The following is a 72,089-nucleotide window of genomic DNA, read 5'->3' as shown; positions in this document are numbered from 1 at the left end:
CACAACAAGAGTGTTGCAGAACTGCTCTACGAAAAGGAAGGTTCAACTCTGTGAGTTCAATCCCCAAATGACAAAGAAGCTTCTGAGAATGCTTCTGTCTAGTTTACAGGTGAAGATATTTCATTTCCCAGCAAAGGCCTCAAAGCCCTCCAAATGTCCACTTGCCGACTCCACAAAAAGTGTGTTTCAAAACTGTTCTATCAAAAGGAAGGTTCAACTCTTTGAGTAGAATGCACACATCACAAAGAAGTTTCTGAGAACGGTTCTATCTAGTTTTCATCTGAATGTATTTCATTTTCAACTAGATTCTGCAATCGCACCAAATATCCACTTGCAGTTTCCACAACAAGAGTGTTGGGGAACTGCTCTATGAAAAGGAAGGTTCAACTCTGTCTGTTCAATCCCCAAATGACAAAGAAGTTTCTGAGAATGCTTCTGTCTAGGGTTTATGTGGAGATATTTCTTTTTGCAGCATAGGTCTCAAATCGCTCCAAATATCCACTGGCAGATTTTACAAAAAGGCTGTTTCCAAACTACTGTATCGAAACGCAGGTTCAACTCTGTGAGTTGAATGCATACAGCACAAAGAAGTTTCTGAGAATGCTTCTGTCTCGTATTTAATGTAAAGATATTTCCTTTTCTATCATAGGCCTCAAAGCGCTCCATATAAACACTTGCAGATTCTACGAAAGGAGTGATTCAAAACTGTTCTATCAAAAGGAAGGTTCAAGTCCATGAGTTGAATGCACTCATCACACAGAATTTCCTGAGAATGCTTCTGTCTAGGGTTTCTGTGAAGATATTTCCTTTTGCAGCAAAGGCCTCAAATCGCCCCAATATCCACTTGCAGATATTACAAAAAGGCTGTTTCCAAACTGCTCTATCAAACGGCAGGTTCAAATCTGTGAGTTGAATGCAAACATCACAAAGAAGTTTCTGGGAATGCTTCTGTGTATTTCTCAGGTGAAGATATTTCATTTCCCAGCAAAGGCCTCAAAACGCTCCAAATATCCACTTGCAGATTCTACAAAAAGAGTGTTTCAAAACTGCTATTTCAACATGAAGTTTCAACTCTGTGAGTTGAATGCACTCGTCACAAAGGAGTTTCTGAAAATACTTCTGTCTACTTTTTATGGGAAGATATTTCGTTTTCCAGCATAGACCTCAAATTACTCCAAACATCCACTAGCAAATTCTACAAAAAGAGTGTTTCAAAACTGTGCTTTCAAAAGGAAGGTTCCTCTCTGTGACTTGAATGCATAAAGCACAGGGAAGTTTCTGAGAATGCTTCCATCTAGTTTTTATGTGAAGATATTTCCTTTTCCAGTGTTGGCCTCTGAACACTCCAAATATCCACTTGCAGATTCTACTGAAAGAGTGTTTCAAAACAGCTATATCAAAAGGAAGCTTCAAATCTCTGTGTTGAATACGCACATCACACAGTGGTTTCTCAGAATGCTTCTATCTAGTTTTTATGTGAAGATATTTCCTTTTCCAGCATAGGCCTCAAAGCATTCCTAATGTCGACTTGCAGATTCTACGAAAAGTGATTTTCAAAACTGTTCTATCAAAAGGAAGGTTCAGCTATGTGGGTTGAATGCAGAAAGCACAGGGAAGTTTCTGAGAATGCTTCTGTCTAGTTTTTATGTGAAGATATTTCGTTTTCCAACATAGTCCTCAAAGCCCTCCAAATAAACAGTTGCAGATCCTACAAAAGGAGTGTTTCAAAACTGTTCTATCAAAAGTAACGTTCAACTCTGTGAGTTGAATGCACTCTTCACTAAGAAGTTTCTAAGAATGCTTCTGTCTAGTTTTTATGTGATGATATTTCGTTTTCCAGCATTGGCATAAAAACCCTCAAAATCTCAACGTACAGATGCCACTAAAAGAGGGATTCAAAACTGCTCTATCAAAACAAAGGTTCAACTCTGTGAGTTGAATGCACTCATCACACAGAAGTTTCTGAGAATGCTTCTGTCTCGTTTTTATGTGAAGATATTTCCTTTTCCATCGTAGGCCTCAAAGAGCTCCAAATAAACAGTTGCAGATCCTACAAAAGGAGTGTTTCAGAAGTGTTCTATCAAAAGCAACGTTCAACTCTGTGAGTTGAATGCACTCATCATGAAGAAGTTTCTGAGAATGCTTCTGCCTAGTTTTTATGTGATGATATTTCGTTTTCCAGCATTGGCATAAAAGCCCTCCAAATATCCGCTTACAGATGTTACTAAAAGAGTGTATCAAAACTGCTCTATCAAAAGGAAAGTTCAAGTGTGTGAATTGAATGCACTCATCACACAGAAAGTTCTGAGAATGCTTCTGTCTCGTTTTTAATGTGAAGATATTTGCTTTTCCATCATAGGCCTCAAAGCACTCCAAATAAACACTTGCAGATTCTACAAAAGAGTGTTTAAAAACCGTTCAATCAAAAGGAAGGTTCAAGTCCGTGAGTTGAATGCACTCATCAAAAAGAAGTTCCTGAACATGCTTCTGTCTAGGGTTTCTGTGAAGATATTTCCTTTTGCAGCATAGGCCTCAAATCGCTCCAAGTATCCACTCGCAGATTTTACAAAAAGGCTGTTTCCAAACTGCTCTATCAAAAGGCAGGTTCAACTCTGTGAGTTGAATGCACACATCACAAAGAAGTTTCTGAGAATGCTTCTGTGTAGTTCTCAGGTGAAGATATTTCATTTCCCAGCAAAGGCCTCAAAACGCCCTAAATATCCACTTGCAGATTCTACAAAAAGAGTGTTTCAAAACTGCTCTTTCAAAATGAAGGTTCAAGTCTGTGAGTTGAATGCACTCATCTCAAAGAAGTTTCTGAGAATGCTTCAGTCTAGTTTTTATGTGAAGATATTTCGTATTCCAGCATAGGCCTCAAATCGCTCCAAACATCCACTTGCAAATCCTATAAAAAGAGTGTTTCAAAACTGTGCTTTCAAAAGGAAGGTTCCTCTCTGTAACTTGAATGCATAAAGCACAGGGAAGTTTCTGAGAATGCTTCCGTCTAGTTTTTATGTGAAGATATTTCCTTTTCCAGTGTTGACCTGTTAACACTCCAAATATCCACTTGCAGATTCTACTGAAAGAGGGTTTCAAAACAGCTATATCAAAAGGAAGCTTCAACTATGTGAGTTGAATGCGCACACCACATAGTAGTTTCTGAGAATGCTTCTGTCTAGTTTTCAGATGAAGATATTTCATTTCCCAGCAAAGGCCTCAAAACGCTCAAAATATCCACTTGCAGATTCTACAAAAAGACTGTTTCAAAACTGCTCTTTCAAAAGGAAAGTTAAAGCCTGTGTGTTGAATGCACTCATCACAAAGAAGCTTCTGAGAATGCTTCTGTCTAGTTTTTATGGGAAGATATTTCGTTTTCCAGCATAGGCCTCAAATCCCTCGAAACATCCACTAACATATTCTACAAAAAGAGCGTTTCAAAACTGCGCTTTCGAAAGGAAGGTTTCTCTCTGTGACTTGAATGCATAAAGCACAGGGAAGTTTCTGAGAATGCTTCCGTCCAGTTTTTATGTGAAGATATTTCCTTTTCCAGTTTTGGCCTCTTAACACCCCAAATATCCACTTGAAGATTCTGCTAAACGAGTGTTTCTAAACAGCTATTTCAAAAGGAAGCTTCAACTCTATGAGTTGAATGCGCACATCACAAAGAAGTTTCTGAGAATGCTTCTATGTCGTTTTTATGTGAAGATATTTCCTTTTCCAGCATAGGCCTCAAAGCGTTCCAAATGTCAACTTGCAGATTCTATGAAAAGAGATTTTCAAAACTGTTTTATCAAAAGGAAGGTTCAGCTATGTGGGTTGAATGCAGATAGCACAGGGAAGTCTCTGAGAATACTTCTGTCTAGTTTTCATGTGAAGATAATTCCTTTTCCAACATAGGCCTCAAAGCGCTCCAAATAAACAGTTGCAGATCCTACAAAAGGAGTGTTTCAAAACTGTTCTATCAAAAGGAACGTTCAACTCTGTGAGTTGAATGCACTCATCACGAAGAAGTTTCTGAGAATGCTTCTGCCTAGTTTTTATGTGTTGATATTTCGTTTTCCAGCATTGGCATAAAAGCCCTCCAAATATCCACTTACAGATGCTACTAAAAGTGTGTTTCAAAACTGCTCTATCAAAAGAAAAGTTCACAGGTGTAAACTGAATGCACTCATCACACAGAAGCTTCTGAGAATGCTTCTGTCTCGTTTTTATGTGAAGATATTTCCTTTTCCATCATAGGTCTGAAAGCACTCCAAATAAACAGTTGCAGATTCTACAAAAGGAGTGTTTCAAAACTGTTCTATCAAAAGGAAAGTTCACTTCCTTGAGTTGAATGCACTCATCACACAGATGTTCCTGGGACTGCTTCTGTCTAGGGTTTCTGTGAAGATATTTCCTTTTGCAGCATAGGCCTCAAATGGCTCCAAATATCTACTTTCAGATTTTACAAAAAGGCTGTTTCCAAACTCCTCTTTCAAAAGGCAGGTTCAACTCTGTGAGTTGAATGCACACATCACAAAGAAGTTTCTGAGAATGCTTCTATCTAGTTTTTATATGAAGATGTTTCCTTTTCCACCATAGGCTTCAAAGCACTCCAAATATCCACTTGCAGACTCCACAAAAAGAGTGTTTCAAAACTGTTCTATCAAAAGGAAGGTTCAATTCTGTGAGTAGAATGCACACATCACAAAGAAGTTTCTAGAGAACGGTTCTATCTAGTTTTCATCTGAATGTATTTGCTTTTCCACTAGATGCAGCAATCGCACTAAATATCCAATTGCAATTTTCACAACAAGAGTGTTGCAGAAGTGCTCTATGAAAAGGAAGTTTCATCTCTGTGAGTACAATCCCCAAATGACAAAGAAGTTTCTGAGAATGCTTCTGTCTAGAAAATATCTTCACAGAAAAACGTCTTTGGGATGAGTGCATTCCACATTCCATTCCATTCCATTCCATTCCACATTCCATTACATTCCAATCCATTCCACTTGACATTCCATTCCATTCCATTCTACATTCCATTCCATTTCATTCCATTCCACATTGTATTCCATTCCACATTCCATTCCATTCCATTCCACATTCCATCGCATACCATTCCACATTCCATTCCATTCCATTCCACATTGCATTCCACATTCCATTCCACATTCCATTCCAGATTCCATTTCACATTCCATTCCACATTCCATTCCATTCCATTCCACATTGCAGTCCAAATTCCATTCGACATTCCGTCCACATTCCATTTCATTCCATTCCATATTCCATTACATTACATTCCACATTCCACTCCATTCCATGCCACATTCTATTCCATTTCATTCCATTCCACATTCTGTTCCATTCCACATTCCATTGCATTCCATTACACATTCCATTCCAATCCATTCCATTCCATTCCATTCCACATTTCATTCCATTCGTTTGCATTCCATATTCTATCCCATTCCACATTCCGTTCCATGCCATTCCATATTCCGTTCAATTCCATTCCACATTACATTCCGTTACATTTCTCATTCAATTCCACTTCATTCCAATCCACATTCTATTACATTCCACATTCCATTCCATTCCATTCCACATTCCATTCCATTCCATTGCATTTCACATTCTAATCAATTACACCTTACATTCCATTCCATTCCACATTCCATTCCATTTCATTCCATTCCACATTCCATTCCCTTCCATTCAACATTGTATTCCATTTCATTCCATTCCATATTCTATTCCATTCCACATTACATTACATTCCATTCCACATTGCATTCCATTCCACATTCCATTCCATTCCATTCGATTCCATTCCACATTCCATTCCATTCCTTTAAATTCCAAATTACATTCCATTCTATTCCACATTTCATTCCATTACATTCCACATTCCATCCCATTTATTCCACATTTCATAGCATTCCATTCCATTCCCTTCCACATTCCATTTCATATTCCATTGAATTGCACTCCAGATTGCATTCCACAATCCATTCCATTCCATTCCATTCCACTTTCCATTCCATTCCACTCCAATCCATTCCATTCCATACTCCATTCCATTCCATTCCATATTCCATTCCATTCCATTCCATTCCACATTCCATTCCATTCCACATTTCATTCCACATTGCATTCCATTCCACATACCATTCCACATTCCATTCCACATTCCATTCCACGTTCCATTCCACGTTCCGTTCCACATTCCTTTCCGCGTTCCATTCCACATTCCATTCCATTCCATTCCACATTCAATTCCACATTCTATTCCATTCCATATTCCATTCCACATTCTATTCCATTCCATTCCGTTCCATTCCACACTCCATTCCACATTCTATTCCATTCCACATTCCATTCCACATTCCACTCCATTCCATTCCATATTCCATTCCACATTCCATTCCATTCCATTCCTTTGCACATTCCATTCCACTTTCCCTTCCATTCCATTTCACATTCCATTCCATTCCATTCCATTCCTTTCCACATTCCATTCCACAATCCATTTCTTTCCATTTGACATTCCTTTCCATTCCATTCCACATTCCATTCCGCATTCCATTACATTCCACTCCTCATTACATTCCACATGCCATTCCATTCCATTCCATTGCATTCCACGTTCCATTCTAATCCATTCCACGTTCTATTCCATGTTTCATTCCAAGTTCCATTCCACGTTCTATTCCACATGCCATTCCATTCCATTCCAGGTTCCATTACACATTCCATTCCATTCCATTCCACATTCCATTCCTTTCCATTCCACTCTGCAGTGCACATTCCATTCCACATTCCAGTCCACATTCCCTTCCATTCCATTCCACATTTAATTCTATTCCATTCCATTCCATTCCACATTCCTTTCCATTCCATTCCATTCCACATTCAATTCCATTCCATTCCACTTTCCATTCCAATCCATTACATTACATTCCTTTCCAATTTCCATTCCATTCCATTGCATTCCTCAATCCATTTCATTCCTCATTCCATTCCATTCCACAGTCCATTTCATTCCATTCCACTCCACTCCACATTCCATTCATTTCCGTTCTACATTTCATTCCATTTCATTCCATTCCGCATCCTATTCCATTCCAGAATCCATTCCATTCAATTCCACCTTCCATTCCATTTCATTACTTTTCATTCCACATTCCATTCCATTAAATTCCATTCAACATTTCATTCGAATGTATTCTACATTCCATTCCATTCCATTCCATTCACTTCCACATTTCATTGCATTCCAATCCATTCCATTCCACTTTCCATTTCATATTCCATTGCTTTGCATTCCACACTGCATTTCACATTCTAATCCATTCCATTTCATTCCACATTCAATTCCATTCCATTCCATTCCACATTCCATTCCATTCCATTACACTGCATTCCATTTCATTCCATTCTATTGCACATAACACTCCACATTCCATTCCATTCCATTCCACTCCACATTCCATTCCATTCCATTCCATTCCATTCCACATTCCATTCCCTTCCATTCTACAATGCATTCCATTTCATTCCATTCCATATTCTATTCCATTCCACATTACATTCCATTCCATTCCACATTCCATTCCTTTCCACATTCCATTCCATTCCATTCGATTCCATTCCACATTCCATTCCATTCCGTTAAATTCCATATTACATTCCATTCTATTCCACATTTCATTCCATTACATTCCACATTCCATCCCATTTATTCCACATTTCATAGCATTCCATTCCATTCCCTTCCACATTCCATTTCATATTCCATTGAATTGCACTCCAGATTGCATTCCACATTCCATTCCATTCCATTTCATTCCACATTCCATTCCATTCCATTCCACCCCATTCCATTCCATATTCCATTCCACTCCGTTCCATTCAACATTCCATTCCATTCCACATTTCATTCCACAATCCATTCCACATTTCATTCCTTTCCACATACCATCCCACATTCCATTCCACATTCCATTCCACGTTCCCATCCACGTTCCGTTCCACATTCCTTTCCGCGTTCCATTCCACATTCCATTCCATTCCATTCCACATTCCATTCCACATTCTTTTCCATTTCACATTCCATTCCGCATTCCATTCCATTCCTTTCCACATTCCATTCCACATTGCACTCCATTACATTCCACATTCCATTCCACATTCCATTCCATTTCATTCCTTTGCACATTCCATTCCACATTCCCTTCCATTCCATTTCACATTCCATTCCATTCCATTCCATTCCTTTCCACATTCCATTCCACCATCCATTTCTTTCCATTTGACATTCCTTCCCATTATATTCCACATTCCATTCCGCATTCCATTAAATTCCACTCCACATTCCATTCCACCTACCATTCCATTCTATTCCATTGCATTCCACATTCCATTCTAATCCATTCACGTTCCATTCCATGTTTCATTCCATGTTCCAGCCCACGTTCTATTCCACATGCCATTCCATTCCATTCCAAGTTCCATTACACATTCCATTCCATTCCATTCCACATTCCATTCCTTTCCATTCCACTCTGCAGTGCACATTCCATTCCACATTCCAGTCCACATTCCCTTCCATTGCATTCCACATTTAATTCTATTCCATTCCATTCCATTCCACATTCCATTCAACATTCCTTTCCATTCCATTCCATTCCACATTCAATTCCATTCCATTCCACATTCTATTCCAATCCATTACATTACATTCCATTCCAATTTCCATTCCATTCCATTGCATTCCTCAATCTATTCCATTCTTCATTCCATTCCATTCCACATTCCATTTCATTCCATTCCACTCCACTCCACATTCCATTCAATTCCGTTCTACATTTCATTCCATTTCATTCCTTTCCGCATCCTATTCCATTCCACAATCCATTCCATTCAATTCCACCTTCCATTCCATTCCGTTACTTTCCATTCCACATTCCATTCCATTAAATTCCATTCCACATTTCATTCCAATCTATTCTACATTCCATTCCATTCCATTCCATTCACTTCCACATTTCATTGCCTTCCTATCCATTCCATTCCACTTTCCATTTCATATTCCATTCCTTGCATTCCACATTGCTTTCCACATTCTAATCCATTCCATTCCATTCCACATTCCATTACATTCCATTCCGTTCCATTCCACATTCCATTCCATTCCATTCCACTCCATTCCATTTCATTCCATTACATTGCACATACCATTCCACATTCCATTCCATTCCATTCCACTCTACATTCCATTCCATTCCATTCCATTCCACTTTCCATTCCATTCCATTCCACATTCAATTCCATTTCGTTCCATTCGACATTCTATTCCATTCCACAGTCCATTCCATCACACATTCCATTCAATTCCATTCCATTCCATTCCACATTCCATTCAATTCCATTCCATTCCATTCCCCATTCCATTCCTTTCCATTCCATTCCATTTCACATTCCATTCAATTCCAGTCCATTCCATTCCCCACTCCATTCCTTTCCTTTCCATTCCACATTCTATTCCATTCCAGATTCCATTTCATTCCATTCCACATTTCATTCCATTCCATTCCTTTCCATTCCACATTACATTCTTTTCCATTCCACATTCCATTCCATTTCATTCCATTCCACATTCTATTCCATTCCAAATTCCAATACATTCCATTCCCCTTACCATTCCATTGCATTCTATTCCATTGCATTCCACATTCCATTCCTTTGCATTCCATTCCACATTCCTTTCCGTTCCATTCCACATTCCACTCCATTCATTTCCACATTTCATTGAATTCCATTCCATTCCATTCCACATAGCATAGCATTCCACATTTCCTTCCACATTCCATTCCACATTCCAGTCCGTGTTCCATTCCATTCCATTCCACATTCCATTCCATTCCACTCCACATTCCATTCCACCTTCCTTTCCATTCCATTCCACATTCTATTGCATTCCATTCCACGTTCCATTCCATGTTCAATACCATTTTATTCCAAACTCCATTCCACATTCCATTCGGTTCCATTCCACTTTCCATACCATTCCATTCCGTTAAATTATACAATCCATTCCATTCCATTCCACAAAGCATTCCACATTCCATTCCATTCCATTCCACATTCCATTCCATTCCATTCCACATTCCTTTCCATTGCATTCCACATTCCATTTCACTTTCCATTCCACGTTCCTTTCCACATTCCATTCCTCGTTCCATTCCACGTTCCATTCCACGTTCCATTCCACATCCTTTTCCGTTCAATTCCACGTTCCATTCCACATTCCATTCGACTCCATTCCTTTCCACTGTCTTTTCCACACTCCATTCCACTTTCCATTCCACATTACAATCTGTTCCATTCCACATTCCATTCCAAAATCCATTCCACATTCCATTCCATTCCATTCCATTTTCCATTCCACATGCCACTCAACATTCCATTCCACATTCCATTCCATTCCATTCCACATTCTATTCCACATTAAATTCCATTACATTCCACATTGCATTCCACATTCCATTCCATTCCATTCCACATTGCATTCCACAATTCATTGAATTCTATTTCACATTCCATTGCACATTCAATTCCACTCCATTCCACATTCCATTCCACATTCCATTGCACGTTCCATTCCAGGTTCCATTAGGCATTCCATTCCATGTTCCATTCCATGTTCCATTCCATGTTCCTTTCCGTTAAATTCCACTTGCCATTTCATTCCACCTTCCATTCCTTTCCATTCCACATTTCATTCCACAATCCATTGCATTCCGTTCCGCGTTCTATACCATTCCATTCCACATTTCTTTCCATATTCCATTCCATTGCTTTCCACATTCCATTCCAACTTCCATTCCATGTTCCATTCCAGCTTCCATTGCACGTTCCATTGCATTCCATTGCACCTTGTATTCCATTCCATTCCACGTTCCATTTCATTCTGTTCCACATTCCATGCCACATTCCATTTCACATTCCATTCCACATTCCATTTCAGCTTCCATTCCATTCCATTACATTCCACATTCCATTCCATTCCATACCACATTCCACTGCATTCCATTACACATTCCATTCCTCATTTTATTCCTCATTCCATTCCATTCCATTATATTCCACATTCCATTCCATTCCATTACCTTCCATATTGAATCCCACAATCCATTTCTTTCCATTTGACATTCTTTCCATTCTATTCCACATTCAAACCGCATTCCATTCCATTCCATTCCATTCCACATTCCATTCCACATTCAATTCAACATTCCATTCCATTTCATTCCACATTCCATTCCACATTCCCTTCCACATTCCATTACACTACATTTCGCATTCCATTACACATTCCTTTCCATTACATTCCACTTTCCATACCACATTCGATTTCATTCTGTCCCACATTCCATGCCATTACATTCCACATTGCATTCCACATACCATTCCATGTTCCATTCCATTCAATTCCAACTTGCATTCCACCTTCCTTTAGACGTACCTTTCCACGTTCCATTCCATGTTCCACTCCATTCCATTCCGTGTTCTATTCCACATTCCATTCTATTCCATTCCATATTGCATTCCATTCCATTCCACATTCCATTCCATTCCACATTCCATTCCATTCCATTCCATTCCACATTCCATACCTTTCCATTCCTTTCAATTGCACATTCCATTCCACATTCCATTCCATTCCATTCCACATTCCATTCCATTCCATTCCACATTCCATTCCATTCCATTCCATTCACTTCCACATTTCATTGCATTCCTATCCATTCCATTCCACATTCCATTTCATATTCCATTGCTTTGCATTCCAAATTGCATTCCACTTTCTAATCCTTTCCATTCCATTCCACATTCCATTCCATTGCACATTCCATTCCAATCCATTCCACTCCATTCCATTTCATTCCATTCCATTGCACATACCATTCTACATTCCATTCCATTCCTTTCACCTCCACATTCCATTCCATTCCATTCCACATTCCATTCCATTCCATTCCACATTCCATTCCATTTCGTTCCATTCCACATTCTATTCCATTCCACATTCCATTCCATTCCATCCCACATTCCATTCAATTCCATTCCATTCCATTACACATTCCATTCAGTTCCAATCCATTCCATTCCCCATTCCATTCCATTACTTTCCATTCCATTCCACATTCCATTCAATTCCATTCCATTCCATTCCCCATTCCATTCCTTTCCTTTCCATTCCACATTCTATTCCATTCCACATTTCATTTCATTCCATTCCACATTTCATTCCATTCCATTCCATTCCATTCCACATTCCATTCCATTCAATTCCACATTCCATTCCATTTCATTCCATTCCACATTCTATTCCATTCCACATTCCAATACATTCCATTCCCCTTTCCACTCCATGGCATTCTATTCCATTCCATTCCACATTCCATTCCTTTCCACTCCTTTCAACATTCCTTTCCATTCCATTCCACATTCAACTCCATTCATTTCCACATTTCATTGCGTTCCATTCCATTCCATTCCACATAGCATTGCATTCCACATTACATTCCACATTCCATTCCACGTTCCATTGAACGTACCATTCCATTCCATTCCACATTGCATTCCATTCCACTCCACATTCCATTCCACAATCCATTCCATTCCATTTCACATTCCATTCCATTACATTCCACGTTCCATTCCATGCTCAATTCCATTACATTCCACACTCCATTACACATTCCATTGTGTTCCATTCCACCTTCCATACCATTCCATTCCATTCCACAATCCATTCCATTCCATTCCACAATGAATTCCACATTCCATTCCTTTCCATTCCACATTCCATTCCGTTTCATTCCACATTCCTTTCCACTGCATTCCACATTCCATTTCACTTTCCATTCCATGTTCCTTTCCATATTCCATTCCTCGTTCCATTCCACGTTCCATTCCACGTTCCATTCCACATTCCTTTCCGTTCAATTGCACGTTCCTTTCCATATTCCATTCAACTCCATTTCTTTCCACTGTATTTTCCACATTCCATTCCACTTTCCATTCCACATTACAATCTCTTCCATTCCACATTCCATTACAAAATCCATTCCACATTCCATTCCATTCCATTGCATTTTCCATTCCACATGCCACTCAACATTCCATTCCACATTCCATTCCATTCCATTCCACATTCTATTCCACATTCCATTCCTTTCCATTCCATATTGCATTCCACATTTCATTCCATTCCTTTTCACATTCCATTACACATTCGATTCCCCTCCATTCCACATTCCATTCCACATTCCATTCTTGGTTCCATTCCAGGTTCCATTAGACGTTCCATTCCATGTTCCATTCCATGTTCCGTTCCGTTACACTGCACTTGCCATTTCTTTCCACCTTCCATTCCATTCCATTCCACATTTCATTCCACAATCCATTGCATTCCATTGTGTATTCTATTCCATTCCATTCCATTCCACATTTCTTTCCACATTCCATTCCATTGCTTTCCACATTCCATTACACATTCCATTCCAACTTCCATTCCATGTTCCATTCCAGGTTCCATTGCATGTTCCATTACATTCCATTGCACCTTCCATTCCATTCCATTCCACCTTCCATTCCATTCCATTCCACGTTCCATTTCATTCCGTTCCACATTCCATACCACATTCCTTTTCACAATCCATTCCATATTCCATTACACCTTCCATTCCATTCCATTCCATTCATCATTCCATTCCATTACATACCACATTCCACTGCATTCCATTACACTTTCCACTCCACATTCTGTTTCTCATTCCATTCCATTCCATTCTATTCCACATTCCATTCCATTCAATTCCATTCCCTTCCATATTCCATTCCACAATCCATTTCTTTACATTTGACATTCTTTCCATTCTATTCCAGATTCCAAACCGCATTCCATTCCATTCCATTCCATTCCACATTCCATTCCACATTCCATTCCATTCCATTCCACATTCCATTCTATGTTCCATTCCACAATGCATTCCATTGCAGTCCACATTCCATGCCACTCTGCTTTCCATTCCAATCCACATTGCATTCCATTCCTTTCCACATTCCATTCCACGTTTCATTCCGTGTTCCATTCCACTATTCATTGAATGTTCCATTCCATTCCATTCCACATTCCATTACACATTCTATTCCATTCAATTCCACTTTCCATTCAACATTCCATTCCACATTCCATTCCATTCCATTCCAAATTCCATTCCACATTCCATTCGACAATCCATTCCATATTCCACTTCATTCCATTCCACATTCCATTTCTCATTACATTTTGTTCCATTCCACTTTCAATTAAATTACGTTTCACATTCCATTGCACATTGTGTTCCATTCTGTTCCACATTAAATTCCAAATTCCATTACACATTCCATTCCATTCCGCATTTCTTTCCACGTTCCATTCCATTCCACTCTACGTTCCATTCCACATTCCATTCCCTTCTATTCCACATTCCATTCCATTCCATTCCACTTTGCGTTCCATTCCATTCCACACTCCATTCCCCATTGCATTCCACGTTCTTTTCCAATTTCCATTCCATTTCATTCCACATTCCATTCTATTCCATTCCATTCCACATTCCTTTCCACATTCTATTCCATTCGATTCCCGATTCCATTCCATTCCATTCAATTGCTTATTTCTTTCCATCACATTGCATTCCACTTTCCATTCCATTCCATTCCAATTCCATTCCACTCCATTCTATTCCAATCCACATTCCATTCCACATTCCATTCCACATTCTTTTCCATGTTCCATTCCATTTCATTCCATATTCCGTTACATTCCATTCCACATGCCATTGCATTCAATTCCACATTCCTTTCCACATTCCATTCCACATTCCTTTCCACATTCCATTCCATTCCACGTTCCATTTCACATTCCATTCCATTCCATTCCACTTTCCTTTCCACATTCCATTCCACGTTATATTCCTTTCCATTCCACATTCCATTCCACTTTCCATTCCACATTCCATTCCATTCCATGCGACATTCCATTCCATTCCATTCCACACTCCATTGCATATTCCATTCCGGTCCATTCCACATTCCATTCCACAATCCATTCCACATTCCATTCCACATTCCATTCCATTCCATTCCTCATTCAATTGCATTCTATTCCACATTCCTTTCCACATTCTACTCCATTCCATTCCACTTTCCATTCCATTCCATTCAACATTACATTCCACATTCTATTCCACATTCCATTCCACCTTCCATTCCATTCCATTCCAGGTTCCTTCCACATTACATTCCGATCCTCTCCACATTCCATTCCATTTTCCATTCTATTCCTTTCCACATTCCATTCCATTGCATTCGACGTTCCATTCTTTGTTCCATTCCATTGCATTCCTCTTAACATTCCGCATTCCATTCCACATTACATTCCGTTCCATTTCACATTCCTTTCCACATTCCATTCCACATTCCATTCCATTCCATTCCACATTCCATTCCACATTCCATTCCATTGCACTCCACATTTCATTCCACGTTCCATTCCATTCCATTCCACTTTTCATTCCATTTCATTTCACATTCCATTCCACATTTCATTTCACATACCATTCCATTCCATTCCACATTCCTTTGCATTTCATTACAGATTCCATTCCATTTCTTTCCACATTCCATTCATTTCCACATTCCATTTCACATTATATTACACGTTCCATTCCATTCCATTTCACTTTCCGTTCCATGTTCCACTCCATTCCTTTCCACGTTCCATTGCACATTCCATTCTATTCCATTTCAACTTCCCTTCCAAGTTCCATTACATATTCCATTCGACTTTCCATTGCTTTCCATTTCACATTCCATTCCACACTCCGCTCGACATTTCATTGCACATTCCATTCCACCTTCCATTCCACATTTCATTCCACATTCCATTCCATTCCACTTTCTATTCCACATTCCATTCCGCTTTCCATTCCAGATTCCACTCCATTCCATTCCAAACTCCATTCCACATTCCGTTAGACGTTCCATTCCACGTTCCACTCCACTTTCCATTCCACCTTCTATTCCATTCCATTCTTCGTTTCATTCCACATTACATTCGACTACATTCTACTTTCCTTTACACATTCCATTCCACATTCCTTTCCATACTACATTTCCATACTACATTTCCATTGCAATTTCCATTCCACATTCCATTCCTCATCCCATTCCAATGCATTCCGTATTCCGTTGCACATTCCATTCAACATTCTGTTCCACATTCCATTCCATTCGATTCCACATTACGTTCCAAATTCCACTCTATTACATTCCACATTCCATTAAACATTCCCTTCCACATTTCATTCCATTCCTTTCCACATTCCATTGCATTTTATTTCACGTTCCTTTCCAAGATACATTCCACATTCCATTCCACATTCCCTTTGACATTCCATTCCATTCCATTTCACATTCCATTCGTCATTCCAATCCATTCCATTTCACATTCCATTAAACGGTCCATTCCATTCCATCCCACATTCCATTCCACATTCCATTCCACTTCATTGCGCGTTGCATTCCACTTTCCACTCCACATTCCATTCCACGTTCTTTTCCACATTCCATTCCATTACATTCCACATTCCATACCATTCCATACCATTCCATTCCACAATCCATTCCACTCCATTCCACCTTCGATTCCAAATTCCATTCCACATTCCATTCTGATCCATTCCACTTTCCATTCCGCACTACAATCCACATTCCATTCCACATTCCATTCTGATCCATTCCACATTCCATTCGATTCCATTACACATTCCTTTCCGCATTCCATTCCATTCCATTCCGCATTCCATTCCATTCAATTCCACGTTCCATTCCACATTCTATTCCACGTTGCATTCCACATTCCATTCCATTCCATTCCACATTCCATTTCATTCCATTCCATGATCCATTCCATGATCCATTCCATTCCATTCCAATTTCTATTCCACGTTCCATTCCATTACATTCCACGTTCCATTCCACATTTCATTACACATTCCATTCCGTTCCTTTCCATATTGCATTCCACATTCCAGTCCACATTCCATTGCGTTCCATTGCACATTCCATTCCACATTCCATTCCACATTGCATTCCATTCCAGTCCACCTCCCATTCCACATTCCATTCCATGCCTTTAAACATTCCATTCCATTCCATTACGCATTCCATTCCACATTCCATTCCTCATTCCATTCCACTTTCCATTCCATTCCATTCCATTCCACATTCCATTCCACATTCCATACCTCATTCCATTCCATTCCATTCCACTTTCAATTCCACATTCCATTCCATTCCACATTCAATTCCACTTTCCATTCCATTCCACATTCAATTCCACATTCCATTCCACATTCCATTCCACATTCCATTCTAATTCCATTGCATTTCATTCCACATTCCTTTCCACATTCCATTGCATTCCAATTCACATTCCATACCACATTCTGTTCCATTCCGTTATATTCCACGTTCAATTCCACTTTCCATTCCGCAGACCATTCCGCAGTCCATTCCACATTCTATTTCACATTCCATTACACGTTCTTTTCCACATTCCATTCTCATTCCATTGCATTTCATTCCACATTCCATTTCACAATCCATTGCATTCCAATTCACATGTCAATCCACATTCCATTTCATTCCATTCCATTACACATTCCATTCCATTCCATTCCACATTCCATTCCATTCCATTCCATTCCATTCCACATTCCATTCCACATTCCATTCCACATTCCATTAAATTCCCTGCCTCATTCAATTCCACTTTCCATTCAAATCCATTCCACACTCCATTCCACATTCCATTGCACATTCCATTCCATTCCATTCCACATTCCATTCCATTCCATTCCACATTCCATTCCATTCCATTCCACATTCCTTTCCACATTCTGTTCCACATACCTTTCCATTCCATTCTATTCCATTCCACATTCCTTTCCACATTCTATTCCACATACCTTTCCATTCCATTCTATTCCACATTCCGTTCCATTCCATTGCACAATCCATTCCACATTTCATTACACCTTCCATTCCACATTCCATTCCATTGCTTTCCAAATTCCAATCCATTCCTTTCCTCATTCCATTGCATTCAATTCCACATTTCATTCCATTCCTTTCCATTCCATTCCACATTCCATTGCACATGCCATTCCACATTCCTTTCCATTCCATTCCACTTTCCATTCCACATTCCATTGCACATAACATTCCACATTCCATTTCATTCCATTCCACATTCTATTCCACATTAAATTCCACATTCCTTTGCATTCCACTCCACATTTCATTCCACATTCCTTTCAACATTTCTTTCCTCATTCCATTCCACTTTCCATTCCGCATTCCATTCTATTCTATTCCACATTCCAATCCATTCCATTCCACGTTCCATTCCATTCTATTCCACATTCCATTCTATTGCATTCCACATTCCATTTCATTCCATTCCATTCCATTCCATTCCATTCCATTCCACATTCCAATCCATTGCGTTCCACATTCCATTCCGTTCCATTCCATTCCATTCTGCATTCCATCCCATTCCATTCCACATTCCATTCCATTCCATTCCACATTCCATTCCACGTTCCATTCCACGTCGAATTCCATATTCCATTCCACGTCCCATTCCACATTCCATTCCTTTCCTTTCCACATTCCATTCCATTCCATTCCACATTCCATTCCATTCCATTCCACATTCCATTCCAAGTTCCATTACATTCCCTTCAACGTTCCATTCCATTCTATTCAACGTTCCTTTCCACGTTCCTTTTAACATTCCATTTCACATTGCATTCCAAGTTCCTTTCCATTCCATTCCACATTCCATTCCACGTTCCATTCCATTTCATTCCATGTTCCATTCCACGTTCTTTCCATCTCCCTTTCCTTTCCATTCCACATTCCATTCCATTGCATTCCACATTCCATTCCATTGCATTCCACATTCCATTCCACGTTCCATTCCACGTTTCATTCCATGTTCCATTCCACGTCCCATTTCACGTTGCAATCCATGTTCCATTCCACGTCCCATTTCACGTTGCATTCCATGTTCCATTCCACGTCCCATTCCATGTTCCATTCCTTTCCATTCCACGTTCCATTCCATTCCATTTCTCATTCCCTTCCATTCCATTCCACATTCCATTCCACGTTCCATTCCATTTCATTCCATGTTCAATTCCACCTTCCATTCCACATTCCATTACACACTGCATTCCACGATCCATTCCATTCCTTTCCACATTCAAGTCCATTCCATTCCATGTTCCATTCCACTTTCCATTCCACATTCCATTCCATATTCCAGTCCATGTTCCACTTCACTCTTTCCAAGTTCCACTCCAGTTTCCATTCCATTCCATTCCACATTCCATTGAACATTCGAATCCACATTCCATTCCTCCTTTCATTCCGTTTTCAATTCCACATTCCGTTCCAGATTCTATTCCATTCCATTCCACTTTCCTTTCAGATTTCATTCCACATTCCATTCCATTCCATTCCACTTTCCATTCAAAATTCCATTCCATTCAATTTCACGTTCCATTCCATATTCCATTCCACATTCCATTTCACATTCCAATTCACCTTCCATTCCAAGATCCATTCCACATTCAATTCCACGATACATTGCACGTTCCATTCCACATTCCATTCCATTCTGCTCTTTTCCACATTTCCTTCCACATTCCATTCCACATTACATTCTATGTTCCATTCCACATTCCTTTCCACGTTCCATTACACATTCCATTCCATGTTCCATTCCATTCAATTCCACGTTCAATTCCAAGTTCCATTCCATTCCATTCTACATTCCATTCCACATTCCATTGAACATCCCAATCCGCGTTCCATTCCATGTTCCATTCCACTTTCCATTCCACGTTCCATTCCCCCTTCATTCCATTCCACTTTCCATTCCACATTCCATTCCATTCCACTTTCCATTCCACATTCCATTCCATATTTCATTCCACATTCCATTCCGTTCCATTCCACATTCTATTCCACTTTCCATTCCTTTCCACATTCCTATCCGTTCCATTCCACATTCCTTTCCATATTACATTCCATTCCATTCCACATTCCATTCCACTTTCCATTCCACATTCCTTTCCATTCTGTTCCACATTCCATTTCACATTTCATTCCACATTCCATTCCATTCCGTTCCACATTCCATTCCACATTCCATTGTATTCCAAATTCATATTCCATTCCACATTCCGTTCTCATTCCTTTGCATTCCATTTCACATTCCATTCCACATTTCATTGCATTCCAACTGACATTCCATTCCACATTCCATTCCATTCCATTCCATTCCACATTAGATGCCCCATTCCGTTACACATTCCATTTCGCAGTCCATTCTACATTCCATTCCACATTCCATTCTCATTCCAAGGCATTTCATTCCACTTTCCGTTCCACATTCCTTTGCCATCCAATTCACATTCCATTCCATATTCTCTTCCAAGTTGCAATCCATTATATTCCACATTCCTTTCCACATTCCATTTCACATTCCATTCCACAGTCCATTCATTTCCATTCCACATTCCATTCCATTCCAATCAACATTCCATTCCACATTTCATTCCATTCCGTTCCACATTCCAATCCATATTCCATTCCACTTTCCATTCCATTCAATTCCACATTCCATTCCATTCCATTCCTTTCCACGTTACATTCCTCTTTACATTAAATTCTATTCCACATTCCATTCCACATTCCAGTCCAGTCCATTCCAGAATCCATTCCATTCCAATCCACATTTCATTCAGCATTTCATTCCATTCCATTCCACATTCCATTTCACATACCCTTCCACATTCCATTCAGTTCCATTCTACATTCCATTCCACATTCTCTTCCAAATTGCATTCAATTGTATTCCACAATCCATTCCACAATACATTCCACTTCATTGCGCATTGCATTTGACAATCCATTCCACATTCCATTCCACTTTCCATTCCACAGTCCATTAAAGCCCATTCCACATTCCATTCCACTTTCCATTCAATTCCATTCCACATTCCGTTCCATATTCCATTCCACAGTCCATTCCATTCCTTTCCACATTCCATTTCACTTTCCATTACACTTTCCATTCCACATTCCATTCCACATTCCATTCCATTCCATTCCTTCCACATTCCATTTCACATTCCATTCCTTTCCATTCCACGTTGAATTCCATGTTCCATTCCACATTCCATTCCATTCCATTCCACGTTCCATGCCACACTCAATTCCACAATCCAATCCACATTCCATTTCGTTCCATTTCACTTTCCATTCCACATTCCGTTCCATACCATTCCATTCCGCATTCCATTCCATTGCATTCCACATTCTATTCCTCATTCCATTCCATTCCATTCCACATTAAATTCCACATTCCATTCCACATTCCGTTCCATACCATTCCATTCCGCATTCCATTCCATTGCATTCCACATTCTATACCTCATTCCATTCCATTCCATTCCACATTAAATTCCACATTCCATTTCATTCCATTCCACTTTCCATTCCATTCCACTGCACATTCCATTCATTTCCATTCCACATTCAATTCCACATTCCATTCCACGTTCCATTCCCCATTCCATTCCACTTTTCATTCCACTTTCCATTCCATTCCATTCCACCTTCCATTCCACGTTCCATTCCACATTCCATTCCACATTCAATTCCACGTTCCATTACATTGCATTACATATTCCTGACCATTGCATTCGATTCCATTCCGCGTTCCATTCCATTCCATTCCAAATTCTTCTCCACATTCAATTGCATTTCATTCCACATTCCATTCAATTCCATTCCACATTCCATTCCATTCCATTCCACATTCCATTCCATTCCATTCCACATTCCATTCCATTCCATTCCACATTCCATATATTCCGTTCCACATTCCATTAAAGATTCCATTCCACGTTCCATTCCCCGTTCCATTCCATTGCATTCCACCTTGCATTCGACATTACATTGCATTCCATTCCAAGTTCCATTCCACACTATATTACACAATCCATTCCCCCTTCCATTCCGTTCCATTCCACATTCCATTCCACAATCCCTTCCATGTTCCATTCCACTTTCCATTCCACATTCCGTTAAAGTCCGTTCCACATTCCATTGCAGAGTCCATTCCATGCCATTCTCCTCTTCATTCCACATTCCATTCCACATTCGATTCCATTCCTTTCCACGTTCCTTTCCACATTCCAATCCACATTTCATTCCACTTTCCATTCCGTGTTACCTTCTATTTCATTCCATGTTCCATTCCACTTTCCATTCCATTCCATTCCACTTTAAATTCCACATTCCAATCCACCTACCATTCCACATTCCATTCCGTTCAATTCCACGTTCCATTCCAAATTCCAATCTGTTACATTCCACATTCCATTCCACATCCCATTCCATTCCATTCCACATTTCATTCCACATTCCATTACCTATTCCATTCCACTTTCCATTCCACATTGCATTCCGCATTCCATTCCATTCCATTCCATTTCATTCCACATTCCATTCCATTCCATTACATTCCATATTCCATTCCATTCCATTTCACATTCCATTCCACATTCCATTCCACATTCCATTCCATTCCATTCCATTCCTGTCCATTACATATTAAATTCCACATTCCACATTCCATTCCACATTCCATTCCATATTCCATTCCATTCCATATTTCATTGCATTCCATTCCATTCCACATTCCATACCATTCCATTCCATACCGTTCCACGTTCTATTCCAGATTCCATTCCATTCCACTCGATATTCAATTCCACTTTCCATTCAATTCCATTCCACTTTCCATTCCATTCCATTCTACTTTCCATTCCATACTTTTCCATTCCGCATTGCATTCCATTGCATACCACATTCTATTCCTCATTCAATTCCATTCCATTCCACATTCCATTCATTTCGATTCCACATTCCATTCCATTTCGTTGAACGTTGCATTCATTTCCGTTCCACATTCCATTCCAAATTCCATTCCACGTTCCATTCCACATTCCATTCCACGTTGCATTTCACTTTCCTTTCCATTCCATTCCTCCATAAATTCCACATTCCATTCCACATTCCATTCTACATACCATTCCGCATTCCATTCCATTCCATTCCATATTCCTTACCATTGCATTCATTCCATTTCGCATTCCATTCCATTCGATTCTCCATTCTACTCCACATTCCGTTCCATTCCATTCCACATTCAAGGCCACATTCCATTCCATTCCATTCCACATTCCATTTCACGTTCCATTCCACATTCCATTCCATTCCATTCCACATTCCATTTCACATTCCATTCCATATTCAATTCCGTTCTATTCCACATTGCATAACACATTCCTTTCCACATTCCATTCCACATTCCTTTCCATTCCATTCCATTCCACATTACTTTATACATTCCATTCCACATTCCGTTCCACATTACATTCCATTCCATTCCAAGTTCAATTGCACATTCCATTCCTCATTCCATTCCACGTTCCTTTACATTCCATTCCAAGTTCCATTCCACTTTGCTTTCCACGTTTCTTTACATTCCTTTTCACGTTCCATTCAACTTTCCATTCCATTCCATTTCACTTTCCACTCCACATTACATTGCACATTCCATTCCACGTTCCATTTCATTCCATTCCACATTCCATTCAAAATTCTAATCCATTCAATTCCACATTCTATTCCACATTGCATTCCACAATCCATTCCATTCCATTCCACTTTCCATTAGACATTCCATTCCATTCCATTCTACATTCTATTCCACATTCCATTCCATTACATTCCACACTGCCTTCCAGATTCCATTCCACATAGCCTTCGTCATTCCATTACATTTCATTCCCTTCCACATTCCATTCCGTGTTCCCTTCTACATTACATTCCTCATTCCATTTCACATTCCCTTCAACATTCCATTCCATTCCATTCCATTCCATTCCACATTCCATTTCACATTCACTTCCACATTCCATTCCATTCCATTCCACATTCCATTCCACATTCCATTCCATTCCATTCTACATTACATTCCACATTCATTCCACATTCCCATTCACATTCCATTGCATTCCATTCCACATGCCATTCCACATTTGCTAACATTCCTTTCCACATTCAATTTCATTCCATTGCACATTACATTCCACATTCCATTCCACCTTCTATTCCATTTAATTCCACGTTTCATTCCACCTTCCATTCCACGTTCCACTCCAATTTTCATTGGATGTTCCATTCCATAACATTCCATCTTCCATTCCATGCCATTCCATCTTCCATTCAACATTCCATTCCATTCCAAACCATTCCAGTCCACATTCCATTCCATTCTATTCCACATTCCATTCCATTACTTTGCATATTCCATTCCTTTCCATTCAACATTCCATTCCACATTCCATTCCACTTTCTATTCCACATTCTGTTCGATATTCAAATCCACATTCCATTCCATTCCATTCCACGTTCCATTGCACATTCCATTCCATTCCATTCCACATTCCATTGCACATTCCATTCCATTCCTTTACACTTTCCATTCCACATTCCATTCCACATTCCATTATGTTGCATTCCACATTCCATTCCACATTCCATTTCACATTACATTCCACATTCCATTACATTCCATTATATTTTCCATTCCACATTCCATTTCACATTCCATTCCGTTCTGTTACACATTCCTTTCCACGTTTCTTTCCACTTTCCATTCCTCATATCATTCCTATCCATTGCATTCCACATTCCATTCCATTCAATTCCACATTCCTTTCCACATTCCATTCCACATTCCATTTCACGTTCCTTTCCGTTCCATTCCACGTTCCATTCCACATTCCATTCCACATTCCTTTCCACGTTCCATTCCACGTTCCATTCCATGATCCATTTAATTCTTTCCTTGTTCCATTACACTATCCATTCCATTCCATTCCATGATCCATTCCACGTTTCATTCCATATTCCATCCCATTCCATTCTACGTTCCATTCCACATTCCATTCCACATTCCATTCCATTCCATTCCACGTTCCATTCCACTTTCCATTCCACGTTCCTTTCGACATTGCATTCCATTCCACTCCACATTCCATTCCACATTCCATTCCAAATTTCATTCCATTCCATAACACGTTGCATTCCATATTCCAATCCACATTCCATTCCATGCTCCATTCCGTTGAATTCCACATGCCACCCCACATTCCATTCCACATTCCATTACACATTTCATTCCATATTCCAGTCCACATTCCATTCCATATTCCAGTCCACATTCCATTCCACATCCTATTCCACATTCAATTCCATTCCATTCCACATTATTTTTCACATTCCATTCCACATTCCCTTCCATTCCATTCCAGGTTCCTTTCCACATTCCATTTCATTCCATTCCACATTCCATTCCACATTCCATTCCATTCCATCCCACATTCCATTCCACATTCCCTTCCACATTCCGTTGCTTTCCATTCCACATTCCTTTCAACATTTCATTCCATTCCATTCCACATTCTATTCCACATTCCATTCCACATTCCATTCCATTCCTTTCCACATTCCTTTCCATTGCAATCCACATTTCATTCCATTCCATTCCACTTTGATTACATTCTTTTCCACTTTCCAATCCATTCCATTCCACATTCCAGTCCACATTCCATTCCACCTTCTATTCCATTCCCTTTCACGTTTCATTCCACCTTCCATTACACGTTCCATTCCAGTTTCCATTCGACATTCCATTCCATTCCATTCCACGTTCCATTCCATCTTCCATTCCACATTTCATTCCATTCCATACCATTCCATTCCACATTCCATTCTATTACTTTCCACATCCCATTCCTTTCCATTGAACATTCCATTCCACATTCCATTCCAATTTCTATTCCTAATTCCGTTCCACATTCAAATCCACATTCCTTTCCTCGTCATTCCACTTCCCTTTCCATGACACTTTCCAAATTTCATACCACGTTCCATTCCATTCCGTTCTATGTTCCATTCCACTTCCATTCCATTCCATTCCACGTTCCATTTCACATTCCATTCCACCTTCCATTCTACTTTCTCTTTCATATTGCATTCCACGTTCCATTCCATGTTTCATTACAAGTTCCATTCCACGTTCCATTCCACATTCCATTCCACGTTCCATTCCACATTCCATTCCATTCCATTACACTTTCCATTCCACATTCCATTCCACATTGCATTCCACATTCTGTTACGTTCCATTCCACATTCCATTCCATATTCCATTTCACTTTCCATTCCACATTCCATTACATTCCATTCTATTTTCCATTCCACATTCCATTACACATTCCATTCCGTTCTATTCCACATTGCATTCCACATTCCTTTCTACATTCCATTACACAATCCATTCCATTCCATTCCACGTTCCATTCCACATTCCATTCCACATTCCGTTCCGCATTCCTTTCCATTCCATTCCACGTTCCGTTACACATTTCGTTGCACATTCCATTCCACGTTCCAGTCCGTTCCATTCCACGTTCCACCCCACTTTCCATTTCATTGCATTCGACGTTTCATTCCACATTCCATTGCACATTCCATTCCACATTACATTCCACGATCCATTGCACATTCCATTCCACAATCCATTCCACATTCCATTCCACATTCCATTCCACGATCCATTGCACATTCCATTCCACGTTCCATTCCACATTCCATTCCACTCCATTCCACAATCCATTCCACAGTCCATTCCACATTCCATTTCATTCCATTCCACATTCCATTCCACATTCCATTCTCATTCCATTGCATTTCATTCCACATTCCATTCTACGTTCCATTGCATTCCAATTCACAATCCATTCCACATTCCATTTCATTCCATTCCATTCCACATTCCATTCCACGTTTCATTCCACATTTAATTCCTCAGTCCATTCCAAATTCCATTCCACATTCCAATCCACATCCCATTCAACATTCCCTTCTCATTCCATTGCATTTCTTTCCACTTTCCATTCCACATTTCATTCCACATTCCATTCAATTCCATTCCATTCCATTCCCCTTTCCATTGCACATTTCATTCCATTCCATTCCACATTCCACTTCGCTTTCCATTCCACATTCCATTCCATTCCATTCCATTCGATGTTCCATTCCACTTTCCATTAAATCCTGTTCCACATTCCATTCCACATTCCAGTCCATTCCATAACAAATTCCATTCCATTCAAATCCACTTTTCACTCCACAATTCATTCCATTCCATTCCAGATTCCATTCCACATTCCATTCCACATTCCATTCTCATTCCTTTGCATTTCATTCCACATTACATTCCACATCCCATTGCATTCCAATTCACAATGCATTCTACATTCCATTCCATTCAATTTCACGTTCCATTGCACGTTCCATTATATATTCTATTCCACTCCTTTCACACGTTCCATTCCGCACTGAATTCCACACTCCATTCCACGTTCCGTTCCATTCCATTCCACATTCCATTTCACGTTCCATTCCACATTCCATTCCATTCCATTCCACATTCCACTTAACATTGTATTCGATATTCCATTCTGTTCTATTCCACATTTCATAACACATTCCTTTCCACATTCCATTCCACATTCCTTTCCATTCCATTCCATTCCACATTACTTTCCACATTCCATTCCACATTCCATTCCACATTCCATTCCATTCCATTCCACGTTCCATTCCAGATTCCATTCCTCATTCCATTCCACGTTCCTTTACATTCCATTCCACGTTCCATTCCAAATTCCATTCCACATTCCTTTCCACGTTTCTTTACATTCCATTGCACGTTCCACACAACTTTCCATTCCATTCCATTTCACTTTCCACTCCACATAACATTGCACATTCCATTCCACATTCCATTTCTTTCCATTCCACATTCCATTCAAAATTCTAATCCGTTCAATTCCACATTCTATTCCACATTGCATTCCACAATCCATTCCATTCCATTTCACTTTCCATTAGACATTCCATTCCATTCCATTCTACATTCCATTCCACATTCCATTCCATTCCATTCCACACTGCGTTCCAGATTCCATTCCACATAGCCTTCCTCATTCCATTCCATTCCATTCCATTCCACATTCCATTCCACGTTCCATTCCACATTACATTCCTCATTCCATTTCAAATTCCCTTCAACATTCCATTCCATTCCATTCCACATTCTATTCCACATTCCATTCCATTCCTTTCTACATTACATTGCACATTCCATTCCACATTCCCATTCCTATTCCATTCCATTCCATTCCACATGCCATTATACATTTCATTACATTCCTTTCCGCATTCCATTCCATTCCATTGCACATTGCATTCCACATTCCATTCCACCTTCTATTCTATTTCATTCCACGTTTCATTCCACCTTCCTTTCCACGTTGCACTCCAATTTGCATTGGATGTTGCATTCCATACCATTCCAACTTCCATTCAACATTCCATTCCATTACAAACCATTCCAGTCCACATTCCATTCCATTCCATTCTATTCCACATTCCATTCCATTCTATTCCACATTCCATTCCATTACTTTGCATTTTCCATTCCCTTCCATTCAACATTCCATTCCATATTCCATTCCCCTTTCTATTACACATTCTGTTCGACATTCAAATCCGCGTTCCATTCCATTCCATTCCACGATCCATTTTACTTTCCATTCCATGTTCCATTCCATTCCATGTTCTATTCTACGTTCCGTTCCATTCCATTCCACTTTCCATTCCACATTAAATTCCACATTCCATTCCATGTTCCATTCCATTCCATTCCACGTTCCATTGCACATTCCATTCCATTCCATTATACGTTCCATTGCACATTCCATTCCATTCCATTACTCTTTCCATTCCACATTCCTTTCCACATTCCGTTACACATTCCATTATGTTCCATTCCACATTCCATTCCACATTCCATTTCACATTCCATTCCACATTCCATTTTATTCCATTACATTTTCCTTTCCACATTCCATTCCACGTTCCATTCCCTTCTGTTACACATTCTTTTCCACATTCCTTTCCACATTCCATTCCTCATATCATTCCAATCCACTCCATTCCATATTCCATTCCACATTCCATTCCATTCAATTCCACGTTCCTTTCCACATAACTTTCCACATTCCATTTCACGTTCCTTTCCATTCCATTCCACGTCCCGTTCCACATTCCATTCCACATTCCATTCCAAATTCCATTCCACGTTCCATTCCATGTTCCATTCCATGATCCATTCCATTCCATTCCTCGTTCCATTACACTATCCATTCCATTCCATTCCATGATCCAGTCCACATTCCATTCCACGTTTCATTCCATATTCCATCCCATTCCATTCTACGTTCCATTCAACATTCCATTCCATTCCATTCCATTCCACGTTCCATTCCACTTTCCATTCCACGTTTCTTTCGACATTGCATTCCTTTCCATTCCACATTCCATTCCACGTTCCATTCCAGATTACATTCCATTCCATAGCATGTTCCATTCCATATACCATTCCACGTTCCATTCCACGCTCCATTCCGTTGATTTCCACATGCCACCCCACATTCCATTCCACATTCCATTCCACATTTTATTCCATATTCCAGTCCACATTCCATTCCATATTCCAGTCCACATTCCATTCCACATTCTATTCCGCATTCCATTCCATTCCATTCCACATTCTTTTCCACATTCCATTCCACATTCCCTTCCATTCCATTCCAGGTTCCTTTCCACATTCCATTCCATTCCATTCCACATTCCATTCCACATTCCATTCCATTCCATCCCACATTCCATTCCACATTCCCTTCCACATTCCATTCCATTGCATTCCACATTCCATTCAACATTTCATTCCATTCAATTCCACATTCCATTCCACATTCCCTTCCACATTCCATTCCATTTCATTCCACATTCCATTCAACATTTCATTCCATTGCATTCCACATTCTATTCCACATTCCATTCCACATTCCATTCCATTCCGTTTCACATTCCTTTCCATTGCAATCCACATTGCATTCCATTCCATTCCACATTCCATTCCACATTTCATTACATTCTTTTCCACTTTCCATTCCATTCCATTCCACATTCCATTCTACATTCCTTTCCACCTTCTATTCCATTCCATTCCGTGATTCTTTCCACCTTCCATTACACGTTCCATTCCACTTTCCATTCGACATTCCATTCATTTCCATTCCTCGTTCCATTCCAACTTCCATTCCACATTCCATTCCACATTTCATTACATTCTTTTCCACTTTCCATTCCATTCCATTCCACATTCCATTCTACATTCCTTTCCACCTTCTATTCCATTCCATTCCGTGATTCTTTCCACCTTCCATTACACGTTCCATTCCACTTTCCATTCGACATTCCATTCATTTCCATTCCTCGTTCCATTCCAACTTCCATTCCACATTCCATTCCCTTCCATACCAAACCATTCCGCTTTGCATTCCATTACTTTCCACATTCCATTCCTTTCCATTGAACATTCCATTCCACATTCCATTCCAATTTCTATTCCAAATTCCGTTCCACATTCAAATCCACATGCCATTCCTCTTCATTCCACTTCCCTTTCCATGATGCTTTCCACATTCCATTCCACGTTCCATTCCGTTCCATTCCATGTTCCATTCCGCATTCCATTGCATTCCATTCCACGTTCCATTTCACATTCCATTCCGCCTTCCATTCCACTTTCCCTTTCATATTCCATTCCGCGTTCCATTCCACGTTTCATTACAAGTTCCATTCCACGTTCCATTCCACGTTTCATTACAAGTTCCATTCCACGTTCCATTCCACATTCCATTCCACGTTCCATTCCACATTCCATTCCATTCCATTACACTGTCCATTCCACATTCCATTCCACATTCCATTCCACGTTCCATTTCACTTTCCATTCCACATTCCATTACATTCCATTCTATTTTCCATTCCACAATCCATTACACATTCCATTCCGTTCTGTTCCACGTTGCCTTCCACATTCCTTTCTACCTTCCATTCCGCATTCGATTCCATTCCTTTCCACTTTCCATTCCACATTCCATTCAACATTCCATTCCGCGTTCCTTTCCGTTCCATTCCACGTTCCGTTACACATTTCGTTGCACATTCCATTCCGCCTTCCTTTCTGTTCCATTCCACGTTCCACCCCACTTTCCATTTCATTCCGTTCCACGTTCCATTCCATATTCCATTGCACATTCCATTCCACATTCCATTCCGTTCCACCATCCATTCCACATACCATTCCATTTTCCATTCCACATTCCATTCCACTCCATTCCACGATCCATTGCACATTCCATTCCACAATCCATTCTCATTCCTTTGCATTTCATTCCACATTCCGTTCTACATTACATTGCATTCCAATTCACAATCCATTCCACATTCCATTTCATTCCATTCCATTCCACATTCCATTCCACGTTTCATTCCACATTTAATTCCGCAGTCCATTCCAAATTCCATTCCACATTCCATTCCACATCCCATTCAACATTCCCTTCTCATTCCATTGCATTTCTTTCCACTTTCCATTCCACATTTCATTCCACATTTCATTCCACATTCCATTCCATTCCATTCCATTCCATTCCACATTTGATTCCATTCCATTCCACATTCCACTTCGCTTTACATTCCACATTCAATTCCCTTCCATTCCACATTCCATTCCATTCCATTCCATTCGATGTTCCATTCCACTTTTCATTAAATCCTGTTCCACATTCCATTCCACATTCCAGTCCATTCCACTCCAAATTCCATTCCATTCAAATCCACATTTCATTCCACAATTCATTCCATTCCATTCCACATTCCATTCCACATTCCATTCTCATTCCTTTGCATTTCATTCCAGATTACATTCCACATCCCGTTGCATTCCAATTCACAATCCATTCCACATTCCATTCCATTCAATTTCACGTTCCATTGCACGTTCCATTACATATTCTATTCCATTCCTTTGCACGTTCCATTCCGCACTGAATTCCAAATTCCATTCCACGTTCCGTTCCATTCCATTGTACATTCCATAACACATTCAATTCCACATTCCTTTCCACGTTCCATTCCGCGTTCCATTCCACTTTCCATTCAATTCCATTTCACTTCCCATTCCACATTCCATTCCACAATCCATTCCATTCCATTCCATTAGATGTTCCTTTCCACTTACCATTCCACGTCCCATTCCATTCCATTCCGTGTTGCATTCGACATTACATTGCATTTCATTCCAAGTTCCATTACACAGTAAATTACACATACCATTCCACCTTCTATACCGTTCCATTCCACATTGCATTATACAATCCATTCCACATTCCATTCCAGTTTCCATTCCACATTCCATTAAAGTCCATTCCACTTTCCATTAAAGTCCATTCAACATTCTATTCCACATTCCATTCCACATTCCATTCCACAATCCATTCCACATTCCATTCCACATTCTAATCTATTACATTCCACATTCTATTCCACATTCCATTCCATTCTATTCCACATTTCATTCCACAGTCCATTCCACATTCCATTCCACATTCCATTCCATATTCCATTCCGCATTTCATTCCATTCCATTCCATTTCATTCCACATTCCATTCCATTCCTTTACTTTCCACGTTCCATTCCATTCCATTTAACATTCCATTCCACATTCCGTTTCATTTCATTCCACATTCCATTCTCATTCAATTGCACTCCATTACACATTCCATTCCACATTCCATTCCTCTTTCCTCTCCATGATCCATTCCACGTTCCATTTCACGTTTCTTTCCATTCCATTCCACTTTCCATTCCATTCCATTCCTCATTCCATTTCATTCCGTTCCACATTCCATTCCACATACTTTTTCACATTCCGTTCCACATTCTATTTCACTTTCCATTCCATTCCATTCCATTCCATTACATGTTCAATTCCATTCCATTGCACATTCCATTCCATTCCATTCCACGGTCCATTCCACATTCCATTCCGCATTCCATTCCATTCCATTCCATTCTATTCCACATTCCATTACATTACATTAATCCATCCATTCCACATTCCATTCCACAATCCATTCCACGTTCCATTCCATTCCATTCCACATTCCAATCCATTCCATTCCACATTCCATTCCATTCATTTCCACATTCCTTTCCATTCCATTCCACATTAAATTCCATTCCATTGCAGTCCATTCCCTTCCATTCCATTCCACAATCCAATATATTGCATTCCACATTCCATTCCATTCCATTCCATTCCACATTTCACTCCATTCCATTCCATTCCACATTCCGTTCCATTCCATTGCACATTCCATTCCAGGTTCCATTCAACATCGAATTCTATGTTCCATTCCACGTTGCATTCTTTCAATTTCACATTCCTTTCCATTCCCTTCCATATTCCATTCCATTCCATTCCACATTCCATTCCACGTTCCATTCCATTCCGTTAAACAATCCATTCCATTCCATTCATCGTTGCATTCCTTGTTCCATTCCACATTCCATTCCACATTTTATTCCAAGTTACATTCCATTGCAATCCACATTACATTCCACATTCCATTCCACATTCCCTTCCACATTCCATTCCATTCCATTCCAAATTACATTCCACATTCCATTCCACATTCCATTCCATTCCATTCCACTTTCCATTCCATTCCATTCCACATTCCATTCCATTCCATTTCACTTTACATTGCACATTCTTTTCCACTTTCCATTCCACATTCCATTCCATTGCATTAAACATTCCATTCCATTCAACATTACATTCCACATGCCATTCAACATTCCATTGCACATTCCATTAAATTCCATTCAATATTACATTCCACGTTCCTTTCCACTGTCCCTTTCACATTCCATTCCATTCCATTAAACATTCCATTCCACATTCGAATCCATTCCATTATATATTCCATTCAACATTGGATTACATTCCTTTCCACATTACTTTCCATTCTATTCCACATTTCGTTCCACACACCATTCCACCTTCTATTCCATTCCATTCCATTCCATGTTTCATTCCAAATTAAATTTCTCATTCCATTCCAATTTCCATTGGACGTTACATTCCATACCATTCCAAATTCCATTCCACATTCCATTCCATTCCATACCATTCCAGTCCACATTCCATTCCATTCCATTCCACATTCCATTCCACTCCCTTCCATATTCCAGTCCACATTCCATTCCACTTTCTATTCCAGATTGCGTTCCACATTCTAACCCACGTTCCATTCCATTCCATTCCACTTTCCATTCCATGATCCATTCCGCATTCCATTCCATGTTCCGTTCCATTCCATTCCATGTTCTATTCTACGTTCCATTCCATTGCTTTCCACGTTCCATTCCAAAGTAAATTCCACATTCCTTTCACGATCCATTCCACATTCCATTCCACTTTCTATTATACCTTTCCTTCCAAGTTCCATTCTACATTCCATTCCATTACATTCCACCTTCCATTGCAGATTCCATTCTATTCCATTACACTTTCCATTCCACAATCCATTCCATTCCATTCCACATTCCATCACACATTCCATTCCATTCCATTCCACATTCCTTTCCATTCCATTCCTCAATCCACTCCATTCCATTCCACATTCCATTCCACGTTCCATTCCATTCCATTTCAAATTCCATTCTATTCTATTCCACCTTCCAGTACATTCCATTCCATTACAGATTCCATTCCATTCCATTCCACTTTCCATTCCACATTCCATTTTGTTCCATTCCACATTCCATTCCACAATCCATTACATTCCATTCTATTTTCCATTCCACATTCCATTCCACATTCCATTGCGTTGTATTCCACATTCCATTCCACATTCCTTTCCACATTGCATTCCACATTTCATTCCATTCTATTGCATTGCACATTCCATTCCGCATTCCATTCCACATTCCATTCCACATTCCATTCCATTCCATTCCACATTCCATTGCATGATACTTTCCGTTCCTTTCCATGTTCCATTCCACTTTCCAGTCCATTCCACGTTCCATTCCACATTCCTTTGCACATTCCATTCCACATTCCATTCCAAATTCCATTCCACGTTCCATTCCACGTTCCATTTCATGTTCCATTCCATTCCATTCCACGATTCATTACACTATCCATTTCATTCCATTCCACGATCCATTCCACATTCCATTCCACGTTCCCTTCCACATTCCATTTCATTCAGTTCTACTTTCCATTCCACATTCCATTCCATTCCACTTTCCATTCCACTTTCCATTCCAAGATCCATTCCTCATTGCATTCCATTCCATTCCACATTCCATTCCATTCCATAACACTTCTCATTCCATATTGCATTCCACATTCCATTCCACGTTTCATTCCGTTGAATTCCACATGCCACTCCATATTACATCCATATTCTATTCCACATTCCACTCCTCATTCCATTCGATTCAATTCCACCTTTCATTCCACATTCCATTCCACATTCTTTTGCACGTTCCATTCCACCTTCCTTTCCGTTCCTTTCCAGATTCCTTTCCAGATTCCTTTCCATTCCATTCCACATTCTATTGCACATTCCTTTCCACATCGCATTCCAGTCCACTTTAATTTCCATTGCATTCCACATTCCGTTCCATTCCATTCCACATTCCATTCCACATTCCATTCCATTCCAATCCACATTGAATTCGACATTCCTTTCCTTTAAATTCCACATTCCTTTCCATGTTCCATTCCACATTCCATTCCATTCCACATTACATTACACATTCCATTCCTCATTCCCTACCACATTCCATTCCATTCCATTTCAAATTCCATTCCTCGTTACTTTCCATTGCATTCCATATTATTTTCCACATTCCATTAAACATTCCCTTCCACATTCCATTCCACTTTCCATTCCATTCCATTCCACATACCATTTCACATTCCATTCCACCTTCTATTCCATTACATTCCACCTTTTATTCCACCTTCCATTACACGTTCCATTTCACTTTCCATTCGATGTTCCATTCCATTCCATTGCACGTTGCATTCCATCATGCATTCCACATTCCATTCCATTCCATACCATTCCAGTCCACATTCCATTCCATTTCATTCCACATTCCATTCCATTCCTTTCCAAATTCCATTCCTTTCCATTGAACTTTCCATTGCACATTCCATTCCACTTTCTATTCCACATTCCATTGCACATTCAAATCCATGTTCCATTCCATTCCATTCCAATTTCCTTTCCATGATCCATTCTAGATTCTATTCCACGTTCTGTTGGAATCCATTCCATGTTCCATTCCGTGTACCATTGCATTCCATTCCATGTTCCGTTCCACATTCTATTCCATATTTCATTCCACGTTCCATTCCACATTCATTCCACGTTCCATTCCACGTTCCATTCCAAGTTCCATTCCACATTCCATTCCATTCCATTCCACTTTCCATTCCACATTCCATTCCATTCTACTACACTTTACTTTCCAGATTCCATTCCACATTCCATTCCACATTCCATTATGTTGCTTTCCGCATTCCATTCCACATTCGATTTCACATTCCATTCCACACTCCATTCCATTCCATTCTATTTTCCATTTCACATTCCATTCCACATTCCATTACGTTGCATTACGCATTCCATTCCTCATTCGATTTCACATTCCATTCCACATTCCATTCCATTCCATTCTATTTTCTATTTCTGATTCCATTCCACATTCCATCGGTTGTATTCCACATTCCATTCCACGTTCCTTTCAACATTTCATTCCACATTCCATTCCATTCCTTTCCATTCAACATTCCATTCCTTTCAATTCCACATTCCATTACACATTCCATTCCATGCTCCATTCCACTTTCCTTTCCATTCCATTCTTCGTTCCCTTCCACAATCCATTCCACATTCCATTCCACTTTCCACCCCACTTTCCATTCCATTCCATTCCACGTTCCATTACCCATTCAATTCCACGTTCCATTCCACGTTTCATTCCAAATTCCGTTCCATTCCACATTCCGTTCCATTCCTTTCCACGTTCCATTAGACATTCCATTCTATTCCATTCCACGATGCATTCCGCATTCTTTCCACGTTCCATTCCACATTCCCTTCCATCCCATTCCATTCTTCTTTCCATACCACATTCCATTCCATTCCATTCCACGATGCATTCCACATTCCATTCCACATTCCATTCCACATTCCATTCCACATTCCATTCCACTCCATTCTATGATCCATTCCACGTTATATTCCACATTCCATTCCACTCCATTCTACGATCCATTCCACGTTCTATTCCACATTCCATTCCATTCCATAGTACGTTCCATTCCACATTCCATTCCACATTCCATTCCACGTTCCATTCCATTCAATTTCACATGCCACTCCACATTCCATTCTACATTCCATACCATTCCATTCCACATTCCATTCCATTCCATTCCACTTTCTATTCCACTTTCCATTCCACATTCCATTGCATTCCATTCCAGATTCCTTCCCACATTCCATTCCATTCCATTCCACATTCCATTCCACATTGCCTTCCACATTCCTTTCCATTCCATTCCACATTCCATTCAACAATCCATTCCATTCCATTCCACATTCTTTTCCACATTCTATTCCACATTCCATTCCATTTCATTCCACATTCCATTCCATTCCATTCCACATTCCATTCCACATTCCTTTGCATTCCAATCCACATTCCAATCAACATTCCATTCCATTCCATTCCACATTACACTCCACATTCCATTCCACATTCCCTTCCACATTCCCTTCCACATTCCAATCCATTCAATTCTCATTCCATCGCATTCAATTCCACATTGCAATCCACCCCATTCCACATTCCATTCCATTCTATTCCACGTTCCATTCCACATTCCATTCCATTCCATTCCATGTTCCATTCCACGTTCCATTCGACAGTCCATTCCACATTCCTTTCCACGTTCCATTCCATTCCATTCCACTTTCCATTCCATTTTCCATTCCATTCCATTCCACATTCCATTCCACATTCCATTGTACATTTCATTCCAAGTTCCTTTCCACATTCCATTCCTTTCCATGCCACTTTCCATTCCACATTCTGTTCCAGTACATTCCACATTCCTTTCCACATTTTATTCCAATTTCCATTCCATTCCATTCCAGTTTCTACTCCACGTTCCGTCTCACTTTCCATTCCATTCCATTCCACATTCCATTCCATTCCATTCCACATTAGATTCCATTCCATTTCACATTCCTTTCCATTCCTAATTGCATTCCATTCCTTTCCACATTCCATTCCATTACAACCCATATTCTATTCCATTAAACTATCCATTCCATTCCATTCCATTGCACATTCAATTCCATTCCTTTCCATTCCATGTTCCGTTCCACCTTCCATTCCATTCCACTCCATTCCACGTTCTATTCCATTCCATTCCTTTCCATATTCCATTCCATTCCATTCCACACACCACTGCACATTCCATTCCATTCCATTCCATTCCAAAGCATTCCACAATCCATTCCACTCCATTCCACATTCCTTTCCACATTCCATTCCATTAAATCCTATTCCACATTCCATTCCATTCCATTGCATTCCACACTACATTCCGTTCCACATTTCATTGCCACATTCCATTTCATTCCATTCCATTCAATTCCACATTCCATTGCACTACATTGCGTTCCACATTCCCTTCCATTCCATTCCACTTTCCATTCCATTTCATTCCACATTACATTACATTCAATTCCATGTTCCATTCCATTGCATTCTACGTTCACTTCCACTTTCTGTTCCACATTCCGTTCCATTCCATCTATTCCACTTATCATTCCATCCCATTTCACATTCCAGGCCATTCCACATTCCATTCCATTACAATCTTCATTGCACTCTTTTCCACACTCCATTCCATTAATTTACATTCCACATTCCATTCCATTCCGCATTCCATTCCATATTTCATTAAATTCTATTCCACGTTATATTCCATTCAATTCTTTTCCACATTCCATTCCATTCCATTCCAAATTTTACTCCACGTTCCATTCCATTCCATTTGACATTCCATTCCACATAAGATTATGTTCCATTCCACGTTCCATATCACAATCCATTGTATTCCATTCCACATTCCATTCCATTCCATTCCATTCCACGTTCCATTCTATTCCATTTCACATTCCATTCCACTATCCAATCCAATCCATTCCTCATTCATTCCATTCCATTTCCAAATTCCATTCCATTCCATTCCACATTCAATTCTGTTCCATTCCATTCCATTCCACACTACATTTCATTCCATTCCACATTCCATTGCATTCCATTCCATTCCATTACTTTCCAGAATCCATTCAACATTCCATTCCAATCCATTCCACATTCAATTACGCATTCCATTCCACATTCCATTCCATTCCATTCCACATTCCATTCCACTTTCCATTCCATGCTGCATTCCACATTCCATTACTCCTTCAATTCCACATTCCATTCCAAGTTTCATTCCACGTTCCATTCCATTTCCTTCCACGTTCCATTGCACATTCCGTTCCATTCCACTGTCTATTCCACATTCCATTCCACATTCCATTTCAAATTCCAATCCATTCCATTCCACATTCCATTGTACATTCCATTCCACGTTCCATTCCATGTTCCATTCCACGTTCCATTGCATTCCATTCCACCTTCCATTCCACATTCCATTCCATCACATTCCATATTCCATTCCATATCTTTATACGATCCATTCCACTTTCAATTCCATGTACCATTCCATTCCTCTCCACGTTCCACTCCACTTTCCATTCGTTTCCATTCGACGTTGCATTCCACATTCCACTGTACATTCCATTCCACGTTCCATTCCGTATTCCATTCCACATTCCATTGCATTCCATTCCACCTTCCATTCCATATTCTATTCCATTACATTCCGCATTCCATTCCGTACCTTTATACGATCCATTCAACTTTCCATTACACAATCCATTCCACAAAACTTTCCATTCCATTCCACTGCATTCCACATTCCATTCCACATTCCATTCCACTTTCCATTCCACATTCCATTGCACATTGCTTTCCATTCTATTCTACATTCCATTCCACATTCCTTTCCACATTCCATACCACATTCCATTCCATTGCATTCCAATCCACATTCCATTCCACATTCCATTCCACATTCTATTCCACATTCCATTCTATTGCATTTCAGATTGCCTTGCTTTGTAGTCCTCATTTCATTCGACATTCCATTCCATTCCATTCAAACATATCATTCCATTTCATTTGACATTCCATTCCACCTTCCATTCCATTCAACTTTCCATTACACACTCCATTCCCTTCCATTGTATATTCCATTGCACATTCCATTCCACATTCCACTCAATTCCATTGCATTCCCTTCCACATTAAATTCCATTGCATTCCACATTCCATTCCACATTCCATTCCATTCCATTCAAAGTTCCATTCCATGTTCCATTGTACATTCCATTCCACGTTCAATTCCACGTTCCATTCCACTTTCTATTCCATTCCCTTCCACTTTCCATTCCACATTTCATTGTACATTCCATTCCTTTTTCCTTTCCACATTCCATTCCACTTTCCATTCCACATTCCATTCTATTCACTTTCCAATCCACATTCCATTCCATTCCATTCCACGTTCCATTCCACAATCCATTCAAGTATATTCCACATTCCATTCCACATTCTATTCCTCTTTCCATTCCGTTCCATTCCACGTTCCATTCCACATTCCATTCCTTTCAACACCATTGAATTCTGCATTCTATTCCACATGCCATTCCATTTCTTTCCACGTTGAATTCAACATTAAATTCCACATTCCATTCCATTCCATTCCACATTCCATTCCATTACATTCCAGTTTCCATTCCATTCCACTCCACATTCCATTCCATTCCAGTACACCTTCCATTCCATTGGATTAAATTCCACATTCCATTCCCTTCCATTCAACAATCCATTCCACATTCCAGTGAAATGGAATGGAATGGAATGTGGGATAGAATGGAATGGAATGGAATGGAATGTGGAATGGAATGTGGAATGGAAACGAATGTGAAATGGAATGGAATGGAATTTGGAATGGAATGTGTAATGGGACGGAAAGTGGAATGGAATGGAATGGAAAGTGGTATGAAATGGAAAGGAACGGAATCTGGAATGGAATGGAACGTAACGGAACGTGGAATGGAATGGAACGGAATTGAAAGGAATGGAATGGGATGCAATGTGCAAGGCTTTCGAACGTTATGTGGGATGGAATGGAGTGGAATGGAAAGTGGAACGGATGGAATGGAATGGAATGAGGAATGGAATGTGGAATGGAATGGAACGTGGAATGGAATGGATTGTGGAATGGAATGTGGAAGGGAATGGAATGGAAAGAGGAATGGACTGTGGAATGAAATGTAGAATGGAATGTGGAATGGAATGTGGAACGGAATGTGGAATGGAATGAAGAATGTAATGTGGAATGAAATGTGGAATAGAATGTGGAATGGATTAGAATGGAATGGAATGTGCAGTGGAATGTGGAATGCAACGTGGAATGGAATGGAATGGAATGTGGAATGGAATGTGGAATGCAATGGAAAGTTGAATGGAATGCAATGGAATGTGGAAGGGAATGTGGAATGGAATGGAATGGAATGTGGAAAGGAATGGAATGGAATGGGGAAAGGAATGTGGAAAGGAATGGAATAGAATGTGGAATGGAATGTGGAATAGAATGTGGATTGTAATATGGAATGGAATGGAAAGGAAAGGAATGTGGAAAGGAATGTGGAAAGGAATGGAACGGAATGAGGAATGGAATTTGGAATGAAATCAGGAATGGAATGTGGAATGGACTGGAATGGAATGAAATGCGGAATGGATAGTGGAATGTACTGAGGAATGGAATGTGGAATGGAAACTGAAATGCAATGTGGAAAGGAAAGGAATTGAATATGTATTGCATTGTGGAACCGAAATTGGAAAGGAGTGGAATGGAATGTGGAAAGAAATATGGAATGGAATGGAATGAAATGGAACGTGGAATGGTATGTGGAATGGAACGTGGAATTGAATGTGGAATAGAACTTGGAATAGAAAGGGGAATGGAATGTGGAATGGAAAGTGGAATTTAATGGAATGGAAAATGGAATGCTAAGTGGAATGGAATGGAATGGAAAGTGGAATGGAATGTGGAATGGAAGGTGGAATGGAAAATGGAATTTAATGGAATGGAATGTGGAAGGGAATTGAAAGGAATGTGGTATGGAATTTGTACTGGAATAGTATACAATGTCAAATGGAAAGTGGAATGGAGTGGAATGGAATGTGGACTGGAATGGAATGGAATGTGAAATGGAATGGAATGGAATGTGGAACGGAAAGTATTGGAATGTAGAATGGAATGGAATTTTATGAAATGTGCAATGGAATGAAATGGAATGGAATGGAATGTGGAACAGAATGGAAAGGAAAGTGGAATGGAAATGAATGGTATAAGGAATGGAATGGAATGGAATGGAATGTGGAAAGGATAGGAATGGAATTTGGAATGGAAAGGCGGGGCATGTGGAAAGGAATGGAAAGGTATGGAATGTGGAATGGAATGGAATGGAATGGAATGTTGAATGGAATTGAATGGAATGTGGAATGGATTGGAATGGGGTGGAGCGTAATGGAATGGAATGGAATGTGGAATGGAATGGAATGGAACTAGGAGAGGAATGGAATGGAAAGTGGAATGGAACGTCAAATGGAACGTGGAATGTAACGTGGAATGGAAGGTGGAATGTAGTGGAATGTGGAATGGAATTCAATGCAATGTGGAATGGAATGTAGAAGTAAATGGAATGGAATGAAGAATGGAATGTGGAACGGAATGGAAATGAAAGTGGAATGGAATGGAATGCAATGTGGAATGGAATCGAATGGAATGGAATGTGGAACAGAATGTGGAATGGAATGAATGGAATGTGGAATGGAATGTTGAATGGAATGGAATAGAATGTGGAATGGAATGGAATGGAGAGTGGAATGGAAAGTTGAATGGAATGTGCAAATTAATGTGGAATGGAATGTGGAATGGAACCAGGAATGGAATGGAATTGAACGTGTAACAGAATGGAATGGAATGTGGAATGGAAGGTGGAATAGAATGGAATGGATTGTGGAATGGAAGGTGGAATGGAATGGAATGTGAAATACAACGTGGAATGTATAGTGGAATGGATGGGAATGGAACGTGGAGTGGAACAGGGAATGGAACTTGGAATGGAACGTGGAATGGAATGTGGAATTTAATGTGCAATGGGATGGAATGGAATGTGGAATGGATCGTGGCTTCGAACGTGGAATGGAACGTGGAATGGAGCATGGAATGGAACGTGGAATGAAATGGAATGGAATGTGGAATGGAATGGAAGGGAAGATGGAATGGAAAGTGGAATGGAATGGAATGGAATGTGGAATGCAATGTGGAATGGAATGCAATGGAATTGAATGGAATGTGGAATGGAATGTGGAATAGAATGGAATGGACTGTGGAATGGAATGTGGAATAGAATGGAAGGTGGAATGGAATGTCGAATGAAATGGAATGGAATGTTTAAATGGAATGGAAAAGAATGTCGAATGGAATGAGGACTACAATGCAATGCAATCTGAAATGGAATAGAATGGAATGTGGAATGGAATGTGGAATAGAATGCAATAGAATGGAATGTGGAAAGGAATGTGGAATGGAATGTGGAATAGAATGGAATGGAATGTGGAACAAAACGGAATGGAATGTGCAATGGAATGTGCAATGGAACGTGGAATGCAATGGAATGGAAAGGAATGGATTGTGGAATGGAATGTGGAATGGAAAGTGGAATGGATCGCATAAACGAATGGAATGGAATGTGGAATGTGATGGAATGGAATTTGGAATGGAAGGTGGAATGGAATGCAATGGAACGGGGAATGGATCATGGAATGGAACGTGGAATGGAATGTATAAAGGAATGCGGAATGGAACGTGGAATGGAAACGAATGGAAAGTGGAGTGGAACGTGGAGTGGAATGGATTGGTATGTGGAAGGGAATGTGGAATGAAACGTGAAATTGAAAGTGGAATGGATCGGAATTGAATATGGAACGGAATGTGGAATGAAACGTGGAACGGAATGCAAGGCAATGTGGAATGGAATATGGAATTCAATGCAATGGAATGTGGAATGTAATGTAATGGAATGTGGAATGGAACGGAATGGAACACGAAATGGATTGTGGAATGGAATGTGGAATAGACAGTGGAATGGAACGGAATGTGCAATGGAACGTGGAATGAAATGGAATGGAACGTGGAATGAAACTTGGAATGGAATGTGGAATTGAAGGAGTAATTGAATGTGGAATGCAGTGTGGAATGGAAAGTGTAATGGAATGAGGAATGGAATGGAATGTGGAATGGAATGGAATGAAATGGGGAGTGGAAAGTGGAATGGAATGGAATGGAATGTGGAATTGAAAGCGGAAGGGAACAGAATGGAATGTGGAATGGAATGTGGAATGCAATGTGGAATGGAATGGAATGGAATGTGGAATGGAACGTGGAATGGAATGGAATGGAACTTGGAATGGAACGTGGAATGGAACCTGAAATGCAATGTGGCATGTGACGTGGAATAGCATAGGCAATGAAATGTACAATGGAACGTGGAATGTAATTCAATGGAAAGTGGAATGGAATGTTGAATGGAATGGAATGGAACCTGCAATGGAGTGTGGAATGGAATCTGGAATAGAACGTGGAATGGAACGTGGAATGGAATGGAATGCAATGTGGAATGGAATGCAATGATATGTGGAATGGAATGTAGAATAGAAGGTAGAATGGTATGGAATGGAATTTGGAATGGAATGGAATAGAATGTGGAATGGATGGCTGAATGGAATGTGGAAGGTAATCTGAAATGGAATGGAATGGAATGTGGAATGGAATGGAGTGTAAAGTGGTATCGAATGGAATGTAACACGTGATGAAATGTGGAATGGAATGGAATGGAATGGAATGTGTGAAAGAATGTGGAATGGAATGGAATGGAATCCGGAATGGAATGGAATGGAATGTGATGGAACGCGAAATGCAACATGGAATGGAACCTAGATTGGAATGTTGAATTGAATGGAAAAGAATATGCAATGGAAGTTAATGGAATGTGGAATCAAATGTGGAATGAAATTGAATGGAATGTGGAATGGAACGGAAGAGGATGTGGAATGGAAGGTAATGGAATGTGGAATGGAATGTGGAATGGAATGGAAATGAATGGAATGTGGAATGTTATGGAATGGAAGGTGGATGGAAAGTGAAATGGAATGGAATGGAACGTGGAATGGACCTTGGAATGGAACATGGAATGGAATGGAAAGGAACGTGGAATGAAACGTCGAATGGAATGTGCAATGTAACGTGGAATGGAACGTGGAATGAAATGGAGTGTAAAGCAGAAAGGAACGTGAAATGGATTGTGAAAAGGAATGTGGAGTGGAAAGGAATGGAATGTGGAATGCAATGGAATGGAATGTGCAATGGAATGGAATGGAATGAAGGTTATGAAGTAGAATGGAAGGGAAAGGAATCCAGAATGGAAAGGAATAGAAAGGAATGGAATGAAACGAGGAATGGAACGTGGAATGGAACGTGGAATGCGATGTGGAATGGAATGGAAATGAATGTGGAATAGAAGGGAAAGGAATGTGGAATGGAGCGTGTAATGTAATCAAAAGGAATAGAATGGAATGGAATGGAACGTGGAATGGAAATTGCAATGGAACGTGGAATGGAATGTGGAATGGAATGGAATGTGGAATGGAAGGGAATGGAATGTGGAATGGAATGTGTAATTGATTGGAATGTGGAATGGAATAGAATGGAAAGTGGAATGGAATGGAATGGTATTTGGAATGGAATGTGAAATGGAATGTGGAATGGATTGGTATGGAATGTGGAATGGAAAGGAATGGAATGGAATGTAACGTGGAATGGAATGGAATGGAACATAGAAAGGTATGTGCAATGGAACGTGGAATGCAACGTGGAATGGAACATGGAATGGAATGGAATGGAAAGTGGAAAGGAATGGAATGGAATGTGAAATGAAATGGATTTTGATATGGAATGCAACGTGGAATGGAATATGGAAAGTAACGAGGAATGGAATGGAATGGAACATGTAATGGAACATGGAATGGAATGAGGAATGGAACGTGGAATGGAATGTGCAATGGTATGTGGAATGCAACGTGGAATGGAATGGGGAAAGGAATGCGGAATGGAATGGAATGGAATGGAATGGAACTTGGAATTTAACGGGGAATTGTTTGGAATGGAATGTGGAATGGAATGTGGAATGGAATGAGGAATGGAATACAAGTCACTGATGAATGGAATGCGGAATGGAATGGAATGGATTGTGGAATGGAATATTGAATGGAATGTAATGGAGTGTGGAATGGAATGTGGGATGGAACGTAATGGAATTTGTAATGGAACGTGGAATGGAATGTGAAAGAGAATGTGGAATGCAACGTGGAATGGAATGTGGAATGGAATGTGGAATGGAATTGAATGGAATGGAATGTGGAATGCTATGGAAATGAATGTGGAATGGAAAGGAATGGAATGTGGAATAGAATGTGGAATGGAAAGGAATGGAATGTGGAATCAAATGTGGAATGGAATGTGAAATGAAATGGAATGGAATGTGGAATGGAACGTGGATTGCAATGGAATGGAACCTCGAATGGAACGTGGAATGCAACGTGAAATGGAATGTGGCATGGAACGCGGAATACCATGGGCAATGTAATCTGGAATGGAATGTGAAATGTAATGGAATGGAAAGTGGAATGGAATGTGGAATGGAATAGAACGGAAAGTGGAATGGAATGTGGAATGGAATATGGAATGGAACGCGTAATGGAATAGAATGGAATGTGGAATGGAAAATTTAATGAAATGTAGAATGAAATGTGGAGTGCAACATGGAATAGAACGTGGAATGGAGTGGAATAGAACGTGGAATGGAAAGTGAAATGGAAGGTGGAATGGAGAGTTGAATGGTATGGAATGGAACGTGGAATGGAATGTGGAAAGGAATGTGTAATGGAATGGAATGGAATGTGGAATAGAATGGATTGGAATGTTGAATGGAATGTGGAATGGAATGCAAAGGAATGTGGAATGGAATGTGGAATGGAATGGAATGGAATGCGGAAGGGAATGAGGAATGGAATGGAATGGAATGGAATGTGGAATGGAATGGATTGGAATGTTGAATGGAATGTGGAATGGAATGCAATGGAATGCAGAAGGGAATGTGGAATGGAATGGAATATGGAATGGAATGTGGAATGGAACGTGGAGGAGCACATGGAATGGAACGGAGTGCAGTGTAGAATGGAATGTAGAAAGGAATGTGAAATGGAACATGGAATGGAATGCAAAGAGGAATGGAACGTGGAATGGAATGGAATTTAACATGGAATGGAATGGAACATGGAATGGAACGTGGAATGGAACGTGAAAAGGAAAGTGGAATGCAAAGTGGAATTGAATGGAATGGAATGTGGAATGGAACCTGCAATGGAATGGAATGGAACGTGAAACAGAATGTGGAATGTAACGTGGAATGGAATGTGCAATGGAATGTGGAATGGAACGTGGGATGCAATGGAATGGAAAGTGCAATGGAATGTGGAATGGAATGGAAAGGAATGTGGAATGGAATGTGGAATGGAAAGTGGAATGGAATGGAATGGACTGTGGAATGGAATGTGGAATGGAATGTGGAAAGGAATGGCATAGAATATGGTATGAAATGTGGAATACAACGTGGAATGGAATTGAATGGAATGGACTGCAATGTGGAATGGAAAGTGGAAAGGAATATGGAATGGAATGTGAAATGGAAAGGAAAGGAATGTGGAATTTAATGTGGAGTGGAATGTAGAATGGAAAGTGGAATGGAATGGAATGGTACGGAATGCATTGTGGAATGGAGTTTGGAATGGAATGTGGAATGGAACGTGGAATGGAATGGATAGGAACGTTGAATGGGATGGAATGGAATGTGGAATGAAACGTGGAATGGAATGGAATGTAACGTGGAAAAGAAGGTGGAAGGGAACTTGGAATGGAATGTGGAAAGGAACGTGGAATGGAATGTGGAATGGAATGTGGAATGGAATGGAATGCAATGGAATGAGGAATGGAATGGAAATCAATGTGGAATGGAATGGAATGGAATGCGGAATAGAATGTGGAATGGAAAGGAATGGAAAGTGGAATCGAATGTGGAATGGAAAGTGGAATGAAATGGAATGGAACTTGGAATGGAACGTGGATTGCAATGGAATGGAACTTCGAATGGAACGTGGAATGCAACGTGAAACGGAATGTGGCATGGAACGTGGAATGCCAGGGGCAATGGAACCTGCAATGCAATGTGAAATGTAATGGAATGGAAAGTGGAATGGAATGTGGAATGGAATAGAATGGAACGTGGACTTGAATGTGGAATGGAATATGGAATGGAACGTGGAATGAAACGTGGAATGCAATGGAATGGATTGTGTAATGGAATGGAATGGAAAGTGGAATGGAAGGTGGAATGGAACGTTGAATGGAATGGAATGGAATTTGTAATGGAATGGAACGGAATGCAAAATGCAAAGTGATATGGAATGTGGAATGCAACTTGGAATGGAGTGGAATGGGCTGTGGAATGGAATGGAGTGGAATGTGGAATGCAATGGAATGGAATGTGGAATGCAACGTAGAATGGAATGGAATGTGGAATAGAAAATGGAATGGAATGGAATGGAATCTGGAATGGAATGGAATGGAATGGAACGTGAAAAAGAACGTGGAATGCAACGTGGAATGGAATGTGGAATGGAATGGAAAAGAATGTGGAATGGAAGGTAATGCAATGCGGAATGGAATGTGGAATGGAATGGAATGGAATGGGATGTGGAATGGAATGGAAAAGAATGTGGAATGGAAGGTAATGGAATGTGGAGTGGAATGTGAAAAGGAATGGAATGGAATGGAATGGAATATGGACTGTTATGGAATGGAACATGGAATGGAACGTGGAATGGAATGGCATGGAATGTGGAATGGATCGTGAAATGGAATGTCTAGTGGAACGTGGAATGGAACGTGGAATGGAATGGAATGGAACGTACAATGGATGGTGGAATGGAATGTGGAATGAAACGTGGAAAGAAAAGTTGAATGTAATGTGGAATGGAAAGGAATGGAACGTACAATGAAATGGAACGGAATGTGGAATGAAATGGAATGGAACGAGGAATAGATTGGAAAGGAATGTCGAATATAATATGGAATGGAAAGGAAAGGAATCCAGAATGGAATGGAATGGAATCGAACGGAATGGGATTGAAAGGAATGGAATGGAATGGAATGGACTGGAATTGAATGGAATGGAACGTGGAATAGATCGTGGAATGGAACGCGGAATGGAATGTGGAATGGAATGGAATGGAATGTGGAATGGAAGGGAATGGAAAGAAGGATGGAATGTGTAATGGATAGGAATGGAATGGAAAGGAATGGAAAATGGAATGGAATGGAATGGTATGCGGAATGGAATGCAAAGGAATGTGGAATGGAATCAAATGGAATGTGGAATGGAAAGTGGAATAGAATGGAATGCAAAGGAATGTGGAATGGAATCAAATGGAATGTGTAATGGAAATTGGAATGGAATGGAATGGTCTGGAATGTGGAATGGAATGGAATGGAATGTGGAATGGAAAGGAATGGAAGGTGGAATGGAATGGAATCGAATGTGGAATGGAATGAATAGGAATGCTGAATGGTATGGAATGGTATGTGGAATGGAATTGAATGGAATTCAATGGAATGTTGAATTGAATGGAATGTAAAGTGGAAAGGAGTGGAATGGAAAGTGGAATGGAATGGAATGGAATGGAATGGAAGCTGGAATGGAATGTGAAAATGAATGTGGAATGGAAGGTGGAATGGAATGAAATGGAACGTGGAATGGAATGGAATGCAATGCGGAATGGAATGCAACATGGAATGGAACGTGGAATGGAAGGTGGAATGGAACGTGGAATGAAATGGAATGGAAAGGTGAATGGAATGGAATGGAATGTGGAATGGAATGGAATGGAATATGGAATCTAACGTGGAATGGATTGGAATGGAACGTGGAATGGATTGGAATGGAACGTGGAATGGAACGTGCAATGGAACCTCAAATGGAAAGTAGAATGGAAAGTGGAATGGAATGGAATGGAACGTCTAATGGAAAGTAGAATGGAACGTGGAATGGAATGGAATGGAACGTGTAATGGAATGAGAAAAGGAATATGGAATGTAATGGAATGGAACATGGAATGGAATGGAATGGAATGTACTATGGAAGGTAGAATGGAAAGGAATGGAATGTGGAATGCAGTGTGGTATGGGTTGTGGAATAGATTGGAATGGAATGTGGAATGGAATGTGGAATGGAATGGAATGGAATGAAAAAGGGTATGTGGAATGCAATGTGGAATGGAATGTTGAATGGAATGGAATGGAAAGTTGAATGCAGTGTTGAATGGAATGGAATGGAATGTGGAGTGGAATGCGGAATGGAAAGGAATGGAATGTGGAATGGAATGTGGAATGCAATGGAATGGACTGTGGAATGGATTATGGAATGGAAAGTGGAATGGAATGTGGAATGGAATGTGGAATGCAATGGAATGGATTGTGGAAAGGAATGTGGAATTGAATGGAAAGGAATGGAATGTGGAATGAAATATGGAATTGAATGTGGAATGGAAAGTGGAATGGAACATGGAATGGAATGGAAAGGAATGTGGAATGGAGTGTGGAATGGTATGTAATGTAGTCTGGAATGTAATGTGGAATGGAATGGGAGGTGGAATGGAAAGTGGAATGGAACAGAATGGAATGGAATGTGGAAAGGAATGTGGAATGGAAAGTGGAATGGAATGGAAGGGAATGGAATGGAATTGAATGTGGAATGGAATGTGGAAAGGAATGTGGAATGGAACGGAAAGGAATGTGGAATGGAATGTGGAATGGAATGGAATGGAACAGAATGGATTGTGGAATGGAATGTGGAATGCATCGTGGAATGGAATAAATTGAACGTGGAATTGGATGGAATGGAATGTTGAATGGAACGTGGAATGAAATGGGATGGAAGTTGGAATAGAACATGGAATGGAACGTGGAATGGAATGTGGAATGGACCTTGCATTGGAATGTGCAATGGAAAGTGTTAAGGTAAGTGGAATGGAAAGGAATGGAAAGTGGTGTGGAATGTGGAATGGAATGGAATGGAACGTGGAATGGAATGCACAATGGACTGTGCAACAGAACGTGAAATGGAATATGGAATGGATTGGAATTTAATGTGGAATGGAATGTGGAAGGGAATGTGGAATGCAATGCAAGGCAATATGGACTGGAATGTGGAACGGAATGGAACGGAATTTGGAATGAAACGGAATGGAATGTGGAATGGAACGTGGAATGGAATGTGGAAAAGAACGTGAATGGGAATGGAAAGGAATGTGCAATGGAACGTGGAATGGAAGTGAAAGGAAAGTGGAATGGAACTTGGAATGGAACGTGGAATAGAACGTGGAATGTAATGTGGAATGCAGCATTGAATTGAATGTGGAATGAAAGGTGGAATGGAATGGAATGGAACATTGAATGGAAAGTGGAGTGAAATTGAAAGGAAGGTGCAATGGAATGGAATGGAATGATGAATGCAATGTGGAATGGAATGGAATGTAATGTGGAATAGAATATGGTATGGAATGGAATGGAATGTGGAATGGAATAGAATGGAACGGTATGGAATGTGGAATGGAATGGAATGGAATATGGAATGGAATGTGGAATGGAAAGTGGAGTAGCACGTGGAATGGAACGGAGTGCAATGTGGAATGGAATGTAGAATGGAATGTGAAATGGAACGTGGAATGGAATGCAAAGAGGAATGGAACATGGAATGGAATGGAATGGAACGTGGAATGGAACGTGAAAAGGAAAGTGGAATGCAAAGTGGAATGGAATGGAACGGAATGGAATGTGGAATGGAACCTGCAATGGAATGGAACGGAACGTGGAACAGAATGTGGAATGGTGTGTGGAATGGAATGTGCAATGGAATGTGGAATGGAACTTGGGATGGAACGAAATCGAAAGTGCAATGGAACGTGGAATGGAATGGGACGGAATGTGGAATGGAATGTGGAATGGAAAGTGGAATGGAATGGAATGGACTGTGGAATGGAATGTGGAATGGAATGTTTAAAGGAATGGCATAGAATATGGTATGGAATGTGGATTACAATGTGGAATGGAATTGAATGGAATGGAATAGAATGTGGAATGGAATGGAAATGAATGTGGAATGGCATGGAATGCAATGTGGAATAGAATGTGGAATGGAAAGGAAAGGAATGTGGAATCGAATGTGGAATGGAAAGTGGAATGAAATCGAATGGAACGTGGAATGGAACGTGGATTGCAATGGAATGGAACTTCGAATGGAACGTGGAATGCAACGTGAAATGGAATGTGGCATGGAACATGGAAGGTCATGGGCAATGGAATCTGGAATGGAATGTGAAATGTAATGTAATGGAAAGTGGAATGGAATGTGGAATGGAATAGAATGGAACGTGGAATGGAATGTGGAATGGAATATGGAATGGAACGTGGAATGAAACGTGGAATGCAATGGAATGGACTGTGTAAAGGAATGGATTGGAATGTGGAATGGAACTTGGAATGGAATGGAATTTGTAATGGAATGGAATGGAATGTGAAACGCAAGGTGGTATGGCATGTGGAATGTAATGTGGAATGGAGTGGAATGGGCTGTGGAATGGAATAGAGTGGAATGTGGAATGCAAAGGAATGGAATGTGGAATGCAACGAAGAATGGAATGGAATGTGGAGTAGAATGTTGAATGGAATGGAATGGAACCTGGAATGGAATGGAATGGAATGGAACGCGAAAAAGAATGTGGAATGCAACGTGGAATGGAAAGTGGAATGGAATGGAAAAGAATGTGGAATGGAAGGTAATGGAATGTGGAATGGAATGTGGAATGGAATGGAATGGAATGGGATGTGGAATGGAATGGAAAAGAATGTGGAATGGAAGGTAATGGAATGTGGAATGGAATGTGGAATGGAATGGAATGGAAAGGAATATGGACTGTTACGGAATGGAAAGAAACGGAACGTGGTAAGGAACGTGGAATGGAACAACTAATGCAATATAGAATGGAACGTGGAATGGAATGGAATGGAACATCTAATGGAAAGTAGAATGGAACGTGGAATGGAATGGAATGGAACGTGGAATGGAATGTGGAAAGAAATGGAATGCAACGGGGAATGGAATGGAATGGAATGTGGAATGGAATGTGGTATCGGATGTGGAATGGAATAGAATGGAAAGTGGAATGGAATGTGGAATGGAATGGAATGGAATCAGAAAGGGAATGTGGAATGCAATATGGAATGAAATGTGGAATGGAATGTGGAATGAAATAGAATTTAAAGTGGAATGGAATGTGGAATGGAATGCAATGTAATGGAATGTGGAATGGAATTTTGAATGGAAGGGAATGGAATGTGGAATGGAAGGTTGAATTGAATGTGTAATGTAACGTGGAATGGAACGGAAAGGAATGTGGAATGGAATGATGTGGAATGTGAAATGGAATTTAATGGAATGTGGAATGGAATGGAATGGAATGTGGAATGGAATTTGGAATGGAATGTGGAATGGAATGTAATGGAATGGAATGTGGAATGGAAAGGAAATGAATGTGGAATGGCATGGAATGGAATGTGGAATAGAATCTGGAATGGAAAGGAATGGAATGTGGAATGGAATGTGGAATGGAAAGAGGAATGAAATGGAATGGAACGTGGAATGGAACGTGGATTGCAATGGAATGGAACTTCGAATGGATCGTGAAAGGCAACGTGAAATGGAATGTGGCGTGGAACGTGGAATGTCATGGGAAATGGTATCTGGAATGGAATGTGAAATGTAATGGAATGGAAAGTAGAATGGAATGTGGAATGGAATAGCATGGAACGTGGTATGGAATGTGGAATGGAATATGGAATGGAACGTGGAATGAAACGTGGAATGCAATGGAATGGACTGTGTAATGGAATGGATTGGAATGTGGAATGGAACGTGGAATGGAATGTGGAATGGAATATGGAATGGAACGTGGAATGAAACGTGGAATGCAATGGAATGGACTGTGAAATGGAATTGATTGGAATGTGGAATGGAACGTGGAATGGAATGGAATGGAATTTGTAATGGAATGGAATGGAATGTGAAAGGCAAGGTGGCATAGAATGTGGAATGTAATGTGGAATGGAGTGGAATGGGATGTGGAATGGAATGGAGTGGAAAGTGGAATGCAATGGAATGGAATGTGGAATGCAGCGAAGAATGGAATGGAACGTGGAATAGAATGTTGAATGTAATGGAATCGAATCTGGAATGGAATGGAATGGAATGGAACACGAAAAAGAATGTGGAATGCAACGTGGAATGGAATGTAGAATGGAATGGAAAAAAATGTGGTATGTAAGGTAATGGAATGTGGAATGGAATGTGGAATGGAATGGAATGGAATGGGATGTGGAATGGAATGGAAAAGAATGTGGAATGGTAGGTAATGGAATGTGGAATGGAATGTGGAATGGAATGGAATGGAATGGAATGGATTATGGACTGTTATGGAGTGGAAAGAAACGGAACGTGGAAAGGAACGTGGAATGCAACAAATAATGGAATGTAGAATGGAACATGGAATGGAATGGAATGGAACATCTAATGGAAAGTAGAATGGAACGTGGAATGGAATGGAATGGAACGTGGAATGGAATGTGGAATGGAATGGAATGCAACGGGGAATGGAATGGAATGGAATGTGGAATGGTATGTGGTATTGGATGTGGAATGGAATGGAATGGAAAGTGGAATGGAATGTGGAATGGAATGGAATGGAATCAGAAAGGGAATGTGGAATGCAATATGGAATGAAATGTGGGATGGAATGTGGAATTAAATAGAAAGTAAAGCGGAATGGAATGTGGAATGGAATGGAATTGAATGTGGAATGGAATGGAATGGAATTTTGAATGGAATGGAATGGAATGTGGGAAGGAAGGTTGAATTGAATGTGTAATGTAACGTGGAATGGAACGGAATGGAATGTGGAATGGAATGAAGTGCAATGTGGAATGGAATTTAATGGAATGTGGAATGGAATGGAATGGAATGGGATGTGGAACGGAATGTGGAATGCAAAGTGGAATGGAATGTGGAATGGAACCTGGAATGGAATGGAATGGAACGTGCAGTGCAATGGAATGGAAAGTGGAGTGGAAGGTGGAATGTAATGGAATGGACTGTGGAAGGGAACGTGGAATGAATCTTGGAATGGAATGGAATGGATCGTGGAGTGGAACGTGGAGTGGATCTTGGAATGGAATGAGGAATGGAATGGAATTGAATGTGGAATGGAATGAGGAATGGAATGGAATTGAATGGAAAGTGGAATGGAATGAGGAATGGAATGGAATTGAATGGAATGTGAAATGGAATGTGCAATGAAATGGAATGGAATGTGGAATGCAATGGAATGGAATGTGGAGTGGAATGTGCAATAGAATGTGGAAAGGAATGTGGAATGGAACCTAGAATGCAATACAAAGGAACGTGTAATGGAATGGAAGGGAATGTGGAATGGAATGTGGAAGGGAATACAAAGGAATGTGGAATGGAACGTGGAATGGATCATGGAATGGAATTTAATGGTACCTGTTGTGGAACGTGGAAAGGAACTTGGAATGGAAAGTGGAGTGGAAAGTGGATTGGAACGTGGAATGGAATATGGAATGGAATGGAATGGAAGGTGGCATGGAATGTGGAATGAAATGTGGAGTAAAAAGGAATGGAATGTGTAATGTAATGGAATTTAGTGTGGAAGGGAATGTGTAATGGAATGTGGAACGGGATGGAATGGAATGTGGAACAGAATGTGAAATAGAATGGAAAGGAGTCAGGAATGGAATGGAATGGAATGGTATGGATTGCAGAATGGAAAGGAATGGAACGTCAAATGGAGAGTGGAATGGAACACGGAACGGAAAGAGGATTGGAAAGTCATGGAATGTGGAATGGAAGGGAATGGAGAATGGAATGGTATGGAATGTGGACTGCAATAGAATGGAATAGGTTGGAATGTGGAATGGAAAGGAAAGGAATGGAATGTGGAATGGAATGCAATGGAATATGGAATGAACGGAATGGAATGGAATACGGAATGGAATGGAATGGAATGGATTATGGAATGGAATGGAATATGGAATGGAATGCAAAGGAATGGAATGAGGAAAGGTATGGAATGGAATATGGAATGGAAAGTAGTGCAATGGAATGGAATGGATTAGAATAGAATGTGGAATTGAATGGAATGAAAAGTGGAATGGAATGGAATGGAATGCGTGTTGGAAAGGAATGGAACGTGTAATGGAATGAAATGGAACGTGGAATGGAATGGAAAGTGGAATGGAATGGAATGGAATGTGGAATGGAATATGGAATGGAACGTGGAATGGAATGGAATGGAAAGTCGAATGGAATGGAAAGTGGAATGGAATGGAATGGAATGTGGAATGGAATATGGAATGGAACGTGGAATGGAATGGAATGGAAAGTCGAATGGAATGGAATAGAATGTGGAATGGAAAGTGGAATTTAACGTAGAATGGAATGGAATGGAAAGTGGAATGGAATGTGGAATGGAATGTGGAAAGTAATGGAATGGAATGTGGAATGGAATGGAATGGAATGTGGTATGGTATGAGGAAAGGAATGTGGAATGTAATGGAATTAAATGTGGAAGTGAATGTGGAATGGAATGTGGAATGGAATGTGGAATGCAACGTGGAATGGAATGAAATTGAACGTGGAATGGAATGGAATGGAACGTGGAATGTAATGGAGTTGAACGTGGAATGTATGTGGAATGGAATGGAACGTGGAATGTAATGGAGTTGAACGTGGAATGTATGTGGAATGGAACGTGGAATGAAACGGAATGTTGAATGGAATGGAATGGAATGTGGAATGGAATGGAATGGAATGGATTGTGGAATGAAAAGTGGAATGGAAAGAAAAGGAAAGTGGAATGGAACGAGGAATGGAACCAATAATGGAATGTAGAATGGAAAGTAGAATGGAATGGCATGGAATGTCTAATAGAAAGTATAATGGAACGTGGAATGGAATGGAATGGAACGTGGAATGGAATGTGGAATGGAATGTAATGCAAAGGGCAATGGAATGGAATGGAATTTGGAATGGAATGGAATGGAATGTGGAATGGAAGGTTGAATTGAATGTGGAATGTAATGTGGAATGGAACGGAATGAAATCTGGAATGGAATGGAGTGGAATGTCTAATGGAATTGAATGGAATGTGGAACGCAATTGAATGGTATATGGAATGGAATGTGGAATGGAATGTGGAATGGAACGTGGAATAGAACCTGCAATGGAATGAAATGGAATGTGTAATGGAATGGAAAATAATGTGCAATGGAAGGTAATGGAATGTGGAATGTAATGCTGAATGGAATGGAAAAAATGTGGAATGGAAGGTAAAGAAATTGGAGTGGAAGGTAATGAAAAGTGGAATGCATTGGAATGGAACGTAGAATGGAACGTGGAATGGAATGTGGAATGGAACGTGGAATGGAAAGTGGAAAGTAATGTGTAATGGAAAGGAATGGAATGTGGAAAGGAATATCGTGGAATGTGGAATGGAATATAATGCAATGTGGAATGGAATGAAATGGAACGTAAAATATAATTTGGAATGGAATGGAAAGGAATCCAGGATGGAATGGAATGCAATGGAATGGAATGCAATGTGGAATGGAACGTGGAATGGAACGTGGAATGGAATGTGGAAAGGAATGGAATGGAATGTGCAATAGAAGGGAACGGAATGTATAATGGAATGGAATGGAATGGAATGGAATGAAATGTGGAATGGAATGGAATGTCAAATGGAATGTGGAATGCAAAGTGGAATGGAATGGAATAGTATGGAACGTGGAATGGAAAGGAATGGAATGGAATAGATTGTGGAATTGAATGGAAAGTGGAATGGAATGGAATCGAATGTGGAAAGGAATGGAATGGACTGGAATGCGGAATGGTGTGGAATGGAACGTGGAATGGAATGGAATGGAAGGTGGAATGGAATATGAAATGGAATGCAGAATGGAACAAGGAATGGAATGGAATGGAACATGGAATGAAAAGGAATGGAACGTGGAATGGAACATGGAATGGAACGTGGAATGGAACGTGGAATAGAATGTGGAATGCAATGGAATGGAATGTTGAATGGAATGGAATGGAAAGTGGAATGCAATGGAATGGAATATGGAATGAAACCTGGAATGCAATGGAATGGAATGTGGAAAGGAATGGCATGGAATATGGAATGTAATGTGAAATGGAATAGAATGGAACGTGGAAAAGAACTTGGAATGGAACCTCTAATAGAACGTAGAATGGAACGTGGAATGGAATGGAATGGAACTTCTAATGGAATGTAGCATGGAAAGTGGAATGGAATAGAGTGGAACGAGGAATGGAATGTGGAATGGAATCTGCAATGCAGTAGAATGGAACGTGGAATGGAATGGAATGGAATGTGGTAGGAATGTGCAATGGAACGGAATGTGGAATGAAATGTGGAATGCAATGGAATGGAATGTGAAAAGGAATGTCGAATGCAATATGGAATGAAATGTGGAAAGAAAAGGAATGGAATGTGGAATGGAATGGAACGGAATGTGGAATGGAATGGAATGGAATTTGGATTGCAATTTGAAATGGAATGCGGAATGGAATGGGATGGACTGTGGAATGGAATGGGGAATGGAATGGAATGCAATGTGGAATGGAATGTGGAATGGAAAGTGGAAGGAAATGTGGAATGGAACGTGGAAAGGAATGGAAAGCAATGTGGAATTGAACGGGGAATGGAATGGAAAGGACCATGGAATAGAACGTGGAATGAAAAGTGGAATGGAATGTGGAATGGAACGTGGAATACAATGTGCAACGGAATGTGAAATGGAACGTGGAACACAATGCAATGGAAAGTGGAATGGAACGTGGAATGGAATGGTATGGAACGTGGAAAGGAATGTGCAATGGAATGTGGAATGGAACATGGAATGGAAAGTGGAATGGAATGGAATGTGGAATGTAATGTGGAATGGAATGTGGAAAGGAAAGTGTAGAGGAATGGAATGGAAAGTGAAATTGAATGGAAAGGAAAGTGGAATGCAGTGGAATGGAACGTGGAATGGAATGGAATGGAAAGTGGAATGGAAGGTGGAATGGAATGGAAAGGAACGTGGAATGGAATGTTTAACGAAAAAGTGGAATGGAATGTGGAATGGAAAGTAGAAAAGAATGGAATGGAATGTGGAATGGAATGGAATGGAATGAGGAAGGGAATGTGGAATGGAATGTGGACTTCAATGTGGAATGGAATGGAAGAGAATGTGGAATGGACTGTGGAATGGAATGGAATGGAATGTGGAATGCAATGTGGAATAGAATGTGGAATTGAATGGAATGGATATTGAATGGAATGTGGACTGGAATGGAATGGTATGTGAAAGGGAATGTGGAATGGAATGTGGAACGGAATGTGGAATAAAATGTGGAATGGAATGCAATGGAATGTGGAATGGAATGTGGAATAGAATGTGTAATGGAATGTGGATTGGCATGTGGAATAGAACGGAACGGAAAGTGGAATGGAATGTGGAATGGAACGTGCTGTGTATTGGAATGGAATGTGGAATGCAATGTGCAAAGGAATGTGGAATTGATCGTGGAATGGAATGCAATGGAATGTGAAATGGAACGTGGTATGGAATGGAATGGAATGTGGAATGTATCATTGAATAGAATGAAATGGAATGTGGAATGAAACGAGGAATGGAATGTGGAAAGGATTGTGGAAAGGAATGGAATAAAATGCGGAATGCAACGTAGAAAAGAATTGCATAGAATGTGGAATGGTACGTGGAATGGAATGGAATGGAATGTAATGTGGAATGGAACCTGGTAATGAAATGTGGAATGGAATGCAATGGAACGTGCAATGGAACATGCAATGGAATGGAATGGAACGTGGAATGGAACATGCAATGGAACATTGAATGGAATGTGGAATGGAATGTGGAATGGAATGTGCAATGGAAGGTGGAATGGAACGTGGAGTGGATTGGAATGGAAAGTGGAATTGAATGGAAAGGAACGTGGAATGGAATGTGGAATGGAATGTGGAATGGAACGTGGAATGGAATGGATTGGAATGTGGAACGGAATGTTGAATAGAAAGTGGAAGGGAACGTTGAATGGAATGTGTAACGGAAAGGAAAGGAATGTGGAATGGAATGGAAAGGAATGTGGAATGCAATGGAATGGAATGTGGAAAGCAAAGGAATGGAACTTGGAATGGAACGCGTAATGGAACAAGTTTTTGAACGTGGAATGGAACATGGAATGGAATATCGAATGGAATGGAATGGAATGTGGAATGGAAAGGAAAGAAACGTGGAATGGAACGTGGAATGGAATGTGGAATGGAATGGAATGGAGATGAATGTGGAATGAAATGGAATGCGGAATGCAATGGAATGAAATGTGGAATGGAAAGTGGAATGGAATGGATTGGAATGTGGAATGGAAAGGAATGGAACGTGAAATGGAATGTGCAATTGAATGTGGAATGCATTGTGTAATGGTATAGAATGGAATGTGGAATTGAATTGAATGGAATGTGGAATGAAATGGAATGCAGTGTGGAATGGGACGGAATGGAAAGTAGAATGGAATGGAATGTGGAATGGAAGGGAATGGCAAGTAGAATGGAATGGAGAGGAATGTGGAATGGAATGTTGAATGGAATGGAATGGAAAGTGAAATGGAATGGAATGGAATGTGGAATGGAATATGGAATGGAGTGTGGAATTGAATTTACTGGAATGTGGAATGGAATGGAATCGAATGTGTAATGGAATGGAATGGGAAGTGAAATAGAATGTGGAACGGAATGTGAAATGGAATATAAAACCGGATGAAAAGGAACGTGGAAAGGAATGGAATGGAAAGGAAGGTGGAATGCAACGGGGAATGGAAAATGTAATGCAACGTGGAATGGAAAGTGGAATGGAATGTAATGGAATGTGGAATGAAATGTGGAATGGAATGGAATGGTTTGTGTAATAGAATGTGGAATGGAATGCAATGGAATGAGAACGGAATGTGAAATGGAATGGAATGGAATGTGGAATGGAATAAGGAATGGAATTTGGAATGGAATGTGGAATGGAATGTGGAATGGAACGAAATGAATTGTGGAATGGAACGAAATGAATTGTGGAATGGAATGTGGCATGGAATGTGGAATGGAACGTGCAATGGAATGTGGAATGGAATGGAATGGAATGTGGAATGGAATGGAATGGAATGTGGAATGGAATGTGGAATGCAATGTGAAATTGAAAGGAATGTAATGGAATGTGGAATGGAATGTGGAGAGGAATGGAATGGAATGTGGAATGGAATGTGGAATGGAATGGAATGTGTAATGGAATGTGGTATTAAAAGGAATGGAATGGAATATGGAATTGAATGTGGAATGGAATGGAATGGAATTTGGAATGAAATGTGGAACGGAATGAAATGGAATTGAATGTGGAATGGAATGTGAAATGGAATGGAATGGAATCTGGAATGGAATGCGGAATGGAATGTCGAATGCAATGGAATGGAATTGAATATGCAACGGAAAGGAAAGCAATGTGGAATGCAATTGAATGGAAAGTGGAACGTAATGGATGGGAAAGTGGAATGGAATGGAATTTGGAATGGAATGTTGAATGGAATGCATTGGAATCTGGAATGCAATGGAATGGAATGGAATATGGAATGGAATGGAATGGAATGTGGAAGGGAATGTGGAATTAATGGAACGGAATGTTAAATGGAATGGAATGGAATGGTGAATGGAAAGTGGAATGGGGAATGGAATGTGGAATGGAATATAATGGAATGTAATGTCAAAAGGAATGTGGAAACGAATGGAGTCGAATGTGGAATGCAACGTGGAATGGAATGGAATAGAATGTGTAATGGAATGTGGAATGGAATGTGGAAAGGAACGTGGAATGGAATGCAATGGACTGGAATGTGGAAAGGAATATTGAATGCAATGTAATCAAATGTGGAATGGAATTTGGAATAGAATGGAATGGAACGAGGAATGGAATGAAATGGAATGTGGAATGGAATGTGGAATGGAATGAAATGGAATGTGGAATGGAATGGAATGGAACGTAGAATGGAACGTGAAAAGGAATGTGGAATGGAATGGTATGTGGAGTGCAATGGAATGGAATGCAAAAAAAGAATGGAATGGAATGTGGAATGGAATGGAATGGAATAGAATGTTGAATGGAATGTGGAATGGAATTTAATGGAGTGTGGAATGGAATGGAATGGAATGGAATGTGGAATGGAACGCAATGGAATATGGAATAGAATGTGGAATGGAAAATGCAATGGAAAGGAATGCAATGTGGAATGCAACACGGAATGAAATCGAAGGGAACTTGGTATGGAAAGTTGAATGGAAGGCGAAGTGGAATGTGGAATGGAATGGAATGGAATGTGGAATGGAATGTGGAATGGCGTGTTGAATGGAATTGAATGGAGCTTGGAATTGAACTCGGAATGGAATGCAATGGAATATGGAATGGAACACGGAATGGAATGGAAAGGAACGTGGAATGGAACGTGGAATGGAATGGAATGGAAGGTGGAATGGAATCTGGAATGGAATTTGGAATGGAATGGAATGTAATGGGAATGGAACGTTAAATGGAATGGTATTGAATGTTGAATGTAACGTGGAATTTAACGTGTAATGGAATGTGGAATTAAACGTGGGATGGAATGTGGAATGGAATGTGGAATGGAACAGAATGGAATGTGGAATGGAATGTGGAATTTAGTGTGGAAAGGAAAGTGGAATGGAACGGAATGGAATGTGGAATGGAACATGGAAAGGAATGGAATGGAATTTCAATGGAACGTAGAATGGAATAGAATGGAATGGAATGGAAATGAACGTGGAATAGATTGTGGAAAGGAATGTGGAATGGAATGTGGAACGGAATGGAAGGAAATTTGGAATGAATTGTGGATTGGAATGGAATGGAATGTGGAATGGAATGGAATGGAATGAAATGTGGAATGGAATTCTATGGCAATTGGAATGGAAAGTGGAATGGAATGGAATGGAATGGAATGGAATGGAATGGAATGTGGAATGCAATGTAATGGAATGTGAAGTGGAATGTGGAATGGAATGTGGAAAGCATTGGAATGAAATGAGGAATTGAATGTGGATTGGAATGGAATGGAATGTGGAATGGAAAGGAATGCACTGCGGAATGGAATGTGGAATGGAATGGCATGGAATGGAATGGAACGTGGAATGGCATGTGAATTGGAACGGAATGGAATGTGGAAAGGAATGTGAAATGAAATGGATTGGAATGAGAATGGAATGTGGAATGGAATGTGGAATGGAATAAGGAATGGAATGTGGAATGGAACGTGGAATGGAATGTGAAATAGAATATGGAATGGGACGTGGAATGGAATGCAATGGAATGTGGAATGGAACGTGTAATGGAATGGAAAGGAACGTGGAATGGAACGTGGAATTGAACGTGGAATGGAATGAAATGGAACGTGGAATGGAATCTGGAATGGAACTTGGAATGGAATGGAATGTAATGGGAATGGATCGTTAAATGGAATGGAATTGAATGAGGAATGTAACGTGGAATGAAACGTGTAATGGAATGTGGAATTGAAAATGGGATGGAATGTGGAATGGAATGTGGAATGGAACGGAATGGAATGTGGAATGGAATGTGGAATTGATTATGGAAAGGAACGTGGAATGGAATGGAATGGAATGTGGAATGGAACGTGGAATGGAATAGAATGGAATGGAATGGAAATGAATGTGGAATAGATTGTGGAAAGGAATGTGGAATGGAATGAGGAATTGAATGGAAGGAAATGTGGAATGAATTGTGGATTGGAATGTAATGCAATGTAGAATGGAATGGAATGGAATGTGGAATGGAATTCTATGGCAATTGGTATGGAAATTGGAATGGAATGGAATGGAATGGAATGGAAAGGAATGGAATGTGGAATGGAATGGAATGGAATGTGGAATGGAATGTGGAATGGAATGAGGAAAGCATTGGAATGAAATGAGGAATGGAATGTGTGTTGGAATGGAATGGAATGTGGAATGGAAAGGAATGCAATGCGGAATGGAATGTGGAGTGGAATGTGGAAAGGAATGGCATGGAATGGAATGGAACGTGGAATGGCATGTGAATTGGAACGCAAAGGATTGTGGAATGGAATGTGGAATGAAATGCAATGGAATGATAATGGAATGTGGAATGGATTGTGGAATGGAAAGTGGAATGAAAAGGAATGCAATGGAATGTGGAATGGAATGTGGAATGGAATGTTAATTGGAATGGAATAGAAAGTGGCATGGAATGGAACGGAACGTGGAATGGAACGTGGAATGGAATGTGGAATGGAATGTGGAATGGAATAGTATGTGTAATGAAATGCAATGGAATGCAATGAAATGTGGAAATGAATGGATTGGAATGTGGAATGGAAAGGAATGGTATGCGGAATGGAACGGAATAGAGTGCAAGGTGGAATTCAATGGAATAGAATGCAATGGAATGGAATGTGGTATGGAATGTGGAATGGAATGAAATGGAATGTGTAATGGAAGGTAATGGAATGTGGAATAAAATGTGGAATGGAATGTGGAATGGAATGAGAAATGGAATGGAATGGAATGTGGAATGGAATGTGGAACGGAATGTGAAATGGAATGGAATGTGGCAGGGAATGTGAACTGGAAGGAGGAATGGAATGTGGAATGGGACGCGAAATGGAATGGAATGCAACATGGAATGGAACATGGAATGGATCGTAGAATGGAATGTGGGATGGTATGTGGAATGGAATGTGGAATGTAGTCTGGAATGGAATGTGGAATTTAGCATGGAATGGAACGTGAAATTGAATAGAAAGTAATGTGGAATGGAGTGTGCAATGGAATATGGAATGGAACGTGGGAACTAACGTGGAATGGAATGGAATACCATGTGGAATGGAGACTGGAATGGAATAGAAGGGAATGTGAAAAGCAATTTATAATGGAATGGAATAGAATGTGAAATGCAAATCAGAATGGAATGAAATGGAATGTGGAATGGAAAGTGGAAATAAATGGAATGGAATGTGGAGTGGAATGTTGAATGGAATATGGAATGGAATGTGGAATATAATGGAATGGCATGTGGAATGGAACGTGGAATTGAATGAAATGGAACGTGGAATGGAATGTAGAATAGAAAGTGGAATGGAACGAGGAATGCAATGTGAAATGTATCGTGTAAGGGAAAGTGGAAAGGAATGGAATGGAATGTGGAATGGAATGGATTGCAATGTGGAATGGAATGTGGAAAGGAATGGAATGGATAGTGGAATGGAATAGAATGGAATGGTATGGAATGTGGAATGGAATGGAATGGAATGTGGAATGGAATGTGGAATGAATCAGAATAGAATGTTAAATGGAATGGTGAGTGAAATGGAATGGAACGTGGAATGGGAAGTGGAATGGAACGTGAAATGGAACGTGGAATGGAACAGGGAATGGAATGGAATGGAAGTTGGAATGGAATATGGAATGGAATGAGGAATGGAACGTGGAATGGTATGGGCAATGGAATGTAGATTGGATCGTGTAACGGAATGGAATGGAAAGTGGAATGGAACGTGGAAAGGAATGCAATGGAACGTGGAATGGAATGTGGAATGGATTGTGGAATGGAAAGTGTAATGGAACATGCTATGGAATGGATTGTAATGTGCAATGGAATCTAGAACGGAATGGAATGTGGAATGCAAGGTGTAATGGAATGTGAAATGGAATAGATTGGAATGTGGAATGGAATTGAATGGAATGTGGATTGAAATGTAGACTGGAATGGAATGCAATGTGGAAAGGAATGTGGAATGGAATGGAATGGATCATGGAATGGAATGTGAAATGCAATGTGGAATGGAATGTAATGGAATGTGGAATGGAATGTGGAATGGAATGCGGAATGTAATGTGTAATGGAACGGAATGAATCTGCAGTGGAATTCCATGGAACGTGAAATGGAATTTGGAATGGAAAGTGGAATGGAACGTGGAATGGAATGGGGAATGGAATGGAATGGAATGTGGAATGGAACGTGGAATGGAATGGGCAAAGGAATGTGGAATGGAATGTGGAATGGAATGGAATGGAAAGTGGAGTGGATTGTGGAATGGAACGTGGAATGGGAAGATGAATGTAATGGATTGGAATGTGGAATGGAATTTGGAATGCAATGGAATGGAATGTGGAATGGAATGTGGAATGGAATGGATTGGAATGTGGAATGGAATGGAATAAGATGTGGAATGGAATGTGGTCTGGAATGGAGTGCAAAGTGGAATGGAATGCGGAATGGAATGCATTCCACGTTACATTCCATGTTCCATTCCATTCCATTGTTGGAATGTGGAATGCAATGTGAAATGGAATGTAATGGAATCTGGAATGCAATGTGGAATGGATTGCAGAATGGAATGTGGAAAGGAATGGAATGGAATGTGGAATGGAATGCGGAATGGAATGGAATGGAATGTGGAACAGAATGCGGAATGGAATGGAATGGAACGTGGAATGGAACTTGGAAAGGATCTTGGGGTGTAATGTGTAATGGAAAGTGGAATGGAGCGTGGAATGGAGCGTGGAATGGAATGCGGAATGGAACTTGGAATGGAATGGAATAGAAAGTGGAATGGAACGTCGAATGGAATAGAAAGGAACATGCTATGGAACGTGGAATGCAATATGGAATGGAACACGGAAATTTATGTGGAATATAATGTGGATTGCAAAGGAATGGAATGTGGAAATGAATGGAATGGAATGTGGAATGTAATGGGATGGTATGTGGAATAGAATGTGGAATGGAATGGAATGCAATTCGGAATGAAATTGAATGGAATGGTATGGAATGTGGAATGGAATGGAATGGAAAGTTTAATGGAAAGTGGAATGGAACGTGGAATGGAATGTGGAATGGAATGAAATGGAATGTGTAATGGAAGGTAATGGAATGTGGAATGGAATGTGGAATGGAATGGAATGGAATGTGGAATGGAATGGAATAGCATGTGGAATTCAGTGGAATGGTATGGAATGTTGAGTGGAATGGAATGGAATGAGGAGTGGAGTGGAATAGAATGTAGAAATGAATGGAATGGTATAGAATGTGGAATGGAATGAAATGGAATGGAATGCGTAATGGAATGGAATGGAATGTGGAATGGAACTTAATGGAATGTGGAATGGAAAGGAATGGAATGTGGATTGGAATGTAATCGAAAGGAAAGAAATGTGGAATTGAATGGAATGGGAAGTGGAAATGAATGGAATGGAATGGGAATTGGAATGGAATGGAATGGAATGGGGAATAGAATGGGGAATGGAAAGAATGGAAGGTGGAATTGAATGTGAAATGTAACTCTGAATGAAACATGGAATGGAATGAAATGGAACCTGCAATCCGATGGAATGCAAAGTGGAATGGAATGGTATGGAACGTGGAATGGAACACGGAATGGAATGGAATGGAAGGTGGAATGGAACTTGGAAAGGAATGTGGAATGACACGTGCAGTGGATAGTACAATGGAATGTGGAATTGAATCTGGAATGGAATGTGGAACGGAATGTGGAATGCAATGGAAAGGAATGTAGAATGGAATGTGTAATTCAACGGAGTGGAATGGAATGTACAATGGAATGTGGAATTGAATGGAATGGAATGTATAATGTAATGGTATGAAATGTGGAATGCAATATGGAATGGAGCGTGGAATGGAATGTGGAATGGAATGTCCAATGGAATGTGGAATGGAATGTAATACAATGTGGAATGGAATGGAATGGAATGTGGAAAAGAATGTGGAATGGAATGTGCAATGAAATGGAATGGAATGTGGAATGGAATGTACAATGGAATGTGGAATGGAATGTGAAATGGAATGTTGAATGGAATGTGGAACGGAATGAAATGGAATGTGGAAATGAATGGAATGGAAGGTGAAATGGAGGGGAATGGAATGGAAAACAGAATGGAACGAGGAATGGAATGTGGGATGGAATGTGGAATGAAATGTGCAAGGGAAAGGAATGGAATGTGGAAAGGAATGGAATGAAATATGGAATGGAAAGTGGAATCGAATGTGGAATGGAATGTGGAATGGAATGTGGAATGGAGGGGAATCCACTGTGGAAAGGAATGTGAAAAGGAATGGAATGAAACATGGAATGCAATGTGGAATGGAATGGAATGGAATTTAATGTGGAATGCAAAGGGGAACGGAATGGAATGGAATGTGGAATGGAATGTGGAATAGAATGGAATGGAATGTGGAGTGGAATGGAATGGAAGGTAGAATGGAATGTGGAATGGAATGGAATTGAATGTGGAATGGAATGTGGAATGGAATGGAATGGATTGTGGAAAGGAATGGAATGGAATGTGGAATGGAATGTGCAATGGAATGGAAGGGAATGTGGAATAGAAAGGAATGGATTGTGGAAAGGAATGCAATGTAATGTGGAATGGAATGTGGAATGGAATGGAATAGATTGTGGAATGGAATGGCATGGAACGGTATGGAATGCGGAATCGGATGGAATGGAATGTTGAATAGAGTGTGGAATGGAATGGAATTGAACATGGAATGGAACACGCAATGGAACGTGGAATGGAACGTGGAATGGGATGTGGAATGGAATTGAATGGAAGGTGGAATGGAAGGTATTCGAATATGGAATGGAATGTGGAATGGAATAGAATGGAAAACAATTTGGAATTGAATGTTATGGAATGTGGAATGGAATGGAATGTGGAAGGGAATGTGGATTGAAATGTTGAATGGAATGTGGAATGGAATGGAATGGAATGTGGAATGGAATGTCGAGAGGAATGGAATGGTATGCAGAATGGAATGTGGAGGGGAATGGATTGCAATGTGTAATGGAATGCAATGGAATGTGGAATGTAATGTGGAATGGAATAGAATGGAATGTGGAAGGGAATGTTGAATGGAATGTGGAATGGAATGGAAAGGAATGTGGAATGGAATGTGGAATGGAACTTGGAATGGAATGGAATTTAATGTGGAAGGGACTGTTGAAGGGAATGTGGAATGGAATGTGGAATGGAATGGAATGGAATGTGGAATGGAATGTTGTACGGAATGTTGAATGGAATGCAAAGGAATGTGGAATGGAATGTGGAAAGGAATGTGGAATGGAATAGAATGTAATATGGAATGGAATGTGGAATGAAATGCGGAATGGAGTGTGGAATGGAATGTGGAATGGAGTGTGAAATGGAAAGTGGAGTGGAGCGGAATTGAATGTGAAATGGAATGTGGAATGAAATGTGGAATGGAATGTGGAAAGGAAAGTTGTATGGAATGGAATGGAATGTGGATTGAAACGAGGAATGTTAATGGATGGAACTTGGAATAGGACGTAGAACAGAACGTGGAATGGACTGTGGAATGGAATGGAAGGGAATGTGGAATTGAATGAAATGCAATGTGTAATGGAATGGAAAGGAATGTGGAATGGAATGTGGAATGGAATGTGGAAGGGAATGGAATGGCATGTGGAATGGAATGTGGAGAGGAAAGAAATGGTATGTGGAATGGAATGTGGAGTGGAATGGAATGGAATTGGAATGGAATGCAATGGAATGTGGAAGGGAATGTTGAGTGGAATGTGGAATGGAATGAGGAATGGAATGTAATGGAATGTGGAATGGAATGTGGAATGGAATGGAATTCAATATGGAAGGGAATGTTGAATGGAATGTGGAATGGAATGTGAAATGAAATGTGGAATGGAATGTGGAAAGGAATGTGGAGTGGAACGGAATGGAATGTGTAATGGAATGTGGACTGGAGTGTGGAATGGAACGTGGAATGCAACGGAATGGAATGTGGAATGGAATGGACTGGAATGTGGAATGGAATGTGGAATGGAATGTTGAATGGAATGTGGCAAGGATTGGAATGTGGAAAGTAATGGAATGGAATGGAATAGAATGTGCAATGGAATGTGGAATGGAATGGAATGGAATGTGGAATGGTTTGTGGAATTGAATGGAATGGAAAGTGGATTGGAACGTCAAATGGAACGTGGAATGGAAAGTGGAATGGAATGCCGAATGGAATGGAATGGAATGTGGAGTGGAACGGAATGGAATGTGTAATGGAAGGTGGAGTGGAGTGGGTAATGGAATGTGGAATGGAACCCAAAGGAAAGTGGAATGGAATCTGCAATGGAATGTGGAATGCAAAGTAAAATGGAATGGAATGGAATGTGGAGTGAAACGTGGAAAGGAATGTGGCAGAGACTGGAATGTGTAAAGTAATGGAATGGAATGTGGAATAGAATGGAATGTTATGTGCAATGGAATGTGAAATGGAATGGAATGGAATGTGGAATGGTGTGTGGAATGGAATGGAATGGAAAGTGGGTTGCAATGTAGAATGGAATGTGGAATGGAACGTGGAATGGAAGGTCGAATGTAATGTAATGGAATGTGGAATGGAATGGAAAAGAATGTGGAATGGAATGTGGAATTGAACGGAATGCAATGTGGAATGGAATGTGAAAAGCAATGTGGACTACAATGTGGAATGGAATGTGCAGTGTAATGCCATGGAATGTGGAATAGAATGGAATGGAATGTGGAATGAAGTGTGTAATGCAACGGAATGAAATGTGGAATGGAATGGAATGGAATGGAATGTGGAATGGAATGCAATGGAATGTGGAATGGAATGGAATGGAACGAGGAATGGAATGTTTAATGGAATGGAATGAAATGTGGAATGGAACGTGGAATGGAATGTGGAAAGCAATGGAATGGAATGTGGAATGGAACGAGAAATGGAATGTGGAATGGAATGGATTGGAATGTGTGATGGAGTGTGGAATGTAATGGAATGGAATCTCGAATGAAAGAGAATGGAATGGAATATGGCATGAAATTCAATGGAAAGTGGAATGGAAAGGAGTGGAATGTGGAATGGAAGGGAATGATGTAGAATGTGGAATGGAATGGAATGGAAAGGAAAGTGGAATGGAATGGAATTGAAACTGGAATGTAATGGAAAGTGGAATGGAATGGAATGTGGAATGGAATGGAATGTGGAATGGAAAGGGATGGAATGAAGAATTGATTGTGAAAAGGAGTGGAATGGAATGTGGAATGGAATGTAACAGAATGTGAAATGGAATGT

This window comes from Pongo abelii, chromosome 22, assembly GCF_028885655.2.
Source record: "Pongo abelii isolate AG06213 chromosome 22, NHGRI_mPonAbe1-v2.0_pri, whole genome shotgun sequence".
NCBI lineage: Eukaryota > Metazoa > Chordata > Mammalia > Primates > Hominidae > Pongo > Pongo abelii.
Note: the sequence above shows the minus strand (reverse complement) of the source record.